This window comes from Lolium perenne, chromosome 3, assembly GCF_019359855.2.
Source record: "Lolium perenne isolate Kyuss_39 chromosome 3, Kyuss_2.0, whole genome shotgun sequence".
Classification (NCBI taxonomy): Eukaryota; Viridiplantae; Streptophyta; class Magnoliopsida; order Poales; family Poaceae; genus Lolium; species Lolium perenne.
This window is the reverse complement of record NC_067246.2, coordinates 51,616,359-51,688,447: the sequence shown is the minus strand read 5'-3', so window position 1 is coordinate 51,688,447 and position 72,089 is coordinate 51,616,359.

Sequence of the window (72,089 nt, the reverse complement as noted above, 5' to 3'; positions counted from 1 at the left end):
AGTTCGTATTGACGAATTTTAAAATGGCACCAGACTTGCTCAAATGAAAATGCTCAAATTGAATGAAAGTTGCGTACATATCTGAGGATCATGCACGTAAATTGGCTTAATTTTCTGAGCTACCTACAGGGAGGTGGACACAGATTCGTGACAGCAAAGAAATCTGGAACTGTGCAGTAATCCAAATCTAGTACTTACTTTTCTATCAACGGCTTAACTTGGCACAACAAAACACAAAACTAAGATAAGGAGAGGTTGCTACAGTAGTAAACAACTTCCAAGACACAAAATAAAAACAAAGTACTGTAGGTAAAAACATGGGTTGTCTCCCATAAGCGCTTTTCTTTAACGCCTTTCAGCTAGGCGCGTAAAGTGTGTATCAAGTATTATCAAGAGACGAAGTGTCAACATCATAATTTGTTCTCATAATGGAATCAAAAGGTACCTTCATTCTCTTTCTAGGGAAGTGTTCCATACCTTTCTTGAGAGGAAATTGATATTTTATATTACCTTCCTTCATATCAATAACAGCACCAACAGTTCGAAGAAAAGGTCTTCCCAATATAATGGGACAAGATGCATTGCATTCAATATCCAAGACAACAAAATCAACGGGAACAAGGTTATTGTTAACGGTAATGCGAACATTATCAACTTTACCCAAAGGTTTCTTTGTAGAATGATCAGCAAGATTAACATCCGAATAACAATTTTTCAGCGGTGGCAAGTCAAGCATATTATAAATTTTCTTAGGCATAACAGAAATACTTGCACCAAGATCACATAAAGCATTACAATCAAAATCTTTAACCTTCATCTTAATGATGGGCTCCCAACCATCCTCTAGCTTTCTAGGAATAGAGGCTTCGCGCTCTAGTTTCTCTTCTCTAGCTTTTATGAGAGCATTTGTAATATGTTGCGTGAAAGCCAAATTTATAGCACTAGCATTAGGACTTTTAGCAAGTTTTTGCAAGAACTTTATAACTTCAGAGATGTGGCAATCATCAAAATTCAAACCATTATAATCTAAAGCAATGGGATCATCATCCCCAATGTTGGAAAAAATTTCAGCAGCTTTATCAAAGGCAGTTTCAGCAGTTTTAGCAGTTTCAGGCAGTTTTTCGCGCTTTGCATTAGAAGTGGAAATATTGCTAACACCAATTCTTTTATTAGTATGAGTAGGAGTGCAGCAACATGTGTAGCATTAGCATTACTAGTGGTGGTAATAGTCCAAACTTTAGCTATATTCTTTTCTTTAGCTAGTTTTTCATTTTCTTCTCTATCCCACCTAGCACGCAGTTCAGCCATTAATCTTATATTCTCATTAATTCTAACTTGAATGGCATTTTCTGTAGTAAAAATTTTATTATGATGATTCTCATTAGGCAAAACTTTTGATTTTAAAAGATCAACATCAGCAGCAAGACTATCGATTTTAGAAGCAAGTATGTCAATTTTCCCAAGCTTTTCTTCAACAGATTTGTTAAAAGCAGTTTGTGTACTAATAAATTCTTTAAGCATGGCTTCAAGTCCAGGGGGTGAATTCCTATTATTGTTGTAAGAATTACCATAAGAATTACCATAGCCGTTGCCATTATTATAAGGATATGGTCTATAGTTGTTACTAGAATTGTTCCGGTAAGCATTGTTGTTGAAATTATTATTTTTAATGAAGTTTACATCAACATGTTCTTCTTGTGCAACCAATGAAGCTAATGGAACATTATTAGGATCAATATTAGTCCTATCATTCACAAGCATAGACATAATAGCATCAATCTTATCACTCAAGGAAGAGGTTTCTTCGACAGAATTTACCTTCTTACCTTGTGGAGCTCTTTCCGTGTGCCATTCAGAGTAATTGATCACCATATTATCAAGAAGCTTTGTTGCTTCACCAAGAGTGATGGACATAAAGGTACCTCCAGCAGCTGAATCCAATAAATTCCGTGAAGAAAAATTTAGTCCTGCATAGAAGGTTTGTATGATCATCCAAGTAGTCAGTCCATGGGTTGGGCAATTTTTAACCAAAGATTTCATTCTTTCCCAAGCTTGAGCAACAAGTTCAGTATCTAATTGTTTAAAATTCATTATGCTACTCCTCAAAGATATAATTTTAGCAGGGGGATAATATCTACCAATAAAAGCATCCTTGCATTTAGTCCATGAATCAATACTATTCTTAGGCAGAGATAGCAACCAATCTTTAGCTCTTCCTCTTAATGAGAAAGGGAACAATTTTAGTTTAATAATATCACCATCTACATCTTTATATTTTTGCATTTCACATAATTCAACAAAATTATTAAGATGGGCAGCAGCATCATCAGAACTAACACCAGAAAATTGCTCTCGCATAACAAGATTCAGTAAAGCAGGTTTAATTTCAAAGAATTCTGCTGTAGTAGCAGGTGGAGCAATAGGTGTGCATAAGAAATCATTATTATTTGTGGTTGTGAAGTCACACAACTTAGTATTTTCAGCGTTGGCCATTTTAGCAACAGTAAATAAAACAAACTAGATAAAGTAAATGCAAGTAAACTAATTTTTTTGTGTTTTAGATATAGCAAACAAGATAGCAAATAAAGTAAAACTAGCAACTAATTTTTTTGTATTTTGATTTAGTGCAGCAAACAAAGTAGTAAATAAAACTAAGCAAGACAAAAACAAAGTAAAGAGATTGAGAAGTGGAGACTCCCCTTGCAGCGTGTCTTGATCTCCCGGCAACGGCGCCGAGAAATTTGCTTGATGCGTGTGGTTGGCACGTCCGTTGGGAACCCCAAGAGGAAGGTGTGATGCGCACAGCGGCAAGTTTCCCTCAGTAAGAAACCAAGGTTTAATCGGACCAGTAGGAGTCAAGAAGCACGTTGAAGGTTGATGGCGGCGAGATGTAGTGCGGCGCAACACCAGTGATTCCGGCGCCAGCGTGGAACCTGCACAACACAACCAAAGTACTTTGCCCCAACGAAACAGTGAGGTTGTCAATCTCACCGGCTTGCTGTAACAAAGAGTTAACCGTATTGTGTGGAAGATGATTGTTTGCGAGAAAACAGTAGAACAAGTATTGCAGTAGATTGTATTTCGGTAAAGAGAATTGGACCGGGGTCCACAGTTCACTAGAGGTGTCTCTCCCATAAGACGAACAGCATGTTGGGTGAACAAATTACAGTTGGGCAATTGACAAATAAAGAGAGCATGACCATGCACATACATATCATGATGAGTATAGTGAGATTTAATTGGGCATTACGACAAAGTACATAGACCGTCATCCAAATGCATCTATGCCTAAAAAGTCCACCTTCAGGTTATCATCCGAACCCCCTCCAGTATTAAGTTGCTAACAACAGACAATTGCATTAAGTATGGTGCGTAATGTAACTAGTGACTACATCCTTGAACATAGCACTAATGTTTTATCCCTAGTGGCAACAGCACAACACAACCTTAGAACTTTCATCACTGTCCTGTGTCAATGCGGGCATGAACCCACTATCGAGCATAAGTACTCCTCTTGGAGTTACAAGCATCTACTTGGCCAGAGCATCTACTAGTAACGGAAAGCATGCAAGATCATAAACAACACATAGATATAACTTTGATAATCAACATAACAAGTATTCTCTATTCATCGGATCCCAACAAACGCAACATATAGAATTACAGATAGATGATCTTGATCATGTTAGGCAGCTCACAAGATCCGACAATGATAGCACAATGGGGAGAAGACAACCATCTAGCTACTGCTATGGACCCATAGTCCAGGGGTAGACTACTCACACATCACACCGGAGGCGACCATGGCGGCGTAGAGTCCTCCGGGAGATGATTCCCCTCTCCGGCAGGGTGCCGGAGGCGATCTCCTGGATCCCCCGAGATGGGATCGGCGTTGGCGGCGTCTCTGGAAGGTTTTCCGTATCGTGGCTCTCGGTCCTGGGGGTTTCGTCACGGAGACTTTTTATAGGCGGAAGGGCAGGTCAAGAGGCGGCACGGGGGCCCCACACCACAGGCCGGCGCGGCCAAGGGGGGGCCGCGCCGCCCTAGGGTGTGGCCCCTCCGTGGCCCCTCTTCGTCTCTCCTTCGGACTTCTGGAAGCTTCGTGAGAAAATAGGCCCCTGGGCTTTGATTTCGTCCAATTCCGAGAATATTTCCTTACTAGGATTTCTGAAACCAAAAATAGCAGAAAACAGCAACTGGCACTTCGGCATCTTGTTAATAGGTTAGTTCCAGAAAATGCACGAATATGACATAAAGTGTGCATAAAACATGTAGATAACATCAATAATGTGGCATGGAAAATAAGAAATTATCGATACGTCGGAGACGTATCACCGGCCACCCTCCCCTTGTCCCTCATTATATAGGTGGAAGCCCCAAGAGTTGTAGTCCAAGTCTTCGAATAAGACCCCAACTCCAAAACTTCCCAAAGGTGGGAAACCTACTCAAGGGGGGAGTCCTACTCAAGGTGGGACTCCCACCTTTCCTTGAGGTGGGGCTGGCCAGCCACCAAGGTGGAGCCCACCTGGGACTCCTCCCCCTTAGGGTTTGGCCGGCCATGCTAGTGGAGTCCCTCCGGGACTCCACCTTCCATAGTGCCTTTCTTCCGGACTTTTCTAGAACCTTCTAGAACCTGCCATAAATGCACCGGATCATTTCCAAACTTGGAATATGACTTCCTATATATGAATCTTATTCTCCGGACCATTCCAGAACTCCTCGTGATGTCCTGGATCCCATCCGTGACTCCGAACAAAACTTCGAACTCCATTCCATATTCCATATCTACTTAAACGACATCAAACCTTAAGTGTGTCACCCTACGGTTCGCGAACTATGTAGACATGGTTGAGACTTCTCTCCGACCAATAAACAATAGCGGGATCTGGAGATCCATAATGGCTCCCACATATTCAACGATGACTTAGCGATCGAATGAACCATTCACATATGATACCGATTCCTTTTGTCACGCGATATTTTACTTGTCCGAGGTTTGATCATCGGTATCTCTATACCTTGTTCAACCTCGTCTCCTGACAAGTACTCTTTACTCGTACCGTGGTATGTGGTCTCTTATGAACCATTCATATGCTTGCAAGCTATTTAGACAACATTCCACCGAGAGGGCCCAGAGTATATCTATCCGTCATCGGGATGGACAAATCTCACTGTTGATCCATATGCCTCAACTCATACTTTCCAGATACTTAATCCCACCTTTATAACCACCCATTTACGCAGTGGCGTTTGATGTAATCAAAGTACCCTTCCGGTATAAGTGATTTACATGATCTCATGATCGAAGGACTAGGTAACTATGTATCGAAAGCTTATAGAAAATAACTTAATGACGTGATCTTATGCTATGCTTAATTGGGTGTGTCCATTACATCATTCATATAATGACATAACCTTGTTTATTAATAACATCCAATGTTCATGATCATGAAACTATGATCATCTATTAATCAACAAGCTAGTTATACAAGAGGCTTACTAGGGACTCCTTGTTGTTTACATAACACACATGTATCAAAGTTTCGGTTAATACAATTATAGCATGATATGTAAACATTATCATAAACACAAAGATATATAATAACAATTTATTATTGCCTCTTGGGCATATCTCCAACACCTCAACGCAGACGTACTTCCTTTAGTGGAAGGAACCTCGGGAAACAAACCTCGACTCGCCTCGCGCCCCCTGGTTGTCTCGCTCCTTACTCTCGTTATCTTGTTGATTCCTTTACTTGTTGCACTCGCCCAATATTCATTGTAGGATCACCCCTATTGCTAAAGTTCACACCTTTACCTTCCGTTGCATAATAATTGGAAAAGACTAAAACTTGCCGTAGCGCCATTCACCCCCTCTTGTTCGCTACGATCCATTCAAGTGGTATTAGAGAAAGGTTTTCTTGCTCGGGCTTTACCGCCTAAGAAATGGCCGAACAAGAGGCGGATAAGAATGGGTCACCTTCCCTTGTGCCACCCGCTCCATCATCGCCCATCGATTCCACGGCGGCTACGTTGGATGACCTCAAGAAATTGGAGTCATCCATCGTTGCCCAAATGAAGGCGATGATGATGGAGTTGGTTGTACAAAAACCAAACCCTCCACCAAAAGCAAGTGTCAAGGATCCGCCACCAAAAGCTAACACCCTTCCTCTTGTTGATTTTGTCGCGGAAGTGACAAAAGATCCACAAAAGGAAGGGCTTGGGGATACCTGCACTTCAACAAAAGGGAAGGATGATGACACACCGGTTGAGGAACGTCAAGGGAGTTATCATGCGGTACCACCACCAAATGATTACACCATCAACGTTCTGATACCGATTCCGCATATCTTGTCGCATGGTTCACCACCGTCTCTTGAGTCAAACAACTTTGAGAATTGGCAATTCTTAATGCGTTCACATGTGCGCAGCGCTTCTACCGAGCTTTGGCGCATCATTGAGGAGGGCTATTCACCACGAGATCCCAAAAGATTGACAAGGAGAGATATGGTGGATGACCAACTCAACGCCACCGCCATCAACATGATTCATATGGCCATCACCCCCAAGGACCGCGCTCATATCCGCTCGCTCAAGACCGCCAAGGAAGCATGTGACAAACTTGAGAAGCTCTTCCTCGGCAATGCAAGCATCCAAAGCTCCCGCTTTGATGAAGTGAACAACATGGCCGACAACTTTGTCATGGTTGAAAGAGAGACCCCCGAAGAGATGTATAGACGCCTCTTCGCTCTTGCCGTGCAAATGCAAGATCTTGGAGCAACGTTCGTGGATGACCATTGGATCAAGCGCAAGTTCTACAACGCTCTCCTTCCTTATGAGGAAGTGAAGTTGACGGCCATCCGCCAAAATGCCTCCTTCCGTGCTATGACATCCGATGAAGTCCTTAGCGAAGTATTCGCTTTGGACATCTCCAAGAAGAATGCGGAGGATCTTGCTTCTCGCGCCCACAACTCCCGCAAGCCCAACCTTGCATTGAAGATGAAGGTGCGTGAAGCTAGTGAAAGCGATGAGGATCCCGTTGAGTGGGGATCGGATGATCTCAAGGTCAACTACCATGAGCACATGGCTATCGCCGCCAAGAAGTTTTGGGATGGAAACATGTCCCGAAACACAAGACCAAGAAGATCACGTGATTCTCCAAGAAGACTCTCCAAGAGCCCAAGAGAAGGGACAAAGGGAAGAACATGCTACAATTGCGGTGACAAGAATCATTTTGTCGCGAATTGTATGTTTGAGAGAAGAGAAGATCATGGTGGAAAGCTTATCCCAAAGGATAGGTACAAGCCACTCTTCAAAAGATTCTCCAAGTTCTCCCCAAGGTCCGATGACGACAAGGTCTCCTTCAACAAGAAGCCTAGAGCCTTCATCATTCGTGAAGAGTACACCTCCGATGAAGATGGGGAGCATGAGGACAAGCGCTCCAACAAGGAAGGAGAGGGAGTGGCCGCCATCGCCATTTCCACTCCCTCCAACTCTCTCTTCGACTCTCCTAATGAGAACCTAGTCACCAACAATGCTCGGTGCCTTATGGCAAAGGTATCCACGGAGGTAAAATCTCCTTCCAAACCATCATCTTCTACTAATGCCTTATATATTGATGATGCCACTAGTCTCACCGTTAAACGTGAGATTATGGGTTTGGATTCCTTGGATTCTTTTCTCACTAACATGAAGGGGATACCAAGATTCATGTTGGGGCTCTCTTAGCCCAACTTGGTGCGGCACAAGATCTTATCGAGAAGAGGGAGAAGTTGGAAAGGGAAGCGGCCTTTGAGCTTGCCAATCTCAAGGAGGAGCTTGATGATGAACGGAATCTTCGCATGTCTCTTGAAGCTAGTGTCATCGTTCTTGAAGACAAGAATGAATCTATTGTTTCACGACTCACCAAGGATCGAGACCATGCTCTTGAGTTGGTGGGTGACCTCAAGAAGAAGATGCTCTCGCTCGAGGAAGCCAACAAAGAGAAAGATGATGAAGACCCCAATTCTTGCCATGATGAGCTTGTGGATCAAGTCACTTCCTTGAGAAGGCACAATGCTCTTCTCTTGGAAGTCAATGCTCTTCAAGAAGAAGCCTTGGATGAATATTACCGCTTGTTCAAAGAGAAGAACTCATGTTGCAACCATGAAGAAGAAATTGCCGCTCTTGAGATCACCAAGGCCAAGCTATTGAGTTTGAGTAGTGATACGTCTCCGACGTATCGATAATTTATTATGTTCCATGCTTGTTTTATGACAATACCTACATGTTTTGTTCACACTTTATGTCATTATTATGCATTTTCCGGAACTAACCTATTGGCGAGATGCCAAAGGGCCAGTTGCTGTTTTCTGCTGTTTTTGGTTTCAGAAATCCTAGTAAGGAAATATTCTCGGAATCGGACGAAATCAACGCCCAGCATCTTAGAATTCCACGAAGCTTCCAGAACACCCGAGAGCCACCAGAGAGGGGCCACAGGGGGCCCACACATGCAGGTGGCGCGGCCCAGGCCCTGGCCGCACCACCCTATTGTGTCGTCGCCCCGTCAGCCCTCTGACTCCGCCTCTTCACCTATTTAAAGGTCCCTGACCTAAATCTTCGATACGAAAAAGCCACGGTACGAGAAACCTTCCAGAGCCGCCGCCATCGCGAAGCCAAGATCTGGTGGACAGGAGTCTCTGTTCCGGCACGCCGCCGGGACGGGGAAGTGCCCCCGGAAGGCATCTGCATCGACATCACCGCCATCTCCATCAACGCTGCTGTCTCCCATGAGGAGGGAGTAGTTCTCCATCGAGGCTAAGGGCTGTACCGGTAGCTATGTGGTTAATCTCTCTCCTATGTACTTCAATACAATGATCTCATGAGCTGCCTTACATGATTGAGATTCATATGAGTTTTGTATCACTATTCATCTATGTGCTACTCTAGTGATGTTATTAAAGTACTCTATTCCTCCTTCATGATGTAATGGTGACAGTGTGTGCATCATGTAGTACTTGGCGTAGTTTATGATTATGATCTCTTGTAGATTATGAAGTTAACTATTACTATGATGGTATTAATGTGATCTATTCCTCCTTTCATAGTATGAAGGTGACAGTGTGCATGCTATATTAGTAATTGGTATAGTTGTGTTGATCTATCATGCACTCTAAGGTTATTTAAATATGAATATCGAATATTGTGGAGCTTGTTAACTCCGGCATTGAGGTGCTCTTGTAGCCCTACGCAATTGGTGTTCATCATCCAACAAGAGAGTGTAGAGTGGTTTTATTATGTGATCAATGTTGAGAGTGTCCACTAGTGAAAGTATAATCCCTAGGCCTTGTTTCCAAATACTGCAATCACCGCTTATTTACTGTTCTGCTGCATGTTTACTTACTGCACGCCAGCAAGCACTTTTCTGGCACCGTTACTACTGCTCATATACATTCATACCACCTGTATTTCACTATCTCTTCGCCGAACTAGTGCACCTATACATCTGACAAGTGTATTAGGTGTGTTGGGGACACAAGAGACTTCTTGTATCGTGATTGCAGGGTTGCTTGAGAGGGATATCTTTGACCTCTTCCTCCCTGAGTTCGATAAACCTTGGGTGATCCACTTAAGGGAAAACTTGCTGCTGTTCTACAAACCTCTGCTCTTGGAGGCCCAACACTGTCTACAGGAATAGAAGCGTGCGTAGACATCAAGCTATTTTCTGGCGCTGTTGCCGGGGACCAGAAAGCTACACAACAGGGATTTCCTCCCTCGTCAACCACGCGCCATACCTGGACAGCAAGCAATTTTCTGGCGCCGTTGCCGGGGAGGAAAGGTAAAAGGTACTCACACTCCGGTCCCAGGTAACCAAACACTTTTCTGGTACCGTTGTAAGTGCTCGAAGCTATTTCCTTTAGATCCTGCAATTGCATCTTTTTGTTTCTTGTTTACACTAGTGAGGCATAATGGAAGGTAGCAGTGAGCTTTTTAAGCTATTTCCTGATTTAAGACATGGATGGTTTGATGCGGAAATTAAAAAACCTATGGAACATTATTTGCATGCTAGTAGCAATGATATTAGTATGAACGCTTTCAACACCATTGTTGCTAATGATATGGAAAATTCTAAGCTTGGGGAAGCTGGTTTTGATGAGCATGCTATTTTTAGTTCCCCAAGCATTGAGGAGAAAATTTTCTTTGATGATACTTTGCCTCCTATTTATGATGATTATAATGATAGTAGTCTTTTGGTGCTGCCTACTATGGAGGATAAATTTGATTATGATTACAATATGCCTCCTATATTTGATGATAGCTACTTTGTTGAATTTGCTCCCACTACAATTAATAAGAATGACTATGCTTATGTTGGGAGTAGTAATTATTTTATGCATGAGACTCATGATAAGAATGCTTCATTTGATAGTTATATTGTTGAGTTTGCTCATGATACTACTGAAAGTTATTATGAGAGAGGGAAATATGGTTATATGCATCTTAATAATATTAAGTTTCCTCTCTATATGCTGAAATTTTTGAAGTTACACTTGTTTTATCTTTCTATGCTTGTTGCATTATGCTTCATGAACTTGCTTATTTACAAGATTCCCTTTCATAGAAAGCATGTTAGGCTTAAATTCGTCTTTATGGACTGTTATGTTTTGACAGATTCTGCCTTTTATTTCGCGTTGCCTCTTTTGCTATGTTGGATGGATTTCTTTGTTCCATTAACTTTCAGAAACTTTGTGCAATGTCCAGAAGTGTTAAGAATGATTGTGTCACCTCTGAACATGTGAATTTTTGATTATGCACTAACCCTCTAATGAGTTTGTTTCGAGTTTGGTGTGGAGGAAGTTTTCAAGGGTCAAGAGAGGAGGATGATACAATGTGATCAAGAAGAGTGAAAGCTCTAAGCTTGGGGATGCCCCGGTGGTTCATCCCTGCATATTTCAAGAAGACTCAAGCATCTAAGCTTGGGGATGCCCAAGGCATCCCCTTCTTCATCAACAACTTATCAGGTCACTTCTCTTGAAACTATATTTTTATTCGGTCACATCTTATGTGCTTTACTTGGAGCATCTGTTTGTTTCTATTTTTGTTTTTTTTTTGAATAAATTCATGCTTGTGTGGGAGAGAGACACGCTCCGCTGGTTCATATGAACACATGTGTTCTTAGCTTTTAATGTTCATGGCGAAGGTTGAAACTGCTTCGTTAATTGTTATATGGTTGGAAACGGGAAATGCTACATGTGGTAATTGGTATAATGTCTTGAATAATTTGATAATTGGCAATTGTTGTGCTCATGTTTAAGCTCTTGCATCATGTACTTTGCACCTATTAGTGAAGAAATACCGCTGATACGTCTCCGACGTATCGATAATTTCTTATGATCCATGCCACATTATTGATGTTATCTACATGTTTTATGCACACTTTATGTCATATTCGTGCATTTTCTGGAACTAACCTATTAACAAGATGCCGAAGTGCCGATTCTTTGTTTTTCTGCTGTTTTTGGTTTCAGAAATCCTAGTAACGAAATATTCTCAGAATTGGACGAAATCAACGCCCAGGGTCCTATTTTGCCACGAAGCTTCCAGAAGTCCGAAGAGGAGACGAAGTGGGGCCACGAGGTGCCCAGACCCTAGGGCGGCGCGGCCCCCCCTTGGCCGCGCGGCCCTGTGGTGTGGGGCCCTCGTGCCGCCTCCTGACCTGCCCTTCCGCCTACTTAAAGCCTCCGTCGCGAAACCCCCAGTACCGAGAGCCACGATACGGAAAACCTTACTGAGACGCCGCCACCGCCGATCCCATCTCGGGGGATCCAGGAGATCGCCTCCGGCACCCTGCCGGAGAGGGGAATCATCTCCCGGAGGACTCTACGCCGCCATGGTCACCTCCGGAGTGATGTGTGAGTAGTCTACCCCTGGACTATGGGTCCATAGCAGTAGCTAGATGGTTGTCTTCTCCCCATTGTGCTATCATTGTCGGATCTTGTGAGCTGCCTAACATGATCAAGATCATCTATCTGTAATTCTATATGTTGCGTTTGTTGGGATCCGATGAATAGAGAATACTTGTTATGTTGATTATCAAAGTTATGTCTATGTGTTGTTTATGATCTTGCATGCTCTCCGTTACTAGTAGATGCTCTGGCCAAGTAGATGCTTGTAACTCCAAGAGGGAGTATTTATGCTCGATAGTGGGTTCATGCCTACATTGATACCGGGACAAAGGATGTGAGAAAGTTCTAAGGTTGTGTTGTGCTGTTGCCACTAGGGATAAAACATTGATGCTATGTCTAAGGATGTAGTTGTTGATTACATTACGCACCATACTTAATGCAATTGTCTGTTGCTTTGCAACTTAATACTGGAGGGGGTTCGGATGATAACCTGAAGGTGGACTTTTTAGGCATAGATGCAGTTGGATGGCGGTCTATGTACTTTGTCGTAATGCCCAATTAAATCTCACTATACTCATCATAATATGTATGTGCATGGTCATGCCCTCTTTATTTGTCAATTGCCCAACTGTAATTTGTTCACCCAACATGCTGTTTATCTTATGGGAGAGATACCTCTAGTGAACTGTGGACCCCGGTCCAATTCTCTTTACTGAAATACAATCTACTGCAATACTGTTCTACTGTTTTCTGCAAACAATCATCATCCACACTATACATCTAATCCTTTGTTACAGCAAGCCGGTGAGATTGACAACCTCACTGTTTCGTTGGGGCAAAGTACTTTGGTTGTGTTGTGCAGGTTCCACGTTGGCGCCGGAATCTCTGGTGTTGCGCCGCACTACATCCCGCCGCCATCAACCTTCAACGTGCTTCTTGACTCCTACTGGTTCGATTAAACCTTGGTTTCTTACTGAGGGAAACTTGCCGCTGTGCGCATCACACCTTCCTCTTGGGGTTCCCAACGGACGTGTCAACTACACGCATCAAGCAAATTTCTGGCGCCGTTGCCGGGGAGATCAAGACACGTTGCAAGGGGAGTCTCTACTTCTCAATCTCTTTACTTTGTTTTTGTCTTGCTTAGTTTTATTTACTACTTTGTTTGCTGCACTAAATCAAAATACAAAAAAATTAGTTGCTAGTTTTACTTTATTTGCTATCTTGTTTGCTATATCAAAAACACAAAAAAATTAGTTACTTGCATTTTCTTTACTTGATTCATCATGTTTCCTTTTAATTTTACCACAAAAGACATACCGGTAGGACGTGGGTCTATAGTTGGGAGAAATAATATAGAAGAATTTTTCAATCATGTTAGTACCATTGAAGACTTTGAAGATAGACACTTGGTAGACCTTGCGCCTACTTATGAAATTGCTGCTGCTTCTTTAGTTCACATGTTGGAAACTAAATTTGTTAATCTTAATCCTATAATCCAACACATGTTTCTCACACTTGGTGATATGGAAGAAGGGGAAAAGAAAGATTTTGTTTTAGAAACCCTTCTTAGAGAATTTGGTGGTATAGCAAGAGAGGCTAGAAAGGTCTTTGCTAAATATAATATGCTTAGTTCATATACCAATTTTGTTAGTCTCCTTGAAAAGATGGATATGGATAGAATAAAGTACACTAATAATATTAATGATGGTGGGGAGATCAAAGCACCAATACCATGTAAACTCCTAGCTATGAATGATGCACTAGAAAATAACTATGCTTGGATTGTTCCTGAAAATTTGTTTGATGAGAGTAGCAAGCCTAAGACTAATGAAAAGGGAGCCTCTGAAACTTACATAGATAAGATAACATGCATTGTTGAGGCAAATCCTAAAGCCCAAGGTAAGGATGATGCACCACCCTCCGATAATACTTGATACACACTTTCTGCGCCTAGCTGAAAGGCGTTAAAGAAAAGCGCTTATGGGAGACAACCCATGTTTTTACCTACAGTACTTTGTTTTTATTTTGTGTCTTGGAAGTTTTTTACTACTGTAGCAACCTCTCCTTATCTTAGTTTAGTGTTTTATTGTGCCAAGTAAAGTCGTTGATAGAAAAGTTCATACTAGATTTGGATTACTGCGCAGAAACAGATTTCTTTGCTGTCACGAATCTGGGCTGTTTTCCCTGTAGGTAACTCAGAAAATTATGCCAATTTACGTGAGTGATCCTCAGATATGTACGCAACTTTCATTCAATTTGAGCATTTTCATTTGAGCAAGTCTGGTGCCTCGATAAAATTCGTCAATACGAACTGTTCTGTTTTGACAGATTCTGTCTTTTATTTCGCATTGCCTCTTTTGCTATGTCGGATGGATTTCTTTGTTCCATTACCTTCCAGTAGCTTTGAGCAATGTCCAGAAGTGTTAAGAATGATTGTGTCACCTCTGAATATGTTAATTTTTATTGTCGCTAACCCTCTAATGAGTTGTTCTAAGTTTGGTGTGGAGGAAGTTTTCAAGGATCAAGAGAGGAGTATGATGCAACATGATCAAGGAGAGTGAAAGCTCTAAGCTTGGGGATGCCCCGGTGGTTCACCCCTGCATATATCAAGAAGACTCAAGCGTCTAAGCTTGGGGATGCCCAAGGCATCCCCTTCTTCATCGACAACATTATCAGGTTCCTCCCCTGAAACTATATTTTTATTCCATCACATCTTATGTGCTTTGCTTGGAGCGTCGGTTTGTTTTTGTTTTTTATTTTGTTTGAATAAAATGGATCCTAGCATTCACTTTATGGGAGAGAGACACGCTCCGCTGTAGCATATGGACAAGTATGTCCTTAGTTTCTACTCATAGTATTCATGGCGAAGTTTCTCCTTCGTTAAATTGTTATATGGTTGGAATTGGAAAATGATACATGTAGTAATTGCTATTAATGTCTTGGGTAATGTGATACTTGGCAATTGTTGTGCTCATGTTTAAGCTCTTGCATCATATGCTTTGCACCCATTAATGAAGAAATACATAGAGCATGCTAAAATTTGGTTTGCATATTTGGTCTCTCTAAGGTCTAGATAATTTCTAGGATTGAGTTTGAACAACAAGGAAGACGGTGTAGAGTCTTATAATGTTTACAATATGTCTTTTATGTGAGTTTTGCTACACTGGTTCATCCTTGTGTTTGTTTCAAATAAGCCTTGCTAGCCTAAACCTTGTATCGAGAGGGAATACTTCTCATGCATCCAAAATACTTGAGCCAACCACTATGCCATTTGTGTCCACCATACCTACCTACTACATGGTATTTTCCGCCATTCCAAAGTAAATTGCTTGAGTGCTACCTTTAAAATTCCATCATTCACCTTTGCAATATATAGCTCATGGGACAAATAGCTTAAAAACTATTGTGGTATTGAATATGTAATTATGCACTTTATCTCTTATTAAGTTGCTTGTTGTGCGATAACCATGTTCACTGGGGACGCCATCAACTACTCTTTGTTGGATTTCATGTGAGTTGCTATGCATGTTCGTCTTGTCTGAAGTAAGAGAGATCTACCACCTTATGGTTAAGCATGCATATTGTTAGAGAAGAACATTGGGCCGCTAACTAAAGCCATGATCCATGGTGGAAGTTTCAGTTTTGGACAAATATCCTCAATCTCATATGAGAAAATTATTAATTGTTGTTACATGCTTATGCATAAAAGAGGAGTCCATTATCTGTTGTCTATGTTGTCCCGGTATGGATGTCTAAGTTGAGAATAATCAATAGCGAGAAATCCAATGCGAGCTTTCTCCTTAGACCTTTGTACAGGCGGCATAGAGGTACCCCTTTGTGACACTTGGTTAAAACATGTGCATTGCGATGATCCGGTAGTCCAAGCTAATTAGGACAAGGTGCGGGCACTATTAGTATACTATGCATGAGGCTTGCAACTTGTAAGATATAATTTACATGATACATATGCTTTATTACTACCGTTGACAAAATTGTTTCATGTTTTCAAAATCAAAAGCTCTAGCACAAATATAGCAATCGATGCTTTTCCTCTATGGAGGACTATTCTTTTACTTTCAATGTTGAGTCAGTTCACCTATTTCTCTCCACCTCAAGAAGCAAACACTTGTGTGAACTGTGCATTGATTCCTACATATTTGCTTATTGCACTTATTATATTACTCTATGTTGACAATATCCATGAGATATACATGTTACAAGTTGAAAGCAACCGCTGAAACTTAATCTTCCTTTGTGTTGCTTCAATGCCTTTACTTTAAATTATTGCTTTATGAGTTAACTCTTATGCAAGACTTATTGATGCTTGTCTTGAAGTGCTTTTCATGAAAAGTCTTTGCTTTATGATTCACTTGTTTACTCATGTCATATACATTGTTTTGATCGCTGCATTCACTACATATGCTTTACAAATAGTATGATCAAGGTTATGATGGCATGTCACTCCAGAAAATTATACGTATTTATCGTTTTACCTGCTCGGGACGAGCAGAACTAAGCTTGGGGATGCTGATACGTCTCCGACGTATCGATAATTTCTTATGATCCATGCCACATTATTGATGTTATCTACATGTTTTATGCACACTTTATGTCATATTCGTGCATTTTCTGGAACTAACCTATTAACAAGATGCCGAAGTGCCAGTTGCTGTTTTCTGCTGTTTTTGGTTTCAGAAATCCTAGTAACGAAATATTCTCGGAATTGGACGAAATCAACGCCCAGGGTCCTATTTTGCCACGAAGCTTCCAGAAGTCCGAAGAGGAGACGAAGTGGGGCCACGAGGTGCCCAGACCCTAGGACGGCGCGGCCCCCCTTGGCCGCGTGGCCCTGTGGTGTGGGGCCCTCGTGCCGCCTCCTGACCTGCCCTTCCGCCTACTTAAAGCCTCCGTCGCGAAACCCCCAGTACCGAGAGCCACGATACGGAAAACCTTACTGAGACGCCGCCACCGCCGATCCCATCTCGGGGGATCCAGGAGATCGCCTCCGGCACCCTGCCGGAGAGGGGAATCATCTCCCGAAGGACTCTACGCCGCCATGGTCGCCTCCGGAGTGATGTGTGAGTAGTCTACCCCTGGACTATGGGTCCATAGCAGTAGCTAGATGGTTGTCTTCTCCCCATTGTGCTATCATTGTCGGATCTTGTGAGCTGCCTAACATGATCAAGATCATCTATCTGTAATTCTATATGTTGCGTTTGTTGGGATCCGATGAATAGAGAATACTTGTTATGTTGATTATCAAAGTTATGTCTATGTGTTGTTTATGATCTTGCATGCTCTCCGTTACTAGTAGATGCTCTGGCCAAGTAGATGCTTGTAACTCCAAGAGGGAGTATTTATGCTCGATAGTGGGTTCATGCCTACATTGATACCGGGACGATGTGAGAAAGTTCTAAGGTTGTGTTGTGCTGTTGCCACTAGGGATAAAACATTGATGCTATGTCTAAGGATGTAGTTGTTGATTACATTACGCACCATACTTAATGCAATTGTCTGTTGCTTTGCAACTTAATACTGGAGGGGGTTCGGATGATAACCTGAAGGTGGACTTTTTACGCATAGATGCAGTTGGATGGCGGTCTATGTACTTTGTCGTAATGCCCAATTAAATCTCACTATACTCATCATAATATGTATGTGCATGGTCATGCCCTCTTTATTTGTCAATTGCCCAACTGTAATTTGTTCACCCAACATGCTGTTTATCTTATGGGAGAGATACCTCTAGTGAACCGTGGACCCCGGTCCAATTCTCTTTACTGAAATACAATCTACTGCAATACTGTTCTACTGTTTTCTGCAAACAATCATCATCCACACTATACATCTAATCCTTTGTTACAGCAAGCCGGTGAGATTGACAACCTCACTGTTTCGTTGGGGCAAAGTACTTTGGTTGTGTTGTGCAGGTTCCACGTTGGCGCCGGAATCTCTGGTGTTGCGCCGCACTACATCCCGCCGCCATCAACCTTCAACGTGCTTCTTGACTCCTACTGGTTCGATTAAACCTTGGTTTCTTACCGAGGGAAACTTGCCGCTGTGCGCATCACACCTTCCTCTTGGGGTTCCCAACGGACGTGTCAACTACACGCATCAACCGTAGAGCTTGTTAAAATTTGGTTTGCATGATTGGTCTCTCTAAGGTCTAGATATTTTCTAGTAAGGGTTTGAACAACAAGGAAGACAGTGTAGAGTCTTATAATGCTTGCAATATGTTCTTATGTGAGTTTTGCTGTACCGGTTTATACTTGAGTTTGCTTCAAATAACCTTGCTAGCCTAAGCCTTGTATTGAGAGGGATTACTTCTCATGCATCCAAATCCTTGAGCCAATAACTATGCCACTTGTGTCCACCATACCTACCTACTACATGGTATTTTCTGCCATTCCAAGTAAATACTTCGTGTGCTACCTTTAAACAATTCAAAATGCTTCTTAATTTGTGTCAATGTTTTATAGCTCATGAGGAAGTATGTGGTGTTTTATCTTTCAATCTTGTTGGGCAACTTTCACCAATGGATTAGTGGCTTCATCCGCTTATCCAATAATTTTGCAAAAAGAGCTGGCGCGGGGTTCCCAGCCCCCAATTAATTAACTTTCATTAATAATTCTCTTCACATGTTTTGCTCTGATTCATCAGTAAGCAACTTAATTTTGCAAATAGACACTCCTTCATGGTATGAGATTGTTGGAAGGCACCCGAGGATTCGGTTAGCCATGGCTTGTGTAAGCAAAGGTTGGGAGGAGTGTCACCCATAAATAAAAACTAAAGTACATGTGTAAACAAAAGAGAAGAGGGATGATCTACCTTGCTGGTAGAGATAACGTCCTTCATGGGAGCCGCTCTTTGAAAGTCTGCTTGGCAAGGGAGTTAGAGTGCCCACTACCATTCGTTGACAACAACAAACACCTCTCAAAATTTTACTTTTATGCTCTCTATATGATTTTAAAACTTGAAAAGCTCTAGCACATGATTTATCCCTGCTTCCCTCTGCGAAGGGCCATTCTTCTACTTTTATGTTGAGTCAGTTTACCTATTTCCTTCTATCCTAGAAGCAAACACTTGCGTTAACTGTGCATTGATTCCTACATACTTGCATATTGCACTTGTTATATTACTTTATGTTGACAATTATCCATGAGATAAACATGTTGAAGTTGAAAGCAACCGCTGAAACTTAATCTTCCTTTGTGTTGCTCCAATGCTCTACTTTGAAAATATTGCTTTATGAGTTAGCTCTTATGCAAGACTTATTGATGCTTGTCTTGAAAGTACTATTCATGAAAAGTCTTTGCTATATGATTCAGTTGTTTACTCATTATCTTTACCATTGCTTTGAATCACTTCATTCATGCTTTACAATAGTATGATTAAGATTATGTTGGTAGCATGTCACTTCAGAAATTATCTTTGTTATCGTTTACCTACTCGGGACGAGTAGGAACTAAGCTTGGGGATGCTGATACGTCTCCGACGTATCGATAATTTCTTATGTTCCATGCTTGTTTTATGACAATACCTACATGTTTTGTTCACACTTTATGTCATTATTATGCATTTTCCGGAACTAACATATTGACGAGATGCCAAAGGGCTAGTTGCTGTTTTCTGCTGTTTTTGGTTTCAGAAATCCTAGTAAGGAAATATTCTCGGAATCGGACGAAATCAATGCCCAGCATCTTAGAATTCCACGAAGCTTCCAGCACACCCGAGAGCCACCAGAGAGGGGCCACAGGGGGCCCACACATGCAGGTGGCGCGGCCCAGGCCCTGGCCGCGCCACCCTATTGTGTCGTCGCCCCGTCAGCCCTCCGACTCCGCCTCTTCGCCTATTTAAAGGTCCCTGACCTAAATCTTCGATACGAAAAAGCCACGGTACGAGAAACCTTCCAGAGCCGCCGCCATCGCGAAGCCAAGATCTGGGCGACAGGAGTCTCTGTTCCGGCACGCCGCCGGGACGGGGAAGTGCCCCCGGAAGGCATCTCCATCGACATCACCGCCATCTCCATCAACGCTGCTGTATCCCATGAGGAGGGAGTAGTTCTCCATCGAGGCTAAGGGCTGTACCAGTAGCTATGTGGTTAATCTCTCTCCTATGTACTTCAATACAATGATCTCATGAGCCGCCTTACATGATTGATTCATATGAGTTTTGTATCACTATTCATCTATGTGCTACTCTAGTGATGTTATTAAAGTACTATATTCCTCCTTCATGATGTAATGGTGACAGTGTGTGTGCATCATGTAGTACTTGGCGTAGTTTATGATTATGATCTTGTCAACACCCGGATTTTTAAGTCCAGATGCCTATTATGTCATTCATCGCAATCCCAGGATAATGTTGTTGCGAGGCATAATAGTCGAATATCACAGTCATTATTTATTACAAGCCATAATGTCTTACAATCTTGAATCACATGATTCATCTTACATAAATAGTTGATCTCTCAATCAACATACATACACAAGTTCATACATAGCGGAAGCGTAACTATAGATGGACTCTCTAGTCCACAGGCCAACATCTGACGTCAGAAACCCCTAGTTGTCGTAGGCGTCCTGCTGATCCTCCTCATTATAGTTCTGTTCATCATCGTACTCTGGCCATTTGAATAGCCAGGGACAAAGCCGTAAGTACTTTAAGTACTTGCAAACTAATACTAGGGCAAAATGCCAACTCAAGGTATTTAAACTCTAGATTAACTTGCATAAGCCAATTTTTAGTTCACAAGCTTGAATCATGTACTAACTAACTCAAGTGGGAACATTAGTGTCATTCCCACAATATTGGTATAATGTCAACAAGTCACCAATTCACCATTCACAATCACTAAGGTTTTCAAAGAATCTGACACCGGAAACGGTATGGCCCTTCCAACCGTCCGTAACCGTGGACACGGCTATTCGAATAGATTTACACTCTGCAGAGGTTGCACACTTGTGCCACAACATTTGATTTCATCCGTCGGAATAACTCCGAGTCACCGTAACATAGTACGCGGATCATCAACCATAACCTTTCACTTACACATCCTAGTATGAGCACCTCTCCCCATGAGCTTGGCCTCCCAGTGAAAACCAACTGTTAACCTGGGAACTGCACAGGGCTTGGCCGTACAACTTCACCTCAATTCACATCATATCTTAACAACGGAGGCAGCCTCGGCATAACCCCTATGATGTGTGTTCAGAGGGAACTCATACTAAAATCTATAAACTTCCAGTTAAGCCCTACCCATAATCAGGTATTGTGGGGGTACTCAAAAATTGGAAAGGTATCGCATTCAAACCAATATCAGGGTTTTATCAAAAATCACTATCTTCTCTTGTTCACCATCAACTTCACATCATTCAATGGAATGCTTCACCATTCCAAGGTTTCAACAAGTCATATGTTCCCATCTAGAGTAGTCAAGTTTTAGTATTTTAGCACTAGCACTACTCATATAGGGTGCTACATTGCTTCGCTAACTTTCCTACTCTAGTAGTTATATTCACTATACCATTTGATATCAACTCTTTGAAAACACAACAAGTAAAACTTGTATAGTATAAAGGTAAGATAGGATGGTATGAATAAAAATAAGAATCATGGTGCCTTGCCCAAGGAGGGCTTTGCACTTTGCAAGAGTATTAGCTTGCCTTGGTAGTTCTCTAGGTTTTCTCCTTCTTCTTCTGGGTAGAATCCTTCTTCCTCTTGGAAATCTCCGGTGCTAGCGTCTAAATTTGAATACGAGGTATAATCACTAAACAAGCTCAAAGGCTACACTAAGCACATCAATACTTCACACAAACTATACTAAGCACACACATAAAATAAATAGGTGCATTGGTGGGGTGACTTGAGGAAAATAATTTCCTCTCATTCATATGTGACAAGTGACTTCCATATAGTCTTTGAGGAATAATTTCCTCTCATTGAAATCTTATTAAGATTTAATTTCTCAAATAATCATACATGGGTTCATATTGACCTTAGTCAACATCCACCATCATTATTTGAGAAAAGGATTTAAATAAGGTAGACCACCTCATACCATTTAAGAAACTCTACAAATGATTTAAATCTCCAAGTGATCATATAGGAGAGTTTGAACCAGGGGTGCAAACATCACATGAACTCATTTGAGACAAAGATTTAAATGAAGTAAAAATACTTCATAAGATTTACATAATAGTTTTGGACAATATCACTTAACTAAACTAGCCATATTGTCCATTAATTAAACTAGAGCATGATCATGCAAAGTGACCACACCATTTTCTTGCAGAAACAATTAGTGTAGGTCAAATGTGAGCTATAGGAGTTGGAACTAACTTAATATCTATTTTTATTGATTTTTAAGAATTGTTTGAATGTGCAAAAGTCTCTGGCTTGATCTTTTTGTCACATTATTTCTACAACAGATCTCAAGGTGAGACCAGTGCCAAGTTGTAGAACTTTTCCATAGCTTTCTAACAATATAAAGTTTGTTAAATTTGGCCAAGCCACACAGATGCTATGGATTTTCAAAGTTGGAACCAGTATTGAACTTAAATGGATTTGGAAAATTCGAAATTTGAATTACTGGGCTACGCGGGAAAGCTAACTGGGCCGAAACGGAATAAAACGGCCCAAGGCCAGCCCACCACACATCTGTGCACGCGCGGGCCGCCTGACAGTGGGCTCCACCCGTCAGTCACTCATAACGCCCGAAGCGGTACGAGCGATGCGGTGCGTTGGATTAGAACAGGATCTAACGGTGCACGTTCATCGTCGTCGACGGCGAGAGGGGAGCTCTGGCACGGCGGCGGTAGGGGGTCGGAGGCTCACCGTGGCTCCAGCTAGGGTTGGTCAGTGTGCTTGGGGACGTTGTAGACGACGGCGAAGCAGCCTGTAGCAGTGGCGTCGCTTGGGGAGGCCTGGATCGACGGCGATTGCTGCAGAGCTTCCGCGGCGGTGATGCGTCGATTGGCCTTGCTCCGACGACGATTGAGGTGACTACTGGTGCTGAGCGAGGCGGTGGTGAGTGGTGATGATGGTGGTGTGCTTGGATCGTTGAGGGGAGGCCTCCTTTTATAGGCGCGTGAGGGTGCTGCGGGGCAGTGAGGTGGTCGACATGCGCGCGGCTTCTACGGCGAGCTAGGAGGCTAGGCGACGACGGGGTCGTGTTCACCGCGTCACCGCGGTCCTTGGAGCGTCAACGGCGCGATAAATGGTGGCGTACGGTGGTCGGGAGCGTCCGTGTACTGTCGCGGCCGTGGCGGGCGCGTTTGTCCTCTCCGGCGGCCGTGGTCGCCAAGGCAGGACGTCAGCGCGTCCGGCGAGCTCCGCGTGGCGAGGGAAGTACTACGGCGCGCGGATATGGTCGGGGTACGGCAGGATTTGGTGGGCGCCGCGTGGGCGTGTCGCGCGCGTCCGTGCGCCAGTGACGTCGCCCATGCCGCTCGCGGCGTACCTGGGACGTACTGGACGCGCGTCGCCCGGGCCTTGTCGGCGTCCATCCGACCAACGGCGGGTACTGGCGATCTTCTGGGATCCTTGGCGAGCTCCTGGACATGGTGGCCGTGGCGATGGTGAAGAGAGAAAGGGGGAGGCGTGTCGAGGGCGACGTGGCCGGCATGTCCATGGCTGGCCATGATCTGGTCGTGTCCATGGCGTGCTCTGGCCTGGGCTAGGTAGGTTTAGGTCTGGGGAGTAGGGTTAGGTCCAGTGAGGGTCAAGGTTTGGCCAGATTTGATCACATTTTAAATTTGGTGAATCTTACATATGTTTCAATGTCTCCTCTTCTCTTGATCATAGCCATTGATCCATAATGAATTTGATACCATGATCTTTACAAAAGTTGTTCACCTTGTTGGGTACTTGGATGACATGCAAAGAGTTGGATTTGTTTAGTTTAGAAATTTTGAAATAGAGAGGCTCAAAGTGGTGACCAGACTATAAAACTCAAAAATGACCATTATCATATGTGGTCCTAATTTTAATTCTAAATTTGATTAAATTGATATATCTTTGATTCTCAAAGTTGTAATTACTTATTAATATCATATTACAACTATTGGTGAAGATCAAATGGTCCTAGGGTCAAATTTACAAAAATGACATGGACCATATGTTAGGGTTTTTAGGGTTTTTATAATATTTGATTTCTTTCTCTTTTTGGTGGATTTTGTTTATGATGATCACTTGATCACTCTAGGGTTTTGGAGTTCATCATCTACACAAAATAACAATCATCATGGTATATCACTCAAAATGCACAAGTCCTATGCATGTTACTATATGCAAAGTAAAAGTTTTTGTTGGTTCTGAAATTTGGGATAATTGGAATTGTTCTTCTTCCTTTATTTAAAATTTGGGATGTTACAAACCCTTCCCCCTTACAAAAGATCTCGTCCCGAGATCTTAAAGAAAATTAGGTACTAAAGAGATCTGGGTATTCCTTCTTCATATCTTCCTCTCGCTCCCAAGTGGCTTCATCTTCGGTATGGTTGCTCCACTGTATCTTCAGGAACTTGATGCTTCTGGTGCGAGTGGTTCTGTATGCTTCTTCCAATATGCGAATCGGTACTTCGCGGTAGGTCAGATCTTGGTTGATATCCACCGAACGGTGATCGATGTTCTTGAACACTTCCGTCTTCTCAGGAACTTCAAGGCACTTCCGAAGGAGTGAGATGTGAAACACGTCGTGCACAGCCGACATTTCTTCAGGCAACTCCAGTTGATAGGAGACTTCTCCTCGGCGACTTAGAACTTTGAAGGGTCCGACATATCGGGGTGCGAGCTTTCCTTTCAGCTGAAATCTCTGCATTCCTTTCAGGGGGGATACTTTAAGATAGACGAAATCTCCGATTTGAAAGGTCATCTCTCGGCGTCTCTTGTCAGCGTAACTCTTCTGCCTGGATTGCGCCGTCTTGAGGTACTCTTGAATCTTGTGCACCTTCTCTTCGGCTTCACGAAGTACATCAGGTCCAAAGACTTGACTTTCTCCGACTTCCGACCAGTTCAGGGGGGTACGGCACTTCCTTCCGTACAAAGCTTCAAAGGGGGCCATCTGTAAACTGGCTTGATAACTGTTGTTGTACGAGAACTCAGCGTACGGGAAGCAGTCTTCCCACTTAGATCCATATTCCAAAACACATGCTCTCAGCATATCTTCCAATATCTGGTTGACTCTCTCAGTCTGTCCATCAGTCTGCGGGTGATAGGCAGTGCTGAAATTTAGGCGGGTTCCTAATCCTTCATGCACCTTCTGCCAGAATCTTGAGGTGAACTGTGATCCTCTATCTGACACTATAGACTTCGGGGTTCCGTGCAGGGCGACTATTCGGGAGATGTACAGTTCAGCTAACTTTGGGCCTTGGTAGGTGGTCTTGACAGCGATGAAATGGGCTACCTTAGTCAATCTATCAACCACTACCCATATGGAGTCGTTGCCTTTGCTGCATTTGGGCAAACCTGTGATAAAGTCCATTCCTACAGAGTCCCACTTCCATTCCGGAATCTGTAGGGGCTGCAGCAGTCCTGCGGGTCGCTGATGTTCTGCCTTGACTCGCTGACAGATATCACACTTGGTGATGTAGCTTCCGATCTCTCTCTTCATTCCATGCCACCAAAATTGTTCCTTCAAGTCTTGATACATCTTGGTGCCTCCGGGGTGAATCGAGTAGAGGGTGTCATGGGCTTCCTTCAGAATGACTTGCTTCAAATCGGAGTCCGATGGTACGCAGAGACGTCCTTTATACCAAAGAACTCCGGCTTCATCTACGGTGAATCCTGGTGCTTTTCCTGCGACTATCTGGTTCTTGATTCCATCAATGCTGGCATTTCCTTTCTGAGCTTCCTTGATTTGACCAATCAAGGTGGGTTGTAGCTCCATGCTGGCTAGGAATCCTTCACTGACTAACTCCATTCTAAACTGCTCAAACTCTTGGTATAGGCTGGGTTGTTCTTCGGCTATCATTGAGTTTAACTGACACGGCAGTCTACTCAACGCATCCGCTACCACATTGGCCTTGCCGGGGTGGTAGTGGATCTCCATATCATAATCTTTGATTAGTTCCAACCATCTTCTTTGCCTCATGTTCAGCTCCTTCTGGGTAAAGATATATTTCAGGCTCTTATGATCTGAATAGATCTCGCAGCGATTACCCATGAGGTAATGACGCCACACCTTCAGTGCTAAAACTACGGCTGCGAGCTCGAGGTCATGGGTGGGGTAGTTCTGCTCATGTTGTTTCAGTTGCCAGGACAGATAAGATATCACTTTGCCTTCTTGCATAAGCACACATCCGAGACCAATCTTGGATGCATCGCAGTAAACGTCAAAGGGTTTGGTGATGTCCGGCATGATTAGAATTGGGGCTGTGGTCAGTCTAAGCTTGAGTTGTTGAAAACTCTCCTCACATTTATCAGTCCATTCGAACTTCTTGTCCTTCTTCAACAGTTGGGTCATTGGTCGAGCGATGCTCGAAAAGCCTTCTACAAATCTGCGGTAATATCCGGCTAGTCCAAGAAATGCGCGGACCTCGGTCTGGGTGGTTGGGGCTTTCCATTCTGCAACAGTTTTGATCTTGGCGGGATCTACGGCAATTCCTCCTGCAGACAAGATATGTCCCAGGAATCCTACTTCCTTCAGCCAAAACTCACATTTGCTGAACTTAGCATACAACTTATGCTCTCTAAGGGTTTCCAGGACCGCTTCTAGGTGTTGCTCATGTTCCTCCTCAGTCTTGGAGTAGATGAGAATGTCATCGATGAAAACGACAACAAACTTATCTAGAAAGTTCATGAAGATCTTATTCATGAGATTCATGAAATAAGCGGGAGCATTGGTCAGTCCAAATGACATGACATTGTACTCGTACAATCCATATCTGGTGGTAAAGGCAGTCTTAGGAATGTCCGATGCACGAATCTTCAGCTGGTGATATCCAGTCCTGAGATCAATCTTCGAGAATACTATGGCACCGGTGAGCTGGTCAAACAGGTCTTCTATCTTTGGCAAGGGGTACTTGTTCTTGATAGTGACATCATTAAGCTTACGGTAATCCGTACATAAACGACTGGCACCATCCTTCTTATCCACAAACAAAACTGGGGATCTCCAAGGTGACGCACTTGGTTGAATCAGACCTTTGGCTAACAGTTCATCCAGTTGCTTCTTCAGCTCCACTAGCTCTGCTGGGTTCATGCTATAGGCTCTCTGGGCTATAGGTCCAGTTCCGGGGATTAACTCGATAATGAACTCGATATCCCGATCTGGGGGCATACCGGGTAAACCATCAGGGAACACATCAGGATATTGACAAACGACCCTGATCTGATCCAAGGTTGGCTTGGCTACACTCTGGTTGCAGGTAAATTTTCTGGGTAGCAGTTCAGAGACATGTTCTACTATGATACCGGTACTACTGGTCATGGTGATGGCTTTCTTGGCACAGTCAATCATTCCATGGTGTTTGGCCATCCAATCCATTCCCAGCACTATTTCCAAACCTTTGGTTCCCAGAATTATTAGATTGGCATAGAAGTCTACTTCATGTATTCTGATGGGTACATTTTTACAAAATTTTCTGGCTTTAGTGGTTGACCCAGGGATTTGAACTATCATGACATGTTTCAAACTGAGGGGTTGAATTTTACTTGTTGATGCAAAGTCTTCGGTGATAAAAGAATGAGATGCTCCGGAATCAAACAACACTCTGGCAGGTACTGAGTTGACAGGAAACATACCCAGTACCACATCTGGTGCTTCCTGGGCTTCTTCGGCGTTCATGTGGAAGAGACGGCCGTTGCGGTTATTGGGGTTGTTGGGGGCGAACTTCTTTCCGGTGGAAACACGGCGTTGCTGCTGAACAGGTGCAGCGGTGTTGCCGGCGAGCTTGGCGAGTCTCTTGGGGCACTCGTTGGAGTAGTGTCCCACTACACCGCACTCATAGCAAGTGATAGTGGACTTGTCCTTGGTTGCGACTGGGATAGCGTTGCTCCCAGTCCTTGGGGCGGTGTTGGGGTTGTTGTTGTTGGTGTTGGGGGCTCTCATTGGGGCACGGTTGAAGTTGTTGGTGTTGTTCTGGTAGTTGTGGTTGTGGTTGGGGTGGCCTCCTGGCCTGGGGTTTCCTCCACTCCGGTTCTGAAATCCGGGGCGTGAAGTCTGCATCTGGGGTTTGTTGTTTCTGGGGGCAAAACCTCCGCTTGAGCTGGGGCGATACTTGGGAGTATTGCTGGGCCCACTCTGGTGCATCATGCGGCGTTTGCGGTTCTCATTGGCTTGGTTCAACTTGCCCTCCATCTGGATAGCGGAGTCAACAAGGGCTTCAAGGTCGGCGAAGGGGATGTTGACTAGAACAGTCTGCATCTCATCATGCAGTCCGTTCAGGAATCTCTCTTGCCTTTTCTCAGTGGTGTCAGTCTCATCGGGGGCGTACCTTGACAGGGTAAGGAACCTGTCGCGGTATTCTACCACCGTCATCCTTCCTTGCTTCAGTTCGCGGAATTCGTCCCGCATCTTCTTGATAAGACCTGGGGGCACATGGTACTTGCTGAACTTGAGCTTGAAATCTGCCCAAGTCATGACTTGTCCTCCGTTCATGGCACGGGTGCTGGTCCACCAGGCTCGGGCTGGTCCGGCAAGATAGTGAGTTGCAAACAGGACCTTCTCATTGGCTTCAACCCCGGCGACCTCCAAGTTGTTCTCCATAGTTTGGAGCCAGTCGTCGGTGTCGAGGGGTTCTTCAGTCTTGCTGAACACCGGAGGGTTGGTATTCTGAAAGTTCTTGAGTTTGGATCCGAGGTGATCATGATTCCCATGGCCTTGGTTAGCAAGGTTTTGCAGTGCTGCGATGTTGGCTTGACGTTCAGCCCTTTCAGTCTCCCTGTCTTGAAGCAGGGTTTGCAGCAGGTGCATCATGGCATCGTTGTTGGTGCGATTGGGAGGGGCCATCTGAATATACAGGAGATTATAAGATAAGAGGGAAATTCTATGGTTTATTTTGAACTAGCTGGGTAGCCCGCGCAAATTGCGCGGCTAGCATGAGATTATTTTATATTCATATCTAATGTATTTTCATTCTTCTTGAAACCATTTGGAAACATTTTAAGAAAAATAAGGAATGAAAATATAATATAATGTAAGAAGTTATCTTATGATACTCGATAGCTTCCCTACTACTCACTCTTTTCAATGTGGGTGGAAAAAACCCTTCCACATGTTATAAATCGAATACCTAAGTAACTTCAATTTTCATTCTTGTAATTTCTATTATGCAGAAGAGGACTCTGAGATGCAACTCGTATTCCACAATCAATTGTGTCTGACCGCTATAGAATACTTTTTTCCATCTTGAGAAACATTACCAAATTTCGGTGATGTACCAGCTGCAATTCATTAGCTTCACCACCTACTGATTAGGCTCATTCTAGAGAAACATTACCAAAAAGATGCAACCATGTGTCATATAATATATTTATCATAATTGTATGATAGAAAGGGCACGAATCAGGATATGATTCTGACTTTCATACATAAGGTAATTTTTTTTTGTTAAAAACATCGCATATGGATGACTATGTGTTTTTTAGGTTTTGGGTGTTCCCCCAAATTCCTCACATTGCAATGTCTTTTATATTATTCTGTTTACATCGATGTACGTATCATTCTAGGTGTATGCGATATCTTTTCCTATACTTGTATAATCATCCTCGATCGATCTGCCATACTAAACAAACCTTAAATTTTAGTCTATCCTTTTTCCTTATATTAATCCTGCTCACTTAATTGGGAAGTTACGACAATCTTTAGCCGATATTCGAGATACACTTAATCATGCAAATTTATGCGTCCCTGAAGGTGAAACCATAATATTTCTTAATTTGTTTTCATGAGTATACACTTTTTTGAAGTATTGTACACCCACTCCAATATGAACCACATTTTAATATACCATTTTTTTATAAAGTTATGCATTATAGACCGCTATTAATAGTGCACTTTTTCCTATCATCCTGCTTAGTTTAACTATGGAAGATGTCTGAATATTTACCCCCTGTAATCCTTTTCCTTGTTTATTATGGGAGATCTCAGTATGAATAACAGAATAAGAGTGATGGTTTAGCTAATGATCTACTAAAAATTGACCTACTGATTGAGCAAGCAGAAAAAAGGCCAAAAAAAACGATACTTGAAATCTGCCCAAATGATATTATTCTATTGTCATGTATTCTATGAACCAATTATTATCTAAAAGGATCTAAAATCTGCAAAAATGAAGATAAACAAATAATGTAATGTTTTACGTGAACTGAGGCTCCTTCAAGCATAGATGGCTAGGAGAGTAGCAGCAATTTGCTTTCCTGCGATAAAGATTGAGATGAACATGCAAAAACCGTACATGCAAACTCGCATATTTTAAGACATGAAACAAACATGAAGATGAAGTGCCCGTGTAATATTACCAGGAGTTGACAGTATATATTGTCGTTCCTTTAATTTGTTCAACGTTTCAGCATGGCTTTGACAATCCAGGTGTAGCCAGTATATATGTACTGGATGTTGTAGAATAACGTCGTTACTGTCATGCCTTCTAAGTGCAGAGCGTCTGATCGTTCAATGATCTATTGATCCAAACAATCATCAAGATGGAATTATAGTCGGGATCTTCCTTACTGTCGTGCCTTCGAACTGCGGCGTGTCTCATCTTGCCTTGAATGACCCATTGATATGTTAAGTATCGGTATGGTCACCGTGGCTGCCGTGTACCCTGTCTTCAGTTTGCCGATCGTCTGTTCGATCAAACGTCAGGATGGCTCACCGTGGCTGTTATGCATCCTGTCTTCAGTTTACCGATCGTTCCTGGCTTCAGTGATCTGTGCGCCATGATCGCCCGGGCGTGGCTGCAAGCTGCCTTAGAGTTAGTGCAAGGTTGACGATCCTTGTCCGCGTTGTTCTTTGTTTTCCATGCCAGAATTCAGTTGTATGTTCCAAAGTTTGGCGTTTGTCTTGTGCACGTGATTATGCCTCTCGCAAATTGACAACATACTCCCAATCCAAACCGGGATAGCTGTGGCGGTCGCCAAATCCATACTTCTATTGCGCTATTGGTATCGTTGTGATCGATATTAACCACCGCATGTTCTTCCGACGATGTCCTTTCTAGCCTGATCGCTATCCAGCTTGCCGTAGACGTGGCCGTAGACTCATCAGGCCAGGCCTTGTGTGTTCCACACTTCGTCATGGCAAGATCGCCGAAGGTCTGTCGTCGTCGTTGAGTTCTTCAGAGACTTCGTAGGGACTATTCAGGAATCAGCAGAACGATGAAGCTTACTTCTTCATATCAACTCGACGGCCGCTACTGCCTTGGAGGCGTGCTTCTGCTGCTGCTAGGATTTTTTTCACACACATGACCCGTCGAGATCTACAGGAACTTAGTAGTCGACAATCTGCAAACGTGATGATTGAGATACCAGGGTTGATCAATCTGGCCGGCTAAGCAACACGATCGCGGTTGTTAAATAAAGGCCGGTGGAGATATGGAGATATATTTATGTATTGCTTTTAAACGTGTTGCGGATGCGGTACGTTTCTGGTGAAGCATTCTATCCAAATTAACTTCAACTTCCTTTAGCAAACGTGAGGCGCGCTTCCTTTGGTTAATCTGAGACGTTTATTTTTAGTGTGTAGTTTTTAATTAATCTGGGCCATTGGTTGTTTGTTGTTTTAATAATATAATAGATTGAGTTCAAAAACTCGTAAAAACTTGAATGCTTTGGATGACACACACAAACATTCATTCATTCATTCCACATCACATATTACAAACTCGTAGTTCAACATTCCAATGGTTTTAAGAACCATTTCACATGCTACGATACAACCGACGGGATACAACTCATGCCTACATCAGTGCTCAGGTGTGGCTACCCTCATCCTCAATGTCGATGGGAACGACATCATCAGGGCCTGGCTCCAGAAACGCGTAATCCTCCTCCTCAGTGAACTCGTCATCCTCGAAGTCGTCATCGTCACTCAGGAAGGCACCTCCTCCCTGAATATCGATCCCGGCTTCGTCCTCCTCCATCTCTAGCAGCTGCTCCTCCTGAGCCTTGACTGTGATCTCAAGTGACGCTATCTGAGCGCGAAGGCGCGTGATAGTAGCATCCTTCTTCGCGCACCGCAGGCGAAGCTTGTTGCGGTCCCGAGACAGCATCTTGATAGCGTCGCCATGGGTGGCCAGGGCGAGGTGAGTCTGGTTCGCATACATCCGGGCGTTATCCAGATCCAGCTGAGTATGATACAGCATGAAGTCTAGATGCTCGGCGTGATGCCTCAGCTCAGGGTGGGACTGCAGAGCCATGGGTACTCCCGCGGCATCACGCTTCACTAGGTGAGCGAAACGGGACGCAAGCAGGCGTACCGCGTTCTGTCCGCAGAGGCGTGCCAGTGCCTCCTGCAGGCCTCGAGCAAGCCCGTCGAGCCAGTTGCTCTCACGGAAAGATAACAGGATCCTCTCAGTGGTAGGAGACTCCATGTTCCCCCTTAGATCCGCAGTAATGATCCATTGCAGCTCTCCGCCAGGCTGATCATCCATCTGGATCCCATGGAACTCGGGCTGGAGGCGCCCCAGAAAGTTCGAGACCGCAGTGAGATCATGCTCAAAGATCAAGCTGCCTCCGTTACCAAGTTGGTAAAACTTGGTGTTGACGGGTGCGTTGGGCTCCATCTGAAAGTGAGTTGGGAGAGTAAGTTAGGGATTTGAACAAGTGTGGCAAAATTTTAAGTAGACATAAAAGAGAGCATGATTCATCAAATTTCGAAAAAGCCTCCAAGACAAGAATACGAATAATTTTTCATAAATAACCTTCTTATTTGGATCTCAAAGTTATGTTTTTATGAACGCCCATTCTAACTAAGGTTTTCTAAGGTCAAATCATCGCTCTGATACCAACTTGTCAACACCCGGATTTTTAAGTCCAGATGCCTATTATGTCATTCATCGCAATCCCAGGATAATGTTGTTGCGAGGCATAATAGTCGAATATCACAGTCATTATTTATTACAAGCCATAATGTCTTACAATCTTGAATCACATGATTCATCTTACATAAATAGTTGATCTCTCAATCAACATACATACACAAGTTCATACATAGCGGAAGCGTAACTATAGATGGACTCTCTAGTCCACAGGCCAACATCTGACGTCAGAAACCCCTAGTTGTCGTAGGCGTCCTGCTGATCCTCCTCATTATAGTTCTGTTCATCATCGTACTCTGGCCATTTGAATAGCCAGGGACAAAGCCGTAAGTACTTTAAGTACTTGCAAACTAATACTAGGGCAAAATGCCAACTCAAGGTATTTAAACTCTAGATTAACTTGCATAAGCCAATTTTTAGTTCACAAGCTTGAATCATGTACTAACTAACTCAAGTGGGAACATTAGTGTCATTCCCACAATATTGGTATAATGTCAACAAGTCACCAATTCACCATTCACAATCACTAAGGTTTTCAAAGAATCTGACACCGGAAACGGTATGGCCCTTCCAACCGTCCGTAACCGTGGACACGGCTATTTGAATAGATTTACACTCTGCAGAGGTTGCACACTTGTGCCACAACATTTGATTTCATCCGTCGGAATAACTCCGAGTCACCGTAACACAGTACGCGGATCATCAACCATAACCTTTCACTTACACATCCTAGTATGAGCACCTCTCCCCATGAGCTTGGCCTCCCAGTGAAAACCAACTGTTAACCTGGGAACTGCACAGGGCTTGGCCGTACAACTTCACCTCAATTCACATCATATCTTAACAACGGAGGCAGCCTCGGCATAACCCATATGATGTGTGTTCAGAGGGAACTCATACTAAAATCTATAAACTTCCAGTTAAGCCCTACCCATAATCAGGTATTGTGGGGGTACTCAAAAATTGGAAAGGTATCGCATTCAAACCAATATCAGGGTTTTATCAAAAATCACTATCTTCTCTTGTTCACCATCAACTTCACATCATTCAATGGAATGCTTCACCATTCCAAGGTTTCAACAAGTCATATGTTCCCATCTAGAGTAGTCAAGTTTTAGTATTTTAGCACTAGCACTACTCATATAGGGTGCTACATTGCTTCGCTAACTTTGCTACTCTAGTAGTTATATTCACTATACCATTTGATATCAACTCTTTGAAAACACAACAAGTAAAACTTGTATAGTATAAAGGTAAGATAGGATGGTATGAATAAAAATAAGAATCATGGTGCCTTGCCCAAGGAGGGCTTTGCACTTTGCAAGAGTATTAGCTTGCCTTGGTAGTTCTCTAGGTTTTCTCCTTCTTCTTCTGGGTAGAATCCTTCTTCCTCTTGGAAATCTCCGGTGCTAGCGTCTAAATTTGAATACGAGGTATAATCACTAAACAAGCTCAAAGGCTACACTAAGCACATCAATACTTCACACAAACTATACTAAGCACACACATAAAATAAATAGGTGCATTGGTGGGGTGACTTGAGGAAAATAATTTCCTCTCATTCATATGTGACAAGTGACTTCCATATAGTCTTTGAGGAATAATTTCCTCTCATTGAAATCTTATTAAGATTTAATTTCTCAAATAATCATACATGGGTTCATATTGACCTTAGTCAACATCCACCATCATTATTTGAGAAAAGGATTTAAATAAGGTAGACCACCTCATACCATTTAAGAAACTCTACAAATGATTTAAATCTCCAAGTGTTCATATAGGAGAGTTTGAACCAGGGGTGCAAACATCACATGAACTCATTTGAGACAAAGATTTAAATGAAGTAAAAATACTTCATAAGATTTACATAATAGTTTTGGACAATATCACTTAACTAAACTAGCCATATTGTCCATTAATTAAACTAGAGCATGATCATGCAAAGTGACCACACCATTTTCTTGTAGAAAAAATTAGTGTAGGTCAAATGTGAGCTATAGGAGTTGGAACTAACTTAATATCTATTTTGATTGATTTTTAAGAATTGTTTGAATGTGCAAAAGTCTCTGGCTTGATCTTTTTGTCACATTATTTCTACAACAGATCTCAAGGTGAGACCAGTGCCAAGTTGTAGAACTTTTCCATAGCTTTCTAACAATATAAAGTTTGTTAAATTTGGCCAAGCCACACAGATGCTATGGATTTTCAAAGTTGGAACCAGTATTGAACTTAAATGGATTTGGAAAATTCGAAATTTGAATTACTGGGCTACGCGGGAAAGCTAACTGGGCCGAAACGGAATAAAACGGCCCAAGGCCAGCCCACCACGCATCTGTGCACGCGCGGGCCGCCTGACAGTGGGCTCCACCCGTCAGTCACTCATAACGCCCGAAGCGGTACGAGCGATGCGGTGCGTTGGATTAGAACAGGATCTAACGGTGCACGTTCATCGTCGTCGACGGCGAGAGGGGAGCTCTGGCATGGCGGCGGTAGGGGGTCGGAGGCTCACCGTGGCTCCAGCTAGGGTTGGTCAGTGTGCTTGGGGACGTTGTAGACGACGGCGAAGCAGCCTGTAGCAGTGGCGTCGCTTGGGGAGGCCTGGATCGACGGCGATTGCTGCAGAGCTTCCGCGGCGGTGATGCGTCGATTGGCCTTGCTCCGACGACGATTGAGGTGACTACTGGTGCTGAGCGAGGCGGTGGTGAGTGGTGATCATGGTGGTGTGCTTGGATCGTTGAGGGGAGGCCTCCTTTTATAGGCGCGTGAGGGTGCTGCGGGGCAGTGAGGTGGTCGACATGCGCGCGGCTTCTACGGCGAGCTAGGAGGCTAGGCGACGACGGGGTCATGTTCACCGCGTCACCGCGGTCCTTGGAGCGTCAACGGCGCGATAAATGGTGGCGTACGGTGGTCGGGAGCGTCCGTGTACTGTCGCGGCCGTGGCGGGCGCGTTTGTCCTCTCCGGCGGCCGTGGTCGCCAAGGCAGGACGTCAGCGCGTCCGGCGAGCTCCGTGTGGCGAGGGAAGTACTACGGCGCGCGGATATGGTCGGGGTACGGCAGGATTTGGCGGGCGCCGCGTGGGCGTGTCGCGCGCGTCCGTGCGCCAGTGACGTCGCCCATGCCGCTCGCGGCGTACCTGGGACGTACTGGACGCGCATCGCCCGGGCCTTGTCGGCGTCCATCCGACCAACGGCGGGTACTGGTGATCTTCTGGGATCCTTGGCGAGCTCTTGGACATGGTGGCCGTGGCGATGGTGAAGAGAGAAAGGGGGAGGCGTGTCGAGGGCGACGTGGCCGGCATGTCCATGGCTGGCCATGATCTGGTCGTGTCCATGGCGTGCTCTGGCCTGGGCTAGGTCGGTTTAGGTCTGGGGAGTAGGGTTAGGTCCAGTGAGGGTCAAGGTTTGGCCAGATTTGATCACATTTTAAATTTGGTGAATCTTACATATGTTTCAATGTCTCCTCTTCTCTTGATCATAGCCATTGATCCATAATGAATTTGATACCATGATCTTTACAAAAGTTGTTCACCTTGTTGGGTACTTGGATGACATGCAAAGAGTTGGATTTGTTTAGTTTAGAAATTTTGAAATAGAGAGGCTCAAAGTGGTGACCAGACTATAAAACTCAAAAATGACCATTATCATATGTGGTCCTAATTTTAATTCTAAATTTGATTAAATTGATATATCTTTGATTCTCAAAGTTGTAATTACTTATTAATATCATATTACAACTATTGGTGAAGATCAAATGGTCCTAGGGTCAAATTTACAAAAATGACATGGACCATATGTTAGGGTTTTTAGGGTTTTTATAATATTTGATTTCTTTCTCTTTTTGGTGGATTTTGTTTATGATGATCACTTGATCACTCTAGGGTTTTGGAGTTCATCATCTACACAAAATAACAATCATCATGGTATATCACTCAAAATGCACAAGTCCTATGCATGTTACTATATGCAAAGTAAAAGTTTTTGTTGGTTCTGAAATTTGGGATAATTGGAATTGTTCTTCTTCCTTTATTTAAAATTTGGGATGTTACAGATCTCTTGTAGATTATGAAGTTAACTATTACTATGATGGTATTAATGTGATCTATTCCTCCTTTCATAGTATGAAGGTGACAGTGTGCATGCTATGTTAGTACTTGGTATAGTTGTGTTGATCTATCATGCACTCTAAGGTTATTTAAATATGAATATCGAATATTGTGGAGCTTGTTAACTCCGGCATTGAGGTGCTCTTGTAGCCCTACGCCATTGGTGTTCATCATCCAACAAGAGAGTGTAGAGAGGTTTTATTATGTGATCAATGTTGAGAGTGTCCACTAGTGAAAGTATAATCCCTAGGCCTTGTTTCCAAATACTGCAATCACCGCTTATTTACTGTTCTGCTGCATGTTTACTTACTGCACGCCAGCAAGCACTTTTCTGGCGCCGTTACTACTGCTCATATACATTCAGACCACCTGTATTTCACTATCTCTTCGCCGAACTAGTGCACCTATACATCTGACAAGTGTATTAGGTGTGTTGGGGACACAAGAGACTTCTTGTATCGTGATTGCAGGGTTGCTTGAGAGGGATATCTTTGACCTCTTCCTTCCTGAGTTCGATAAACCTTGGGTGATCCACTTAAGGGAAAACGTGCTGCTGTTCTACAAACCTCTGCTCTTGGAGGCCCAACACTGTCTACAGGAATAGAAGCGTGCGTAGACATCAAGCTATTTTCGGGCGCCGTTGCCGGGGACCAGAAAGCTACACAACAGGGATTTCCTCCCTCGTCAACCACGTGCCAGACCTGGACAGCAAGTAGCAAGCAAGAAGAGTCGTTGGTGGAGAGTCTCCGCATGAGCAAGGAGAAGGATACGTGTTGCGATCATGAGGAGGAAATAGCCGCCTTGAAGAGAAGGGAAGCAAAGCTCATGGAGGTCAACTCCATGCAAGAAGAAACCTTGAAGGAGTACTTTCCTTTGAGCAAGGACCATGCATGTTGCACTCATGAAAGCGACATTGCCAAGATGGAGAATGACAAGCGCTTGCTCATGAAGTTGAACGCTCTCCAAGAAGAAGCTTTGATGGAACACTTCCGGGTGAACAAGGCAAAGGAGGTCCAAGTGTTTGATATTTTCCATCCACACCCGGAGCATGAAGATGAAGTCAATCGCTTGAAGGCCAAGGTTGATAGACTCCAAGTTCAAGCCAAGTACTTGGAAGGAATCATTGAAGCAAAAGATGGAGCCAAAGAGGGCTCGTGCAATGAAGGAGGAGTGGCTACCACGCCAAAGAGAAAGAGGAAGAGGAGGACCAAGAAGAAGAAGGACAAGGAGAACATGGAGACCAACCTTGAAGGGAGCTATGCTAGCTCAAGAAGAGATGGAGTACCCAACTCCGCCTCTACGGGTTTCGCCGGCTCTAACAACCCTTCTCATGTTCTTTTTGTTGATTACTATGGACATATTCGTGCTCGCTTTATTGGTCCTCAAAACGACAATGTTGATTGGACTATTTGGGTTCCCAAACCCCTTGTTACTAACATGCTAGGTGTTGCGGTCAGAAACCCACCGGCGGGCAGCGACGGGCAACACAGTAGAGCCGGGAACAACTTAGGGCTGCGGCTGGCCCTGGTCCCTCCGAGCGACGGCCCGCAAAGCCTCTGGTACACACGTCCGATGCTGGTGCAAGGGCGTGCCACCTGACCTATACCTGGTCAGGAAGGTGATGGAGATGCCTCGCTTAGTTTCCTGCATGGCATACACGTAAACATTAAATACGAGCCTCGATCGGCTCTCAGGTTATCCTGTGAATCGGCTCAAGGAGCCGATCCACCCATGATTCGTACGAGGTGCACGAATATATGGTGGTCCTGCTTGATCAAGATAAAGCTAACTCGATCTACGACGATTTGGGGTTTTCACCGCATAATCGGATCATCCTACTCACGATTGGGCCTCGCGGCCACGCACGGTGATCGTAAGCCGATCCTAGATAGGGCCTAAAAACCAACACGAGGTTGATCCCCGGAACATCCTGCCTAGGATTAGCAAACGACACCCTACGTGCCGCTGGATCCTCCAACCCTTTGTAAGGCCTAACTATTGCAGATATTAAACTAATCCTTGTAGAACAAGGAGCAACCGTAACGGATCGGATCTACTAAATAATGATCAAGCGGGGTGCCGCCCCTACACCTAAGATAGGTGTAAGGGCGGCTAGATGCGCAAGGGTTGCACTACATTAGCATATGATACGAAGAACTATGCTAACCCTAACACATCTATGATAACTACGTTGCTCGCCATCAAAAAGGCTTCAGTACGAGCAACGCGTGAACAACATAAAGCTTGTGCTGCCTAGATCGCAAGATGCGATCTAGGCAGCATGATGCTTACCGGTAGAAACCCTCGAGACGAAGGAATTGGCGATGCGCCGAGATTGATTTGTGGTTGAACGTTGGTTGTTGTTTATTCCATAAACCCTAGATACATATTTATAGTCCAGGGGACTTTCTAATTCAGGCGTGCACCTAACCGTGCACGGGTCAAATTCTATCTTTTAATCTAAGATGCGATCTACTATATTACAGATACACGGGCAATCTAGCCCAAACTCTTCGTGCAAGGCCGCTTCAGAGATCTTCCATATGTAATCTTCCAAGCCCATCTCCCTTACGGCCCACTTCCTGATTTGGCCAAAATCTGGTGATAACACATGCCCCCTGGTTTTGGTAATGATAATTTCAAAACCACTCTGTTTTCCTTTCGAAGGGTCATGTCGTGGCAGAGCAGAACCGTTGCAGTATCCTTCATCATGATGCCCTGTCTTCTCAGCTTCTCTGCCAAATTTGATAGCTTTAGCATCACCTCCTTGGAAACTGCAATGGCATTAAATCTCCACTAGGCTCCTTATTATTTAACTGTGCCGATTGGTTAGCCCACTTCATCTCCTTCCTCTGTTCTGGCCATCGGCACCAAAAAACCCTCTCCCCCTGTAGCAATGTCTTCCTCTTCCTCCGTCTCCTCCGGCCTCTCCCTCCAATCCTTCTCCTCGAGCGAGCCGGAGTGGAACTCCGATCATGTGCCAGAGGGCGACCTGCCTCTGACCGATGGGGAAGATGACCTCAAGTTCCTCATCGAAGGGGAGCTGATAGGCGAAAGCGAGGACGACCTCCATCCCTGGGTGAAACCCACCTCCTCCGACGGGAAGGGGGAAGAAGTAGAGGAAGAAGAAGAAAAAGAGGAGGGCGGCCCTTCCTCCCCCGCTAAGCTTCTGCCGGCAAAGCGATTCCACGCTTGGGCGGACAACGAAGATGATGATGATGACGAGGAGGAAGAGGAGGAGGATGAATCTTCCTCCTCCATCGGGTACCCGCCGACAAAGCGCTTCTGCTCTTGGGCGGACAGCGAGGATGATGATGATGACGAGGAGGACGAAGCTCCGGCCGAGGGCTGGGGCAGCAGCGACGAGGAACTTCCTGGGAGCAGCGCCGACGACCTCGACGACGGCGATGATGAGGACAGCGACGACTAGTAGGATAGGACTAGTAGTAGCAGTGCACTAGGCACCAGATCCCTCTTTTGAGAGCCATCGGCTCTTTCCTGTAAAGCCGATCCTTTGAATTAATGAAAATTGTTCTTCCAATTCATCTTTCAATTAATCCAATTTTAATCCTTCCGCTTGCCACACCAAGACCGATAGCAACATATCGGATTTTTCTTCCTTAGCCGCCCACGAAGCCGGACTCGGATATCGATTAGACCGTCAGTCAAGCACTTCTCAAATTCAGACTGTGATTTGATACCTGACCATGATATTTCGCAATCCTACAGCCGATGACTGTTCATCGGCTATTTTGAGAATCCAGTCTCCTCCCTTTTCTTTCCGCAACAGGACGGTCCAAACTCTGTAAAAGCCGACGGCTTCCCTTCCCGGCTCCTCTCCGTAGTTTTAGCAGTCTTCTTCTTCTGCAAACAGCTCACCGCTTTTCGGAGAAGGTTATGATGCAGGGTCAGCCGATGCAACTCCAATCGGCTCCCAGAGATAGAGCATCTACCAAGTTAGTTGCCCCCCGAGCCTTAATCAAGGCGAGAATATCAGCGGGGATGCATAGATCAAACAAAAAGGCCTTGACCTCAGGTAACCTGGTAATCCGAGACAGCCACCAGGAAAAGTCAGCCACACTTGCCCCCGTTGATCAGCTTTCTTCCGCTGAACGCCGAGGTCTCGCATGCCAAATTGATGCTACCGCTGAACTGGCGCAAAGGGTCGTCGGCTCATTTCAACCGAGGCGGCTCTCATTGTACATTCCCTCCAAGGAAACAGAAGCTCTTGAAGCTGAACTGAAAACCATCCTGGCGAAAATCTGAGCCTTGAGCACGTATCCGGTAGGTCTTGTATAATTGTACTAGAGTCGATGGCTTTGCATCGGCTGTGAATTTTTTTTTTCTACCTGGCCGATTTCTTCTATCGGCCCCAATGTTTCACTGCACACAGGTTCATCTGCACCTGTTCATCTGATTAGATGCCCCCCGAGCCGAATCTGCCAGGTGACTGCAGATATCGGCTTTGTGGTTAGCCAAGGCACTGTATTTGCACGTCGGCTCCGCTAGGATTCGTGTTGACTCTCATCCGCCGACGTGACCGCTGCCCAATAGATCAATGTTGAACGTAAGCAGAACCTGTGGTGAAGATAATTTTGGCCGATTGCTGAAAATCGGCCTCCATATTGATCGAAACGCTCAAATGAAGGTCTTGTAATTTTCCTTCATAGATTTTTTGGGGCCGATCACAAGGATCAGCCTCGCCACGTTTGCTCATCGGTTTGCTCTGGCTACTCCGTCAGGTCAGTGGATAAGACCAGCCTCACCTCATCCTTTGTCATGTCGATGCGCTCGCCGTCGTCCACATTGAGTGCATCGTTTACTCCTGGAGCGCTAAACTCCATTGGAAGGATGAGTACCATGTTTGTGCCAGCCGATGTTTCATCATCGGCTTTCCTTTGCTTGGGGCGCCACTCCATCTTTCGTGGTCGACCCTCTTCGTCCAGGGTTCGCCGAATTTTCGCGGCCAGATCAGGCCGCGCCTTCCTTAGCGTGTGCAGGTATAACCTTTCGGCTTCCTCTAAGCCACGCAGTCGCTGAACCCTACGCTTTTGGGAACGGCTAAGTCCATCAGGGCACCACCTTGGCCGGTGGTACCTGTCTTCTTCTTCTTCTCCCCAGTCTTCCAAATCCTCGAGATCTTCCAACCGAGGGGACTCAGTGCGTTTGCTTCGAGGCGGGAGAGGCCCTAAGCGTTGGAACACGGACACGTTGGCTGCCTCCTTCTTCTTCTGGTTGCATTCTGGGCAATTGCCGATTGTAGGCAATCGGCTCATTCCTGAATCCCAGCAGTGTCTGAAGAAGGGACAGTCCCAGTGCCTGTCCTCGTCGTCTCGCTCCCTTGACTTTTCCTTGGCACGGCGCTCGTACTCCTCCTCATCGCGATCATGCCGACGATGTCTTCTGGCTTCTCTAGCCAGACGATCTCTTTCATCATCATCGCTGGATCGTCGGCGTTGGTCATACTGACTCACATACTTGTTGAGGAGGTGATCAGAGAGGGGTCGCTGATATCTTATGCTCTTTACTTCTCCCTCTGTGACGTAACGCTTGCCATCGTGACGGAGCCGATCGCGTGGAGCGGCCTCCTCTGTGTCCTTGCTACGAGAGCAGCTGCCCTCGTCTCCGTCCTTGCCAGCGTGGTGTCCAAGTCCTACCATGTTGATGCCGAACGAGGATCCTGGCTGGCAACCTTCAGGGTAAGTGCACTCCACCATGTTAACGGCGGGGAAGGGGTGGGTGTTGACCTTCATGGCGTACTGGTTGAAAATCAGACGTCCTTGTTCTATCGCCATTTGGATCTGCTGACGCCACACCCTGCAGTCGTTGGTGGCATGGGAGACCGAGTTATGCCATTTGCAGTATGGCTTTCCGTTCAGCTCCTGTACCGTGGGGATTTTGAGGCCTTCGGGTATCTTCAACTGCTTCTCCTTGAGTAGGAGGTCGAAGATTTGCTCAGTTTTGGTCACGTCAAAATCAAACCCTCTGGGCGGACCTGGTGGCTTGACCCATTTGCAGGACACGGGGGTTGCCCCCCGAATCCATTCAGCCATTGCTACTTCTTGATCTCCCGCAGAAACTTCGTCTTCATCTGCCTCGACCAGGACTACTGCACGCTTGAATTTGTCCTGGTACAAGTCCGGGTGGCGCTGTTCATATGCCGACAGTTTCTGAACCATGTGCGCCAGTGAAGGGTAGTCTGCTTGAGAGGCCATGTCCTTGATTTGTGATGCAAGGCCCACCACTGCCAACTCGACTGCTTCCTTTTCAGTCACACGAACCGAATAACATCGGTTCCTAAGATTTCTGAAGCGCTGGATGTATTCTGCCACAGTTTCTCCACGTTTCTGACGTATTTGTGCTAGATCGGCAAGGCCAGACTCGGAAGCGTCTGAGTGATACTGCATGTGGAACTGTTCTTCCAACTGCTTCCAAGTCCGGATCGAGTCTGGTGGCAACGAAGTGTACCACCCGAAAGCCGATCCCGTGAGGGACTGTGCGAAGAACCTCACGCGTAGTGGATCCGACGCTGAGGCCGTTCCTAGCTGTGCCAAATATCGGCTCACATGCTCGATGGAGCTGGAACCATCTGATCCACTGAACTTGGAGAAATCAGGGAGCCGATATTTGGGTGGTAGCGGGACCAATTCGTACTCGTCGGGGTACGGCTTGGAATAGCCGATTGTCCTCCTTTTCGGCACCATGCCGAACTGGTCTCTCAGGATCGTACTGATCTGATCCGCGGTGCTGGCTGCAGGAGTCGAACTCTGAAGATTCGCCGGGGTGGCGTACTTAGCCAGCCATGCTTGCTTTTCCAGCTCTGAGCCAACTGCAGGAGCTGCGCTCTGGAGGTTTGTCGGAGTGGCATACTTAGCTAGCCACGTCTGCTTCTCAAGATCTGTCGCTGACGTTCCTCCTGCTTTCCCAGAAGTCCCTGCTGTTGCGGCCTGGTTTGTGAGCGCCCAGTTACCGCAGTCTGGCACGTATGTGCACATGTACCCGTGAGGGATCTCCTTAGGCGCCTCATACAAGAACTGGCAGTCACTAGGGTCACCACCGATCTTGTAGACGACGAATGCCGGTGAGTTCGGCACTTCTGGTGCTGCCCACGCAAATGGCAGCGGTGGACGGGACTGGAGTGGCAACTCTCCTTGATGTGTCCCGAGAGCTGGTCCTGACGGCGAGTACTGATGCCTCATGATCTCCTGGATCACCCGAAGAGCGACACGCTCCAAAGTGTTCACCAGGTTCTCAGAGTGGCGGTGTAGCGAGTGAGCTACCATGTAGTTGATCTCCTGCCGCAGGGACCTGGTGCGTTCTTCCGATGGGGCGGATAGGTCTATTCCATCGAGCGCACCTTGAGGTGAGAACCCTTTCCACCTGATGCCATGTGAACGGGTCCTGTGAAACGAGCCGATGAGGTCGGCTTCGAGGATCGTTTTGACCTTGTCATACTTCTTCTTGAGTTCGTCGGTCAGATCCTCGTACGTGACTGGCGTGCCGTCCGCCATCTCAGATGTAGATGGCGATGTGGTTGATGTCGAAGCTGGTCCCACCGGGCGTGCCAGAATGTGTTGCGGTCAGACACCCACCGGCGGGCAGCGACGGGCAACACAGTAGAGCCGGGAACAACTTAGGGCTGCGGCTGGCCCTGGTCCCTCCGAACGACGGCCCGCAAAGCCTCTGGTACACACGTCCGATGCTGGTGCAAGGGCGTGCCACCTGACCTATACCTGGTCAGGAAGGTGATGGAGATGCCTCGCTTAGTTTCCTGCATGGCATACACGTAAACATTAAATACGAGCCTCGATCGGCTCTCAGGTTATCCTGTGAATCGGCTCAAGGAGCCGATCCACCCATGATTCGTACGAGGTGCACGAATATATGGTGGTCCTGCTTGATCAAGATAAAGCTAACTCGATCTACGACGATTTGGGGTTCACCGCATAATCGGATCATCCTACTCACGATTGGGCCTCGCGGCCACGCACGGTGATCGTAAGCCGATCCTAGATAGGGCCTAAAAACCAACACGAGGTTGATCCCCGGAACATCCTGCCTAGGATTAGCAAATGACACCCTACGTGCCGCTGGATCCTCCAACCCTTTGTAAGGCCTAACTATTGCAGATATTAAACTAATCCTTGTAGAACAAGGAGCAACCGTAACGGATCGGATCTACTAAATAATGATCAAGCGGGGTGCCGCCCCTACACCTAAGATAGGTGTAAGGGCGGCTAGATGCGCAAGGGTTGCACTACATTAGCATATGATACGAAGAACTATGCTAACCCTAACACATCTATGATAACTACGTTGCTCGCCATCAAAAAGGCTTCAGTACGAGCAACGCGTGAACAACATAAAGCTTGTGCTGCCTAGATCGCAAGATGCGATCTAGGCAGCATGATGCTTACCGGTAGAAACCCTCGAGACGAAGGAATTGGCGATGCGCCGAGATTGATTTGTGGTTGAACGTTGGTTGTTGTTTATTCCATAAACCCTAGATACATATTTATAGTCCAGGGGACTTTCTAATTCAGGCGTGCACCTAACCGTGCACGGGTCAAATTCTATCTTTTAATCTAACATGCGATCTACTATATTACAGATACACGGGCAATCTAGCCCAAACTCTTCGTGCAAGGCCGCTTCAGAGATCTTCCATATGTAATCTTCCAAGCCCATCTCCCTTACGGCCCACTTCCTGATTTAGCCAAAATCTGGTGATAACACTAGGACCCATTGAAAAATGGGTACCTAAATCCAAGACTTGATTCCTTGTAGGACTATGCTTCCGGTGGCGCTAAATGGGTGGTTGATAGTGGAGCCACAAGTCATATGACCGGAAGCAAGGATATTGTTGTCGACCTCGTGCCTTCTCTCTCTACCGTTTCATATGGCGACAACATGTGCTCTAAGGTATTGGGTCTTGGCAAGGTGGTGGTAACACCCGACATCTCACTTGTGAATGCCTCCTTGTCGAGACCCTTGGTTACAACTTACTCTCCGTTCATCAAATTGCTCGTATGGGTTTATGCACATTCTTTGATGAACATGTGGTGGTCCTCTTGTGGAGCAAGACACTCAATGTCGCTTTTGTTGGATATGTAGAGAACGGTTTGTATGTTGTTGATTTCTCCGGAAAGACAACGTCTTCCACTCTTTGCCTATTCGCCAAAGGTGACAAGGGTTGGTTATGGCATCGCCGACTAGCCCATGTCAACATGAGGACTTTGCAAAGTCTCCACAAGGGTGGCCACATTCTCGGACTAAAAGAAGATGTCTCTTTTTGCAAGGATCGTGTTTGTAGGGCTTGCGTACAAGGAAAAATGCATGGAGCTCCTCACAAGGCCAAGACTATCATCTCTACCACAAGATGCTTGGAGCTCCTACATGTTGATCTCTTTGGTCCACCATCTCATGAAAGTCTTGGAGGAAAGAAGTATTGCCTCGTCATCGTTGATGACTATTCACGCTATTGTTGGGTATTCTTCTTCAAGTACAAGAGTGAGACTCAACGGACCATGATGGAGTTTGCCAACCAAGTTCAACGCAAGTACGACAACAAGATCCTCGCAATAAGGAGCGACAATGGAACGGAGTTCAAGAACTACACATTGGATGACTTCCTCGGCGAAGAAGGAATCCAACACCAATACTCCACGCCATATACTCCCCAACAAAATGGGGTCACCGAAAGGAAGAATCGAACCTTGGTCGAAGCCGCTCGAACCATGATGATGGAATACAAGTCCAACTACAATTTTTGGGCGGAAGCTATCTCTACCGCATGCCATGCTACTAATCGCCTCTACTTTCGCAAAGGTCTTGAGAAGACACCGTATGAGATCCTCACCGGCAACAAGCCTAATGTGTCATACTTCCAGGTCTTCGGATGCAAATGCTACATACTTGTCAAGGACACACGCCTATCCAAGTTTGATTCAAGAGCTCAAGAAGGAATTTTCGTTGGCTATGCTACGGATTCTCACGCCTATAGAGTCTTCAACAAGTCAAGTGGACGGGTTGTAGAGTCTTGTGATGTGACATTCGATGAAGATGATAGATCTTTGGAGGAGCGAAGTGCTTCTTGTGAGAAAGGAGATGCAATTCCCCCGGATAACATAGGAAGGATGGGTGTTGGCATTCGCCTACCTCAAAAGCTACCTTCTATGAGTACCAGGGAAGGACCAAGTTCCACCCAAGTGGAGCCATCTACACCACAAGGCCAAGCTTCTTCCGTTGATCTAACAAATGCAAGTCAACCTCTACAACAACCTCAAGTTCAACCCCAACCTCAAGATCAACCTCGACATCTACAACAACAATCAAGTCCAAGTTCACCTCAACAAGCTCAAGAACAACATACACCGCAAGCTCGTCTACCACAACACTCAACATCAAGTGACCAAGGTCAAGCTTCAAGTTCTTCTCCGAGTGGTTTGGGGACAATCCTCATGGACAATGATATTCCCTATACCCCCGAGCCGTCCGGATCTCATGACAAAGTTGCCTCTTTCAACGACAATGGAGGTCAAGGCGAGGACCTAAACCGTGATGAAGGCCAAGAGGACTCACAAGAATCATCTCCTTTAGCCGACACTCGCCGTGAAGACCCCACTACAAGACATTTGCGTCTCAAGTCTCATTCCTTGCAAAACATCATTGGTGATCTAAAGAGAAATGTCACCACTCGGAGGCAACTTGCAAACTTTTGTGCGCACCATGCCTTTGTCTCTAGGGTGGAACCACTCAAAGTTGATGATGCTCTCAACGATCCCGATTGGTTGAATGCAATGCAAGAGGAACTCAACAACTTCAAGAGGAATGATGTATGGACTCTCATGAAGCGACCCGATCATTGCCGCAATGTTATAGGCACCAAGTGGATCTTCAAGAACAAGCAAGATGAAAGTGGCACAGTCATCCGCAACAAAGCAAGATTGGTGGCACAAGGCTATTCTCAAGTCGAAGGCGTGGACTTTGGTGAAACCTTTGCACCCGTTGCAAGGCTCGAGTCCATCCGTATCATTTTGGCCTTTGCCTCACATCATGGCTTTAAGTTGCAACAAATGGATGTTAAGAGTGCTTTTCTTAATGGTCCTCTACATGAGGAAGTATATGTGAAGCAACCCCCAGGGTTTGAGGACCCCCATTTCCCGGACCATGTCTTCAAGCTAAAAAAGGCCCTATATGGTCTCAAACAAGCTCCTAGAGCTTGGTATGAGCATCTCAAGGAGTTGCTTGAAGACCGTGGTTTCGAAGTGGGGAAAATCGATCCCACTCTTTTTACTAAGAAGGTAAATGGGGAGCTTTTCGTATGCCAACTCTATGTAGATGACATCATATTTGGCTCCACTAACACAAAATTCAACGATGATTTTGCTATTTTGATGACAAATAGGTTTGAGATGTCAATGATGGGTGAACTCAAGTACTTTCTTGGGTTCGAGATCAAGCAAATGCGACAAGGCACCTTCATCAATCAAGCAAAGTATCTCCAAGACATGCTCAAGCACTTTGATATGAAGGATGCCAAGGGGATTGGAACTCCGATGCAACTCAAGTGTCAACTCACTCTTGATGAGGCCGGCAAGGCGGTGGATACCAAGCTCTACCGTTCGATGATAGGTTCGCTTCTTTACCTTTGTGCCTCTCGCCCGGATATAATGTTAAGCGTTGGTATGTGTGCACGGTTTCAAGCGAGTCCGAAGGAAAGCCACCTTGTGGCGGTCAAAAGGATCCTTCGATATTTAGTTGATACCCCACACTTCGGACTATGGTACCCAAGGGACACGGACTTTGCTTTGGTTGGTTTCACCGACTCCGATTGGGCGGGCGACAAGATTGATAGGAAGTCTACCTCCGGAGCATGTCACTTTCTTGGAAGATCTTTGGTGTGTTGGTCCTCGAAGAAGCAAAATTGTGTCTTGATACGTCTCAAACGTATCTATAATTTCTTATGTTCCATGCTACTTTTATGATGATACTCACATGTTTTATACACATTATATGTCATTATTATGCATTTTCCGGCACTAACCTATTAACGAGATGCCGAAGAGCCAGTTGCTGTTTTCTGCTGTTTTTGGTTTCAGAAATCCTAGTAAGGAAATATTCTCGGAATTGGACGAAATCAACGCCTAGGGTCCTATTTTTCCACGAAGCTTCCAGAAGACCGAGTGAGAAACGAAGTGGGGCCACGAGGTGGCCAGACAACAGGGCGGCGCGGCCTGGACCCTGGCCGCGCGACCCTGGCGTCTGGGCCCCTCGTGACGCCCCTTGACCTACCTCTTCGCCTACTTAAGCCTTCGTCGATAATAGCCCCAGTACCGAGAGCCACGATACGGAAAACCTTCCAGAGACGCCGCCGCCGCCAATCCCATCTCGGGGGATTCAGGAGATCGCCTCCGGCACCCTGCCGGAGAGGGGAATCATCTCCCGGAGGACTCTACACCGCCATGGTCGCCTCCGGATTGATGTGTGAGTAGTTCACCCCTGGACTATGGGTCCATAGCAGTAGCTAGATGGTCGTCTTCTCCTCATTGTGCTATCATTGTTAGATCTTGTGAGCTGCCTATCATGATCAAGATCATATATCTGTAAAGCTACATGTGCATTTGTTGGGATCCGATGAATAATGAATACTATGCTATGTTGATTGTCAATCTATCTATGTGTTGTTTATGATCTTGCATGCTCTCCGTTGCTAGTAGAGGCTCTGGCCAAGTCATTGCTTGTAACTCCAAGAGGGAGTATTTATGCTCGATAGTGGGTTCATGCCTCCATTAAATCTGGGGGAGTGACAGCAACCTCTAAGGTTGTGGATGTGCTGTTGCCACTAGGGATAAAACATCAATTCTGTATCTAAGGATGTATTTGTTGATTACATTACGCACCATACTTAATGCAATTGTCTGTTGTTTGCAACTTAATACTGGAGGGGGTTCGGATGATAACCTGAAGGTGGACTTTTTAGGCATAGATGCATGCTGGATAGCGGTCTATGTACTTTGTCGTAATGCCCAATTAAATCTCACACTACTCATCATATCATGTATGTGCATTGTTATGCTCTCTTTATTTGTCAATTGCCCAACTGTAATTTTTTTTACCCAATATGCTATTTCTTATGGGAGAGACACCTCTAGTGAACTGTGGACCTCGGTCCATTCTTTTACATCGAATACAATCTACTGCAATACTCGTTTTACTGTTTTCTGCAAACAATCATCTTCCACACTATACATCTAATCCTTTGTTACAGCAAGCCGGTGAGATTGACAACCTCACTGTCATGTTGGGGCAAAGTAATTTGGTTGTGTTGTGCAGGTTCCACGTTGGCGCCGGAATCCCTGGTGTTGCGCCGCACTACACTCCGCCGCCATCAACCTTCAACGTGCTTCTTGGCTCCTACTGGTTCGATAACCTTGGTTTCTTACTGAGGGAAAACTTGCTTCTATACGCATCACACCTTCCTCTTGGGGTTCCCAACGGACGTGTGTATACACGCTATCAAGCTCTTTTTCTGGCGCCGTTGCCGGGGAGATCAAGACACGCTGCAAGGGGAGTCCTCCACCTCCAATCTCTTTACTTTGTTTTTGTCTTGCTTTACTTTTATTTACTACTTTGTTTGCTACACTTAAACAAAACACAAAAAAATTAGTTGCTAGTTTTACTTTATTTACTATCTTGTCTGCTATATCAAAAACATAAAAAAATTAGTTACTTGCATTTACTTTACTTATTTCATCATGCTTCCTCCTAAGTTTACTCTTAAAGATATACCGGTGGGACAATGGTCTATAATTGGAAGAGATAATATAGAAGAATTTTTCACCCATGTTAGTATGCATGAAGATCTTGAAGATATACCCCTTGCAAAAGCTGTCCCTACTTATGAAGATGCCTCTGTCTGTTTGGTACGCATGATGGAAACTAGATTTATTAGTCTCAACCCCATGATACAACACATGTTTCTTACACTTTCTAATATGGAGAGGGGAGAGAAGAGAGATTTTGTTTTAAAAGTCCTTGTGCGAGAATTTGAGGATATAGCCAAAGAAGCTAGAAAAGTTTTTATTAAGCATAAGAGGCTTGGTATGTTCACCGATTTTAAAAGAACACTTGAAAAGATGGATATGGATAGAATTAAGTACACTAATAATGTTAATGATGGTGGTGAGATTAAAGCACCAATACCTTGTAAGCTCCTAGGAATGCATGAAGCTCTAGATGATAATTATGCTTGGCTTGTTCCTGAAAATTTGTTTGATGAGAGTAGCAAGCCCAAGACTAATGAAAAGGGAGCCTCTGAAACTTATGTATACAAAATACAATGCATGTTTGAGAAAACTCCAAACCCCGCTGTTGATGCTTCATCTTTTGATAACACTTGATACACACTTTCTGCGCCTAGCTGAAAGGCGTTAAAGAAAAGCGCTTATGGGAGACAACCCATCATTTTACTACAGTACTTTTGTTTTATATTTGAGTCTTGGAAGTTGTTACTACTGTAGCAACCTCTCCTTATCTTAGTTTTATTGCATTGTTGTGCCAAGTAAAGTCTTTAATGATAAAGTTGATACTAGATTTGGATTACTGCGCAGAAACAGATTTCTTGCTGTCACGAATTTGTACAGTAGTCTCTGCGGTCAGAAACCCACCGGCGAGCAGCGACGGGCAACATAGTAGAGCCGGGAGCAACTTAGGGCTGCGGCTGGCCCTGGTCCCTCCGAGCGACGGCCCGCAAAGAACTCTGGCACGCACGTCCGATGCTGGTGCAAGGGCGTGCCACCTGACCTATACCTGGTCAGGAAGGTGATGGAGATGCCTCGCTTAATTTCCTGCATGGCATACACGTAAACATTAAATACGAGCCTCGATCGGCTCTCAGGTTGTCCTGTGAATCGGCTCGAAGAGCCGATCCACCCATGATTCGCACGAGGTGTACGAATATATGGTGGTCCTGCTTGATCAAGATAAAGCTAAAACGATCTACGACGATTTGGGGTTTTCACCGCATAATCGGATCATCCTACTCACGATTGGGCCTCGCGGCCACGCACGGTGATCGTAAGCCGATCCTAGACAGGGCCTAAAAACCAACACGAGGTTGATCCCCGGAACATCCTATCTAGGGCTAGCGAACTACACCCTACGCGCCGCTGGATCCTCCAACCCTTTGTAAGGCCTAACTATTGCAGATATTAAACTAATCCTTGAAGAACAAGGAGCAACCGTAACGGATCGGATCTACTGAATAATGATCAAGCGGGGTGCCACCCCTACACCTAAAATAGGTGTAAGGGCGGCCAGATGTATAAGGGTTGCACTACGACAGCATATGATACGAAGAACAATGCTAACCCTAACACATCTAAGATAACTACGTTGCTCGCCATCAAAAAGGCTTCAGTACGAGCAACGCATGAACGACGAATAAACTTGTACTGCCTAGATCGCAAGATGCGATCTAGGCAGCATGATGCTTACCCGGAAGAAACCCTCGAGACAAGGGAGTTGGCGATGCGCCTAGATTGATTTGTGGTGAACGTTGGTTGTTGTTTATTTCATAAACCCTAGATACATATTTATAGTCCGTAGACTTTCTAACGTGGGAATAATCCCCACCGTGCACGAGATAAACTCTAACTAACCGACACGTATCCTACTATGTTACAGATACAAGGGCAAACTAGCCCAAACTTGCATATAAGGCCGATTCACGTATTTCTTCCATGTTTATCCTTCAAGCCCATCTTGATCGCGGCCCACCTCTGACTCGGTCAAATTCTGGTGATAACACATGCCCCCCTGGTTTTGGAATTGATAATTCCAAAATCACTCTGCTTTTTCTTCGTCGGGTCATGTCGTGGCAGAGCAGAACCGTCGCAGTATCCTTCATCATAATGCCTTGTCTTCTCAACTTCTCTGCAAAATTTGATAGCTTTGCATCACTTCCTCGGAAACTGCAATGGCATTAAATCTCTACTAGGCACCTCCTTATTTTAACTGTGCCGATTGATTAGCCCCCTTCATCCCCTTCCTCTGTTCTAGCTATCGGCACCGAAAAACCCTCTTTCCCTGTAGCAATGTCTTCCTCTTCCTCCGTCTCCTCCGGCCTCTCCCTCCAGTCTTCCTCCTCGAGCGAGCCGGAGTGGAACTTTGATCATGTGCCAGACGGCCCACCCGAAGCACTCGTCGGGTCAGATGGCGACCTGCCTCTGACCGATGGGGACGACGACCTCAAGTTCCTCATCGAAGGGGAGCTGATAAGCGAAAGCGAAGACGACCTCCATCCCTGGGTGAAACCCACCTCCTCCGACGGGAAGGAGGAAGAAGAAGAAGTAGAGGAAGAAGAGGAAAAGGAGGAGGATGATCCTTCCTCCCCCGCTAAGCATCCGCTGGCAAAGCGATTTCGCGCTTGGGCGGATAGCGAGGACGATGATGATGACGAGGAGGACGAGCAAAAGGAGGAGGATGAATCCTCCTCCTCCGCCGGATATCCACCGGCAAAGCGCTTCCGCTCTTGGGCGGACAGCGAGGATGATGATGATGACGAGGAAGAAGAAGCTCCGGCCGAGGGCTGGGGCAGCAGCGACGAGGAACTCCCTAGGAGCAGCGCCGACGGCAGCTACAACGGCGGCGACGAGGAGAGCGACGACTAGTAGAGTAGGACTAGTAGTAGCAGTGCACTAGGCATCAGATCCCCCTTTTGAGAGCCATTGGCTCTTTCCTGTAAAGCCGCTCCTTTGAATCAATAAGAATTGTTCTTCCAATTTGTCTTTCAATTAATCCAATTTCAAGTCTTCCGCTCGCCACACCAAGACCGATAGCAACGTATCGGACTTTTTCTTTAGACGCCCATGAAGGCAGACTCAGACATCGATTAGACCGTCAGTCAAGCACTTCTCAAATTCAGACTGTGATTTGATACCTGACCATAATATTTCGCAATCCTATAGCCGATGGCTGTTCATCGGCTATTTTGAGAATCCAGTCTCCTTCATTTTCTCGCAGCAACAGGACGGTCCAAACCCTGTAAATGACAACGGCTTCCCTTTCCGGCTCCTCTCCGTAGCTCTAGCAGTCTTCTTCTGCAACAACTCACCGCTTTCGGAGAAGGTTATGATGCAGGGTCAGCCGATGCAACTCCAATCTGCTCCCAAAAACAGAGTGTCTACCAAATCGGCTGCCCCCCCGAGCCTCAGTTAAAGTGAGAACAGTGGCGAGGATGCACAGTTCAGTCCAAAGGCCCTGAACTCAGGCAAATTGAGACAGCCGTCATGCAGAGGTCCTAATCACGCCTACGAGCCAGCTGGGAAAGTGGCCAACTTAGCCAGGTCGACGTTAGACGCATCAGAGCCGATCACCCTTCTTCCTTTGAAAGCCGATATTGCAGATGAAGTACCAATGGCTTAATGAGCAAAGGGCTGCCTTGTGCCAAAACTGACGTTTCTGCTAGTACTGCTGAGCTGGCGCAAAGGGTTTGGAAGCCCTCGACAAGAAGGCTCAGGCACCAACATCGGCTCATTGCAGCTGAGGAAGCTCTCATTGTTCACTCCCTCGAGGACGCAGAAGGCCTCATAGCTGAACTGGACTTGGTGAAGATCCGTGTCTTGAACAAGCCGCAAGTACATCTTGTTTAAATGTACTAGAGTCGATGGCTGTGCATCGGCTATATATCGTGACGCTGATGATTTTTTTTTACTGGCCGATTTTTCTGTCGGCCTCCAACATTTCACTGCAGACATGTTCATCTGCACATGTCCATCTGATTAGGTGCCCCCCGAGCCGAATCTGTCAGGTAACTGCAGATATCGGCTCTGTAGTTAGCCAAGGCACTGTATTTGAACGACGGCTCCGTTAGGATTCGTGTTGACTCTCATCAGCCGACGTAACCGCTGCCCGTTAGATCAACGTTGAACCCAGGCAGAGCGTGTGGTGAAGATAATTTTGGCCGATTGCTGGAATCGGCCTCCATATTGATCGAAGCGCGCAATGAAGGTTTTGTAATGTTCCTTCATAGATCTTTGGGGCCGATCCCAAGGATCGGCCTCGCCACGTTTGCTCATTGGTTTGCTCTTGCTATATGGTCAGGCCGGTGGATAAAACCAGCCTAACCCCATCCTTTGTCGCGTCGATGCGCTCGCAGTCGTCCAAATTGGGTGCCCCATCTAATCCTGGAGCACTAAACTCCGTCGGAATTATGAGCACCACGTTTGTGCCAGCCGATGTTTCATCATCGGCTTTCCTTTGTTTGGGGCGCCACTCCATTTTTTGTGGTCGACCCTCTTCATCCAGGGTTCGCTGGATCTTCGCGGCCAGATCAGGCCGCGCCTTCCTTAGCGTGTGCAGGTATAACCTTTCGGCTTCCTCCAAGCCGCGCAGTCGCTGAACCCTACGCTTTTGGGAACGGCTGAGTCCATCAGGGCACCACCTTGGCCGGTGGCACCTGTCTTCCTCTTCTTCTCCCTCGTCTTCCAAATCCTCGAGATCTTCCACCCGAGGGGACTCAGCGTGCTTGTTCCGAGCCGGGAGAGGCCCTAAGCATTGGAACACGGACACGTTAGCTGCCTCCCTCTTCTTCTGGTTACATTCTGGGCAATTGCCGATTGTAGGCAATCGGCTCATTCCTGAATCCCAGCAGTGTCTGAAGAAGGGACAGTCCCAGTGCCTATCCTCGTCATCTCGCTCCCTTGACTTTTCCTTGGCACGGCGCTCGTACTCCTCCTCATCGCGATCATGCCGACGATGTCTTCTGGCCTCTCTAGCCAGATGATCTCTTTCATCATCATCGCTGGATCGTCGGCGTTGGTCATACTGACTCACATACTTGTTGAGGAGGTGATCAGAGAGAGGTCGCTGATATCTTACATTCTTCACTTCTCCCTCTGTGATGTAGCGCTTGCCGTCGTGACGGAGCCGATCGCGTGGAGCGGCCTCCTCTGTGTCCTTGCTACGAGAGCAGCTGCCCTCGTCTCCGTCCTTGCCAGAGTGGTGTCCAGGTCCTACCATGTTGATGTTGAACGAGAATCCTGGCTGGCAACCGTCAGGGTAAGTGCACTCCACCATGTTAACGGCGGGGAAGGGGTGGGTGTCGACCTTCATGGCGTACTGGTTGAAAATCAGACGTCCTTGTTCTATCGCCATTTGGATCTGCTGACGCCACACCCTGCAGTCGTTGGTGGCATGGGAGAACGAGTTATGCTATTTGCAGTATGGCTTTCCGTTCAGCTCCTGTACCGTGGGGATTTTGAGGCCTTCGGGTAACTTCAACTGCTTCTCCTTGAGTAAGAGGTCAAAAATTTGCTCAGTTTTAGTTACGTCGAAATCAAACCCTCTGGGCGGACCTGGTGGCTTAACCCATTTGCAGGATATGGGGGTTGCCCCCCGAGACCATTCAGCCACTGCTACCTCTTGATCTCCCGCAGAGTCTTCGTCTTCATCTGCCTCAACCAGGACTACCGCACGCTTGAATTTGTCCTGGTACAAGTCCGGGTGGCGCTGTTCATATAACGACAGTTTCTGAACCATGTGCGCCAGTGAAGGGTAGTCTGCTTGGGAGGCCATATCCTTGATTTGTGATGCAAGGCCCACCACTGCCAACTCGACTGCTTCCTTTTCAGTCACACGAGCCGAATAACATCGGTTCCTTAGATTTCTGAAGCGCTGGACGTATTCTGCCACAGTTTCTCCGCGCTTCTGACGTATTTGTGCTAGATCGGCAAGGCCAGACTCGGAAGCCTCTAAGTGATACTGCATGTGGAACTGTTCTTCCAACTGCTTCCAAGTCCGGATCGAGTCTGGTGGCAACGAAGTGTACCACCCGAAAGCCGATCCTGTGAGGGACTGTGCGAAGAACCTCACACATAGCTCATCTGCTGCTGAGATCGTGCCCAGCTGTGCCAAGTATCGGCTCACATGCTCGATGGAGCTGGAACCATCTGATCCACTGAACTTAGAGAAATCAGGGAGCCGATATTTGGGTGGTAGCGGGATCAACTCGTACTCGTTGGGGTACGGCTTGGAATAGCCGATTGTCCTCCTTTTCGGCACCATGCCGAACTGGTCTCTCAGTATGGTACTGATTTGATCCACAGTGCTGGCTCCAGGAGTCGAACTCTGAAGATTCGCCGGAGTGGCGTACTTAGCCAGCCATGCTTGCTTTTCCAGCTCTGAGCCAACTGCAGGAGCTGAGCTCTGGAGGTTTGTCGGAGTGGCATATTTAGCTAGCCACGTCTGCTTCTCAAGATCTGTCGCTGAAGTTCCTCCTGCTTTTCCAGAAGTCCCTGCTGTTGCGGCCTGGTTCGTGAGCGCCCAGTTACCGCAGTCTGGCACGTATGTGCACGTGTATCCGTGAGGGATCTCCTTAGGCGCCTCGTCCAAGAACTGGTAGTCACTAGGGTCACCACCGATCTTGTAGACGACGAATGCCGGTGAATTCGGCACTTCTGGTGCTGCCAACGCGAATGGCAACGGTGGACGGGACTGGAGTGGCATCTCTCCTTGGAAAGTCCCGAGAGCTGGTCCTGACGGAGAGTATTGACGACTCATGATTTCCTGGATCACTCGAAGAGCAACTCGCTCCAAAGTGTTCACCAGGTTCTCAGAGTGGCGGTGTAGCGAATGAGCTACCATGAAGTTTATCTCCTGACGCAGGGACCTGGTGCGTTCTTCTGACGGGGCGGACACATCCACTCCATCGAGCGCACCTTCAGGTGAGAACCCTTTCCACCTGATGCCATGTGAACGGGTTCTGTGAAAAGAGCCGATGAGGTCGGCTTCGAGGATCGCCTTGACCTCGTCATACTTCTTCTTGAGCTCTTCGGTCAGATCCTCGTACGTGACTGGGGTGCCGTCCGCCATCTCAGATGTAGATGGCGATGTGGTTGATGTAGAAGATTGTCCCACCGGGCGTGCCAGAATGTGTTGCGGTCAGAAACCCACCGGCGAGCAGCGACGGGCAACACAGTAGAGCCGGGAGCAACTTAGGGCTGCGGCTGGCCCTGGTCCCTCCGAGCGACGGCCCGCAAAGAACTCCGGCACGCACGTCCGATGCTGGTGCAAGGGCGTGCCACCTGACCTATACCTGGTCAGGAAGGTGATGGAGATGCCTCGCTTAATTTCCTGCATGGCATACACGTAAACATTAAATACGAGCCTCGATCGGCTCTCAGGTTGTCCTGTGAATCGGCTCGAAGAGCCGATCCACCCATGATTCGCACGAGGTGTACGAATATATGGTGGTCCTGCTTGATCAAGATAAAGCTATAACGATCTACGACGATTTGGGGTTTTCACCGCATAATCGGATCATCCTACTCACGATTGGGCCTCGCGGCCACGCACGGTGATCGTAAGCCGATCCTAGACAGGGCCTAAAAACCAACACGAGGTTGATCCCCGGAACATCCTGTCTAGGGCTAGCGAACTACACCCTACGCGCCGCTGGATCCTCCAACCCTTTGTAAGGCCTAACTATTGCAGATATTAAACTAATCCTTGAAGAACAAGGAGCAACCGTAACGGATCGGATCTACTGAATAATGATCAAGCGGGGTGCCGCCCCTACACCTAAAATAGGTGTAAGGGCGGCCAGATGTATAAGGGTTGCACTACGACAGCATATGATACGAAGAACAATGCTAACCCTAACACATCTAAGATAACTACGTTGCTCGCCATCAAAAAGGCTTCAGTACGAGCAACGCATGAACGACGAATAAACTTGTACTGCCTAGATCGTAACCCTCGAGACAAGGGAGTTGGCGATGCGCCTAGATTGATTTGTGGTGAACGTTGGTTGTTGTTTATTTCATAAACCCTAGATACATATTTATAGTCCGTAGACTTTCTAACGTGGGAATAATCCCCACCGTGCACGAGATAAACTCTAACTAACCGACACGTATCCTACTATGTTACAGATACAAGGGCAAACTAGCCCAAACTTGCATATAAGGCCGATTCACGTATTTCTTCCATGTTTATCCTTCAAGCCCATCTTGATCGCGGCCCACCTCTGACTCGGTCAAATTCTGGTGATAACAACTATGCATGAGGCTTGCAACTTGTAGGATATAATTTACATGATACATATGCTTTATTACTACTGTTGACAAAATTGTTTCTTGTTTTCAAAATAAAAGCTCTAGCACAAATATAGCAATCCATGCTTCCCTCTGCGAAGGGCCTTTCTTCTACTTTTATTGTTGAGTCAGTTTACCCATTTCTTTCTATCTCAAAAAGCAAACACTTGTGTTAACTATGCATTGATTCCTACATACTTGCATATTGCACTTATTATATTACTTTATGTTGACAATATCCATGAGATATACATGTTACAAGTTGAAAGCAACCGCTGAAACTTAATCTTCCTTTGTGTTGCTTCAATGTCTTTACTATGAAACTATTGCTTTATGAGTTAACTCTTATGCAAGACTTATTGATGCTTGTCTTGAAAGTACAATTCATGAAAAGTCTTTGCTATATGATTCAGTTGTTTACTCATTACATTAACCATTGCTTCGGATCGCTGCATTCATTACATGTGCTTACAATAGTATTGATCAAGATTATGATAGCATGTCACTTAAGAAATTATCTTTGTTATCGTTCACCTACTTGGGACGAGTAGGAACTAAGCTTGGGGATGCTTGATACGTCTCAAACGTATCTATAATTTCTTATGTTCCATGCTACTTTTATGATGATACTCACATGTTTTATACACATTATATGTCATTATTATGCATTTTCCGGCACTAACCTATTAACGAGATGCCGAAGAGCCAGTTGCTGTTTTCTGCTGTTTTTGGTTTCAGAAATCCTAGTAAGGAAATATTCTCGGAATTGGACGAAATCAACGCCCAGGGTCCTATTTTTCCACGAAGCTTCCAGAAGATCGAGGGAGAAACGAAGTGGGGCCACGAGGTGGCCAGACAACAGGGCGGCGCGGCCTGGACCCTGGCCGCGCGGCCCTGGCGTCTGGGCCCCTCGTGACGCCCCTTGACCTACCTCTTCGCCTACTTAAGCCTTCGTCGATAATATCCCCAGTACCGAGAGCCATGATACGGAAAACCTTCCAGAGACGCCGCCGCCGCCAATCCCATCTCGGGGGATTCAGGAGATCGCCTCCGGCACCCTGCCGGAGAGGGGAATCATCTCCCGGAGGACTCTACACCGCCATGGTCGCCTCCGGATTGATGTGTGAGTAGTTCACCCCTGGACTATGGGTCCATAGCAGTAGCTAGATGGTCGTCTTCTCCTCATTGTGCTATCATCGTTAGATCTTGTGAGCTGCCTATCATGATCAAGATCATCTATCTGTAAAGCTACATGTGCGTTTGTTGGGATCCGATGAATAATGAATACTATGCTATGTTGATTGTCAATCTATCTATGTGTTGTTTATGATCTTGCATGCTCTCCGTTGCTAGTAGAGGCTCTGGCCAAGTCATTGCTTGTAACTCCAAGAGGGAGTATTTATGCTCGATAGTGGGTTCATGCCTCCATTAAATCTGGGGGAGTGACAGCAACCTCTAAGGTTGTGGATGTGCTGTTGCCACTAGGGATAAAACATCAATTCTATATCTAAGGATGTATTTGTTGATTACATTATGCACCATACTTAATGCAATTGTCTATTGTTTGCAACTTAATACTGGAGGGGGTTCGGATGATAACCTGAAGGTGGACTTTTTAGGCATAGATGCATGCTGGATAGCGGTCTATGTACTTTGTCGTAATGCCCAATTAAATCTCACACTACTCATCATATCATGTATGTGCATTGTTATGCTCTCTTTATTTGTCAATTGCCCAACTGTAATTTGTTTACCCAATATGCTATTTCTTATGGGAGAGACACCTCTAGTGAACTGTGGACCCCGGTCCATTCTTTTACATCGAATACAATCTACTGCAATACTCGTTTTACTGTTTTCTGCAAACAATCATCTTCCACACTATACATCTAATCCTTTGTTACAGCAAGCCGGTGAGATTGACAACCTCACTGTCACGTTGGGGCAAAGTAATTTGGTTGTGTTGTGCAGGTTCCACATTAGCGCCGGAATCCCTGGTGTTGCGCCGCACTACACTCCGCCGCCATCAACCTTCAACGTGCTTCTTGGCTCCTACTGGTTCGATAACCTTGGTTTCTTACTGAGGGAAAACTTGCTTCTATACGCATCACACCTTCCTCTTGGGGTTCCCAACGGACGTGTGTATACACGCTATCATGTCTCCGTCTCCACCGCGGAAGCCGAGTATATTGCCGCGGCGAGTAGTTGTGCTCAAATCTTATGGATGAGGCAAACCTTGCGGGATTATGGACTCGAGTATAGCAAGGTGCCTCTTTTGTGTGACAATGAGAGCGCAATCAAGATCGCCTACAATCCAGTTCTTCATGGCAAGACGAAGCACATTGAGATACGGAACCACTTCATCCGGGACCACATTGCTCGCGGAGATATTGTACTATCCTATATTGGCACCAAGAAGCAATTGGCGGACATCTTCACGAAGCCCTTGGATGAGAAGCGCTTTATTGAGTTGAGGCATGAGCTAAATATCATTGATCCATCGAACTTTGCTTGACCGTCGTGCGCACATACCAATCTTACCGTCATATGTAGATGAAAGGCACGCATGGACATAGGGGGAGTGCGGTTTAAATCCATTGAGCTATCACTCCCCCCATAATGCATAAAGAAATCCAAAACATTTGCTATTTGTCAACTAAGTGACTTATGAGCTTCATGTTGAGTTGTAGTCCGTGAGTCCTAGATACATCTACGCGACCTCACAACTACTATACTCTTACACGGTGGCTTCGGCCACCAGCAACCCCTCTTTGAGGTTTTTCGGTTCTTCGTGACCTTGTTTTGGCTTTCTTCTTTGCTTTCTTCTTCTTGTTTTTGAGAACCTCCTTCAAGCTTGTTTTCTCGTGATTTTTGCAAGCTTGGTTGTATGTTCTTTTTCTCCATCTCTCTAGTTTCGTTACCCTCCTTTTTGGTGTTCCGATGCCAAAGGGGGAGAAGTTCCTAGGTGGATGGGGACCTTTGTTATTTGTAGCCATTTGGTTCTAGTTGCTTATCTTGTCTTATGGCTACATCAACAACCCTATGGAGGCATCTTATTGTGAGTTTGGGTATTCTCAAGGCTATGGTATGATAACTTCACCCAAATCTCCATGCATGATCTCATGTTGCCTCCATATTGTGCATGTGCTACTTGAACATGTCATCTATCTATGTTGCATATGTGCTTGGTTTGTAAAAACTAGGGGGAGTGATGCCTCTATAACATGTGTATTTGTATTCAATTACATATTCATGATATGCACATGTGTAGGGGGAGCTCCGTCGAGTTTTCGCAAATCTAATGATCTCATCATAATATCATATGTTATTGTCAACTCTTGTGTTGTCATCAAACACCAAAAAGGGGGAGATTGTAAGAGCAAAATTCATACCCCAAGTTTTGTGTGTTTGATGACAACACTTGAGTAATCTCACCGTGTGCCTTGAGTATCATTGTTAGATTTGCAAGTACACGGTGACCTCGCCGGACGCGTCAAGATCGGAAGACTGAAGCATAGTTGATAGGTTTTCTGGTTTTGTGTGTGTTTAGCGAGGTAACATGGTTGGAGAGAAAAAGGGAAGAAAACCAGATTTAGCCAGGCCGGTACTACCGGTACCTGTAGCGGTAGTACCGCTACCCCTATAGGTACCGCCCTCGGTACCGCTCTGAGTCTGCGCTGTTTTCGTCCCCCAGAAACACGTTGCGGTACCCCTGCAGTACCTGGGATGGTAGTACCGCTCACGAGCGGTAGTACCGCTCACGGTACCGCTTAGGTACCATAACGAGTTACGGTCGTACCGCCCTGGTACCGCTCTGGTACCGCTTTGGATACTGTAAGGTCTGGACCCTATTGCGGTACCTCAAGCGGTACCTCGTGCGGTAGTACCGCTCTGCGTCCTTTGACCAGATCTGGGAGGATTTCGAACTCAGAGCGGTAGTACCGCTTCCCAAAAGCGGTAGTACCGCTTAGGCCAAATCTGGACATAACGGTTGGATTTGGAGGAGCCTATTTAAGGGCCCCTTCTTCCCCAACACGATTTCATCTCTTCCTCCTCTCTCTCCTCCATTGTTGCTGAGCTTAATCCTTGAGGTTCTCCTTCCCCATCCAACCAATCATGCCCAAACTTTGAGGATAGGTGGAGGAGACCCCGATCTATAGTTCTACCAAGAGAGATTTCACCAATACTAGCTATTCCTTAGTGGATCTTGGTGGTAGGGTTCCTTTGGTGGATCTTGGAGAAGAGTTCCTTTTGTGGAGCATTGGAGAGTTCCTTTGGTGGAGCATTGGAAGAGTTCCTTTGGTGGAGCATTGGTGATGGGTTTCTATGGTGGAGCATTGGAGATGTGCAGCTATGGAGTCTAGCTTGGTGATGTACTAGATCCATAGGGTGTTGGGAGCATCCTTGTGTGTGGAGCTCGCCCCAACCTTATGAAGGAATAACCGCCTCGACCGGTGCCTTAGTGGAAGAGGGAGAGCACCTCCGTGGAGCTCTCTCGAGGAAGAAGGTGAGGCCTTCCTTCGTGGTGTGGCCGCCTAGTCTCTTATGTGAGACTAGCACCTCCTCAACGCAGACGTACTTCCTTTAGTGGAAGGAACTGCGGGAAACAAACCTCGACTCGCCTCGCGCCCCCCGGTTGTCTCGCTCCTTACTCTCGTTATCTTGTTGATTCCTTTACTTGTTGCACTCGCCCAATATTCATTGTAGGACCACCCCTATTGCTAAAGTTCACACCTTTACCTTCCGTTGCATAAAAATTGGAAAAGACTAAAACTTGCCGTAGCGCCATTCACCCCCCCGCTTGTTCGCTACGATCCATTCACTATATAATGTTCATATTTGCACGCTTTTTTAAATGTTCATATATACTATATAATGTTCATATTTGCACGCTTTTTTTTATAATGGGTGATTTATTTCCTCGACAATCTTACCTCGGGCCAAATGACGGAGGAAACGGGCGGGAAGAAAAGGGTGGGAGGAAAAGGGCGGGAGGAAAAGGGCGGGAAGAAAAGGGCGGAGAAATGGGCGGGGGGAAAAGGGCGGGAGGAAAAGGGTGGGAAGAAAAGGACGGGAGGAAAATGGCGGTAAATAATGTGCGGGAATAAAATTTTATTACGATTGAACTGGAATTAAAGTATATAGCTCAACTGAAAATTAAAATACATGGCCAGCTGATTAAGTCACAATCGGTCGAACTTATTTTCGAATGTTGGAGTGATTCAGTCATAGTCGTGCCTTGCCCTATAAACGTCGCCACAGTAGTCATCGTAGTCGCCGACATCGTCGTCGCTGGCATCGGGGTCGCGGTAGTCGAACCTCGGCGGGTGAGCACGTGTAGGCTGAGACTGAGGGTAGCGCAGGCGGGGGCCACGGTAGGCCATGATGCTCTGGAGAGTCCGGCCGCGCCACCACAGTCGACAGCCGGCCTCATTGAAGTTCGAAGGAGGCGGGCCGTCCTCCTTGTGCCTGGCAAATGCACTCTCACGCCGATTGATGAAGAAGCCATTTAAAGTCGAGATGTAGTCGGGATGCCACTAGGGATTCCCCCGCTGCTCTGGCGTGAGCTCGAAGTAGTAGTGGTTCGTGATGGCCATCTGGCGCGCCACACCTAGAGGGACAGGAGGGACCGGTACGCCTTCGACGCTCAGCATCTAGCCGGTGGGGACACGGTAACCCGGCGGGCAGGGATAGTTCGAGGCGCAAAGCACCTCCGCCTCCCAGGGGGTTAGAGATACAATGGAAGCCATGGGAGAGAGTGATGAAGTTTGCAGATATGAGTCTAGATGTTATATGGAAATGGAGGCCAACCCTACATATATATAGTGAAAAATGGCAGGAAGACGGAGGCGGGAAGCGGTGGAAAGCGCGGGAAGAAAATAGGGGGGAACATAGTGGCGTGGGAAGAAAATAGGCGGGAACGCAGTGACGCCGATGATGATGAGGAGGAGGAAGAAGAGGAACCCAGAGCTGGTGGCTTCATCGTGCAACCGAGACTAAAGCTGTCTGACGAGGCGGTTCCTCGGCAATACCCACCATGAGGGGCTTGGGTTTTAGAGAAAAGCGACGATGGAAGTTCCGGGAGCGAGGCGGTACACGACGTACCCAGGTTCACGTCCCCGCAGTGGAGGATCGCTATGTCCTGCTAGCAATCCAGTATATGAAAATATGTGTACAGGGGGCCGCCATAGGCGGAGTTGTTGGATCTAGTCTAGTTCTAATCTGCGGGTTGCGATGTCTAGGCGTGTTGCCTATATGCTTTATGTTTCTCAATCTGTCTCTAAGGGGTGCCCCTGCCTGGCTTTATATATCAGCCAAGCTAGGGTTTACAAGAGTCCTAGTAGGATTCGTATTGGAGTCTTCTTTCTTGTAATCCAAGTTGATATTCTTTGTGGGTCTAGCTTGTTGAGTCCTTGTGTTGGTCCATCTTCATAATCTGTATCGGGTATGGCAATATCGGGTACCCGAAGGGTTATTCCCACATCACTGTCGGTGGGATAAGGACGTATGGGTAACCTTTAGTCCCGACTGGTGGGTGCAACCGAGACTAAAGGTGGTTTTTGTGTCATCTAACAAAACTGTCGGTGGGATAATGACGTGTGGGTAACCTTTAGTCCCGGTTGGTGGGTGCAACCGAGACTAAAGCTGTCGGTGGGATAAGGACGTGTGGGTAACCTTTAGTCCTGGCTGGTGGGTGCAACCGAGACTAAAGGTGGTTTTTGTGTCATCTAACAAAACTGTCAGTGGGATAAGGACGTGTGGGTAACCTTTAGTCCCGGCTGGTGGGTGCAACCGAGACTAAAGTTGTCGGCAAGATAAGGATGTGTGGGTGGACGCATTGCTCGATGAGATAAAGCATGTAGCGCACGACGCCCTATCGGAGGAACAAGACAAAGTATAAGCGGCGCCGTGCCTATAAAAGGAGCATCGATACGCCATGGCAAGCAGCTCAACAAGGCAACCTAGAAGGTATGGAGAGTTTCATCCCCATGGATGGAGGAAAGGGTTGGGAAATCTCCCGTGGCGGAACTTCTCGAAGATGTCGTTGGTGCACACGCCCTACGACATCTTCGGAAGTTCCGCCTCGGAATTTTTTTCCTGCAAGCCCGTGAAAGACTCCATCTCCTCTAACAGTGTTGGGGAAAGGGTTTGGAAATCTCCCGTGGCGGAACTTCTTGAAGATGTCGTTGATGCACACGCCCTACGACATCTTCAGAAGTTCCGCCTCGGAATTTTTTCCTGCAAGCCCGTGAAAGACTCCATCTCCTCTAACAGTGTTGGGGAAAGGGTTGGGAAATCTCCCGTGGCGGAGCTTCTCGAAGATGTCGTTGGTGCTCACGCCCTAGGACATCTTCGGAAGCTCCGCCTCGAAATTTTTCCCTGCAAGCCCGTGAAAGCTACTTAACTAGTAAAACAAGCCAACCATCTCCATTGTTAATATCTTACATACAGTAACATCATTACACAAAAAAAATATGGGAAAGTGATTTCCATATTGAGATGCACAAGTTATGATCCCTATCTAATCTTCTGAGTTTTCTTCGTGTGTTTCCCTTTCTTCTGATTGCGACGCAACCATGGACAATCTTCATTATTTAACATGATGCTTGGGTCAGTTTTCACCTTGAAGGGTGGAATATCATAAAACTTATTATAATATTTTGACATGTCTGTCTTGTCCTCTACTCCCACGATGTTTCTTTTTCCTGAAAGAACTATGTGGCACTTTGGCTCATCGTATGATGTGTCCTCTTGCCTTTCTTTTCTTTTTTAAGGTTTGGTAGACATGTCCTTCACATAAAAAACCTGAGCCACTTCACTGGCTAGGACGAATGGTTCGGTGTCGTACCCTAGATTCTTGAGATCCAATGTAGTCATTTCATACTACGGGTCTACCTGTACCCCGTCTTTCAGGTTGAACCATTTGCACCGGAACAAAGGGACCTTGAAATTAGGTCCATAGTCAAGTTCTCATATCTCCTCTATGTACCCATAATATGTGACCTTCTTCCCATTGTCCTCTGCTGCATCAAAGTGGACACCACTGTTTTGGTTGGTGCTCTTTTTATCTTGGGAGATCGTGTAAAATGTATTCCCATTTATCTCGTACCCTTGAAAAGACGATATAGTCGAAGATGGTTGCTTGGCCAACAAGTATAGATGTTCTTCATCAGTGACATTAATGAGACGTGTTTGCAACCATCCGCCGAAAGTCTTCATGTGTTCTCCATCAATCCAATCTTCATGTTGCTCCGAGTATTCAGAGATTAAAATATTATTGTGTTCCACTATGTACGGAGCCACCAAGCTGGAATTATGTAGAACTGTGTAGTGTGCTTGAGTGAAAGAATGTCCGTCCATACACATTGTTTCGTTCTTTCCTAGCGTGCCTTTTCCACGCAGTCTCCCCTCATAGCATGATTCAGGAACACCGATCGGCTTAAGGTCAGGAATAAAGTCAACACAAAACTCAATGACCTCCTATGTTCCATAGCCCTTGGAGATGCTTCCTTCTGGGCTAGCACGGTTATGAACGTATTTCTTTAAGACTCCCATGAATCTCTCAAAGGGGAACATGTTGTGTAGAAATACAGGACCGAGAACACCAATCTCTTCGACCAGGTGAACGAGGAGATGCGTTATAATATTGAAGATGGATGGTGGGAACTCCAACTCGAAGCTGACTAGACATTGCACCACATCCTTCTATAAACTTTTGTAGAGTTAGTAGATTGATCACCTTCTGAGAAATTGCATTGAGGAACGCACATAGCTTCACAATGGGTACTCAAACATTTTCCGGTAGAAGCCCCCTCAATGGAACCGGAAGTAATTGTGTCATAATCACGTGGCAGTCGTCAGACTTTAGGTTTTGAAACTTTTTTCTAACATGTTTATTATTCCCTTTATATTCGACGAGAAGCCAGACGGGACCTTGATGCTACTCAGGACTTCAAAAAAGATCTCCTTCTCTTCTTTGGTAAGAGCGTAGCTGGCATTCGTAGATACATTGCTGGTCGTGCGTGCATCCGGTGTATCTTTTGTCTTCCCATACACGCCCAAGAAGTTTAGCAGGTTCACGCAAAGATTTTTCGTCACGTGCATCACGTCGATTGCAGAGTGAACCTCTAGGATTTTCCAATAGGGTAGCTCCCAAAATATAGACATGTTCTTCCACATTGGTACGTGTCCATCAACATCATGCGGAACAGATTGTCCGCCGGGACCCTTTCCAAAGATCACTTTTAAATCCTTGACCATATCATATATAACATCCCCAGTAGGGCGGGTAGGCTTCGTTCGGTTATCTGCCTCACCTCTGAAATACTTTTCTCTCTTTCTTACCTGATGTTGTTTTGGAAGAAATCGACGATGCCCCAGGTACACATTCTTGTTTTCCAAATATATACTGTCAGTCTCACCTAAACAGTGTGTGCATGCATTGTATCCATTGTTTGACTGTCGTGAAATGTTACTAAGAGCAAGCCAATCATTGATGGTTACAAACAACAACACTCGTAGATTAAATTCCTTTTGTTCGTGCTCATCCCACACAGGTACACCTTCTTCACGCCACAACTGTAAAAGTTCTTCAACCAATGGCCTCAAGTACACATCAATATCGTTGCCGGGTTGCCTCGAGCCTTGGATGAGCACTGGCATCATAATGAACTTCCACTTCATGCACAACCAAGGAGGAAGGTTATAGATACGTAGAGTCACTGGCCAGGTGCTATGACTGGAGCTCTGCTCCCCGAAAGGATTAAAGCCATCTGTACTTAAACAAAATCTTAAGTTCTTTGCGTCATCTGAAAATGACTTGAACTCTCTGTCAATTTTTCTCCACTGCGACCCATCAGCGGAGTGTCTTAGCATCACATCTTTCTTACGGTCCCTTGGCATGCTCTTTGTTTTGGAACAAACATTTCAACCGTGGTATTATAGGAGCATACCACATCACCTTCGCAGGAACCCTCTTCCTGGGGTGGACTCACCCTCAACATCGCAGGGTCATCTCGCCTGATCTTATACCGCAATGCACCACATACCGGGCAAGCATCAAATTCTCGTACTCCTCGCTATAGAGGATGCAGTCATTGATGCATGCATGTATCTTCTGCATCTCTAATCCTTTAGGGCAGACAACCTTCTTTGCTTCGTACGTACTAGAGGGAAATACGTTCTCCCCTGGAAGCATCTTCTTTATTATTTTCAACAACTTTTCAAATCCCTTGTCAGAAGTACCATTCTCTACCTTCCATTGCAGCAATTCCAGTGTGGTACCCAACTTTTTATGGCCATCTTCGCAATTTGGGTACAATAGGTTGTTGTGATCCTCTAACATTTTCTCCAACTTCAACCTCTCCTTTTCACTTTCGCAGTTTATCTTCGCATCAAGAATGGTCCGACCCAAATCGTCATCGGGCTCATAAAAAATGGGCTCATAAAAAATGGGCTCTTCTTCAGCTTCGTCTCTCCCCATTATACTATCACCGTCTTCAGTGAACATAGGATAGTTGTCACTATCCTCTTCTTCTTTGTTGTCTTCCATTATAACCCCTCTTTCTCCGTGCTTGGTCCAACAATTATAGTCGGGCATGAAACCATTCTCAAGCAGGTGGACGTGAAGGGTCTTTGAGGTAGAGTAATCCTTCGTATTCTTACAGGAACTACATGGACAACAAATGAAACCATTCGACCGCCTGTTTGCCTCAGCCACATTGAGAAAATAATGCATGCCAGTAATAAACTCGGGATGGCATCGGTCACCGTACATCCATTGTCGATTCATCTGCATTATGTAAGTATATAAAAAAACATTAATTACACAACATCATGGATATATGAGTGACCAAATTAATTAATATTCAAGTTCATCACATAAAAGTAAGTTTTTTTAATAAAAAAGAAGAGGCTCACCGAGGTGGTGCCGGCTAGGGGATGATGCTGGCGATCGACGGCGGTGAGGACGGGGACGATACTAAAACCAACAAATCATAATTTAATTTGAGATCAAATTGCATATAAAAAGAATGAAATCCCTAACTTAGGCATTTCATCGAACACCTTGCTAGCAATAGAAAAATAATACGAGTTAAACTAGCAAAGAAATGAGCTAGATTAGGAACGCCAGAAGAAATGATGATATTGCTAACCCTTGGATAGATGTGTGCCGTCAATCTTGACAAAATGGTGGAGAAAAATGGATATTTGTTGGAGTGTGAGAGGTGGAAAATATTTGGAAATGTGAGAGGAGAAGGAGAAATGGAGCTGCAGGGGTAGCTCGGGTGAAGAAATAGGCCAGGACCCTTTAGTACCGATTCTTCATATGAACCGGTACTAAAGGTGCAGCGCTGGCCCCACCTCTGCCTTAAAATTGGATGGAAACCCTTTTGTACATGTTCATAACACGAACCGGTATGATATATGCTCAACAAACCGGTATTAATGTTTCTCGGCGGCCTGAACAGTGCAACCGGTACTAATGCACCCTTTAGTACCGGTTCGTAAGGAAACTGGTACTAAAGACCTGGACGGAAGCCCATTTTTCTACTAGTGTAGTATTTCTTTTATTATTTCCATAAGTCGCATGGACAAGTCATCCATGTATTGTACATGCCCTAAATCTAGCATCAGTGCATCGATTTGATGCAGATGCCGGGATCTTATCCCCTATTTCAAAAAAAACATACCTTAAATCTTAAAATTATTTTCTACATCCTAAACTGGCTCATATGGTTCCCATACAATCTGGTATGCGGGAACGTTCAAGTCGTATTGGAATTTCTGATCGCATATTTTGTGACAAATGGTTTGTGTGATAAATACTTATCTAGTTGGCAGATTCATAATTTTAGATCAGCATTTAGAAGTTTCAACAAAAAATGAAAAGGATAAAAATAATGAATTAGGTGCGTTAATTAAGTCATAGAATATTGCGTGGCCAAGTGTTAATTGTAACAGTTCTTCCTCCCTGCCTTGGGGAACTGACCAATCATGAAGTAATCAAACTCCCTTGTCATGATCTAATAGTAGCCCAAATTTTTGAAAATAAACATTCATCAACGGTTGAGACACTCCTAATTATGGCATAAGTCAAAGAATTTAATTTTTTCGGTGCGATCAGCCTATTACTCAGAGTGGGAACACCAATTCGGCCTGAAAACGAGGAGATCTGATGGACAAGGTCCAGAACGGGTTAACCTAGTGTGGAGTATTCTTTGGAGTTTAAATGTTCCTACAAAAGTAATTTTTTTTGGATGGAAAGCTCTTCACGGTCTTGTTCCAGGTATGGGGGTACTAGCAAACACGCATATTAAGGTTTCAGCCCAGTGTCCTATATGTAAAAGAGGGTGTGAAGATATAAAACATCTCTTGTTTACTTGCAAGCGAGCTAAGGAGGTGTGGAAGGCTCTAGGGTTAGAGGAATATATCAAAAACGCATGTGATATTGATCACTCTAGATCGGTAGCGCTGCAGGAAATTTTGAGAGGCCCATCGAAGAACTATCCAGTTGTTGGTCTGCTGGGTCTTAAGGAAACCATCATAGTAGCGGGCTGGTATATTTGGTGGTAATGTCAGGAAGCAGTAAAGGGGGAAAGTGTGGCACCTGTTAAAAACTCGGTTTTTTCAATCTAGGCAATCACAACAAACTATGGGGCGTCATCACATGTAGTGGCTCCAAAGGAAAACGGATGGACAAAACCCCCACCTAAGACTTATACAATGAATGTTGATGCATGTTTTTCCCCTCGGGATTCGGTGCGGTAGCGGCAGTGATCCGAAATTCAAAAGGTGCAGTGATGGCTGGAGGAGCGTGACCGTCATCTAATATGTTGGATACCTCCACAGCAGAAGCTTTGGCTTTGAAGAGGGGGTTGAATTACTTGAGAATATTAAGTGCTCACCAACAATAGTTGAATCAGATAACCTGGAATTGGTGAATGCTTGCAATGGAGAGGGAGACATTTGGATACCGAGCACAACAATCTTAATGCACAGCTTCGAGATTTCTCAAAGAATAGG